Here is a 70904-nt window from a genome sequence, read left to right as displayed (position 1 = left end):
AGGTTAATATAGGGTTCCCTGATAGGGCCTGGGGTGGGGTCATGCTTAGAGGAGAGGTTACAAAAGCAGTCAGGTGAGGGTCAGCTGGTATCTAGAGATGAACACATGGAGACAGGTATGCTGATCGACAAACTCTATTGCATAACCATGACATGTATTTAATCCAATCTACATTCTTGTTGACAGTTGTTATGGGGATCAAAGACTCAGAACCAGCTTTTACCTGGTCCCTGGCTTTAAATTCATCAGGGACCCCCCCTTGTAACCCCTATGACATCTATGTATACATGAGGGTCAAAGCTTCCGGAGAGAACTGCTCGCTTCCTCCTCTGACTGTGTGCTGGGTTAGTGTATGTATCAGGGGTATCTTTGGTTAGGATATGGGGGGGGGGCATAATGACCTTTGCAAGGGCACATTCACTGGTCCAGATTCCCTCTAGATCAAACAGAAAAAGGATATGCAGCACCCGAAAACACGCTCTCCTGCAGTGATAAGCGTGCATTCAGGTGTTCTTCCTGGCCAACTTGACTGAGGCGGCTGTGGTCAGCAAAACTTGGAATGGACCATCATAACTTGGCTCAAGTATCTCCAGACAGTAGTTGGTGTGTTCTTGTATCTAATTCAGGATCTGGAATGGAAGAAAACACCTGGACATGCATTCAGGTTAATTCTCGTGATAATGTGGTTACATAATTAGTCAACACATCAGACTGCAACTGTAACTGTTATGGAAAGTAACAACCAAGTCTGGGAGCTGAACCAAACAAAATTTCATTAGGGGATAGGGCATGTTTCCCCCGGGGGTGTGTCTGACACTGAACAGGGCAATGGGCTAACTGTCTGCCAACTCATGTTAGTCTCTTGGGCCATCTTTAACATCCTGTTTTTAGTGTCCCATTCATCCTTTCTACCTTCCCGCTACTTTGAGGGTGGTATGGGATGTGTAGTGCCAACTGAACCCCCAGTGCTGCCCAAATCTCTTTAGTAAGGGTTGCTGATAAGGCTGGGCCCTGATCTCTCAATATCACCTCTGGGACCCCAAATCTACATACTATCTCACTTAGTAGTTTCTTAGCTGTGGTCCTGGCTGTCGTGACCACTTCCACTAGGGCGTTTTCGAATCTGCCACTTCTTGGCACTTGAGAATGATCAATTTGCATCCTCTGGAATTGGGTATAGGGCTTTCGCCAGGTGCTTCTGTGTTTTTTCTGTGCGTCCTGGGTTACATTTGTTGCAGATAATGCATTATCTGCAGAAGTTGTCCGTCAGTGGAGTAACTCTTGGTGCAACACTTGTTGATAAGAGAGTTCATAAAAGTCTTTGTCAAGTGGGCAGCTCCATGTGCCCATTGCACCACGGCTGGGTACATACTCCTGGGTAGACAAGGCTTCTTGTTGCACTCGAATAGTCCATTTCTGAGAGTTGCGCCTCTCCGTTTCCAGCTTTCCTTCTTATCCGGACTTGCTGTTTCCTGTAGTTCTTTTAGATAAACTCTGTCCACTGGGAGAGTCTGTAAGGTAAGCACAGGGTGGTCTTCTTCTACCACCCTGCTGTCCACTTCCCGTGGACCACCAGCTGTCTGTTTGGCAGCTGAATTGGCTAGATGATTGCTTCGAGCTTCCTTTGAGTTCAGTTTGTCGTGTGCTTTTAATCATAATAGTCACTTGGGTTGGGAGAAGCAAGGCATCAATTTTTCACAGGTGTTCCTGCAGCCGTCAGGAATCCTCTGTCCTAGATAACACCATAATCATGGGCAATGCTGAAAGCATATCTTGAGTCCATATGAATGTTGGCTCTTTTTCCCTCAGCCCATTTACATGCTGTAGTAAGTGCTTACAGCTCTGCCTCCTGTGCAGACATCACCGGTGGTAAGGCTTCAGCTTGTAGAACAGTGTTTTCAGTGGTGACCGCGTGTCCTGTGTGGTATTTGCCACGTTCTTCAGCAAACATAAATTGTTAGGTCTGAATTCTGAATCCTGCAGGGGTATTTCACTCACGGGGAAGATGCGTGGTTTCCAACCGTAATAGCTACTCCTCCTCCTCCTTTCCCCCCTCGAGAAGTGGAAGAAGGGTGGTAGGGTTCAGTGTTTGACAACTAGGGATGAGCCGAACACCCCCCTGTTCGGTTCGCACCAGAACATGCGAATAGGAAAAAAGTTCGTTCGAACATGCGAACACCGTTAAAGTCTATGGGACACGAACATGAATAATCAAAAGTGCTAATTTTAAAGGCTTATATGCAAGTTATTGTCATAAAAAGTGTTTGGGGACCTGGGTCCTGCCCCAGGGGACATGGATCAATGCAAAAAAAAGTTTTAAAAACGGCCGTTTTTTCAGGAGCAGTGATTTTAATAATGCTTAAAGTCAAACAATAAAAGTGTAATATCCCTTTAAATTTCGTACCTGGGGGGTGTCTATAGTATGCCTGTAAAGGGGCGCATGTTTCCTGTGTTTAGAACAGTCTGACAGCAAAATGACATTTTGAAGGAAAAAACTCATTTAAAACTACCCGCGGCTATTGCATTGCCGACAATACACATAGAAGTTCATTGATAAAAACGGCATGGGAATTCCCCAAAGAGGAACCCCGAACCAAAATTAAAAAAAAAAAAATGACGTGGGAGTCCTCCTAAATTCCATACCAGGCCCTTCAGGTCTGGTATGGTTATTAAGGGGAACCCCGGCCAAAATTAAAAAAAAAAAATGACGTGGGGTTCCCCCTAAATTCCATACCAGAGGTCTGGTATGGAATTTAAGGGGAACCCCGCGCCAAAAAAAATAAAAAAAACGGCGTGGGGTCCCCCCAAAAATCCATACCAGACCCTTATCCGAGCACGCAACCTGGCAGGCCGCAGGAAAAGAGGGGGGGACGAGAGTGCGGCCCCCCCTCCCTCCTGAACCGTACCAGGCCACATGCCCTCAACATTGGGAGGGTGCTTTGGGGTAGCCCCCCAAAACACCTTGTCCCCATGTTGATGAGGACAAGGGCCTCATCCCCACAACCCTGGCCGGTGGTTGTGGGGGTCTGCGGGCAGGGGGCTTATCGGAATCTGGAAGCCCCCTTTAACAAGGTGACCCCCAGATCCCGGCCCCCCCCCCTGTGTGAAATGGTAAGGGGGTACATAAGTACCCCTACCATTTCACGAAAAAAGTGTCAAAAATGTTAAAAATGACAAGAGACAGTTTTTGACAATTCCTTTATTTAAATGCTTCTTCTTTCTTCTATCTTCCTTCATCTTCTGGTTCTTCTGGCTCTTCTGGTTCTTCCTCCGGCGTTCTCGTCCAGCATCTCCTCCGCGGCGTCTTCTGTCTTCTTCTCCTCGGGCCGCTCCGCACCCATGGCATGGGGGGGAGGCTCCCGCTCTTCTCTTCTTCTCTTCTTCTTTTCTTCTTTTCTTCTCTTCTTCTCTTCTTCATTTTCTTCTCCGGGCCGCTCCGCAATCCATGCTGGCATGGAGGGAGGCTCCCACTGTGTGACGGCGCTCCTCGTCTGACAGTTCTTAAATAAGGGGGGGGCGGGGCCACCCGGTGACCCCGCCCCCCTCTGACGCAGGGTGACTTGACGGGACTTCCCTGTGGCATTCCCCGTGACGTCACAGGGAAGTCCCGTCAAGTCACCGTGCGTCAGAGGGGGGCGGGGTCACCGGGTGGCCCCGCCCCCCCCGTTATTTAAGAACTGTCAGACGAGGAGCGCCGTCACACAGCGGGAGCCTCCCTCCATGCCAGCATGGATTGCGGAGCGGCCCGGAGAAGAAAATGAAGAAGAGAAGAAAAGAAGAAGAGAAGAAGAGAAGAGCGGGAGCCTCCCCCCCATGCCATGGGTGCGGAGCGGCCCGAGGAGAAGAAGATAGAAGACGCCGCGGAGGAGATGCTGGACGAGAACGCCGGAGGAAGAACCAGAAGAGCCAGAAGAGCCAGAAGAGCCAGAAGAACCAGAAGATGAAGGAAGATAGAAGAAGCATTTAAATAAAGGAATTGTCAAAAACTGTCTCTTGTCATTTTTAACATTTTTGACACTTTTTTCGTGAAATGGTAGGGGTACTTATGTACCCCCTTACCATTTCACACAGGGGGGGGCTGGGATCTGGGGGTCACCTTGTTAAAGGGGGCTTCCAGATTCCGATAAGCCCCCGCCCGCAGACCCCCACAACCACCGGCCAGGGTTGTGGGGATGAGGCCCTTGTCCTCATCAACATGGGGACAAGGTGTTTTGGGGGGCTACCCCAAAGCACCCTCCCAATGTTGAGGGCATGTGGCCTGGTACGGTTCAGGAGGGAGGGGGGGCCGCACTCTCGTCCCCCCCTCTTTTCCTGCGGCCTGCCAGGTTGCGTGCTCGGATAAGGGTCTGGTATGGATTTTTGGGGGGACCCCACGCCGTTTTTTTTTTTTTTTTTGGCGCGGGGTTCCCCTTAAAATCCATACCAGACCTGAAGGGTCTGGTATGGAATTTAGGGGGAACCCCACGTCATTTTTTTTTTAGAATTTTGGCCGGGGTTCCCCTTAATATCCATACCAGACCTGAAGGGCCTGGTATGGAATTTAGGGGGACCCCCACGTCATTTTTTTTTTAAATTTTGGTTCGGGGTTCCCCTTTGGGGAATTCCCATGCCGTTTTTATCAATGAACTTCTATGTGTATTGTCGGCAATGCAATAGCCGCGGGTAGTTTTAAATGAGTTTTTTCCTTCAAAATGTCATTTTGCTGTCAGACTGTTCTAAACACAGGAAACATGCGCCCCTTTACAGGCACACTATAGACACCCCCCAGGTACGAAATTTAAAGGGATATTACACTTTTATTGATTGACTTTAAGCATTATTAAAATCACTGCTCCTGAAAAAACGGCCGTTTTTAAAACTTTTTTTTGCATTGATCCATGTCCCCTGGGGCAGGACCCAGGTCCCCAAACACTTTTTATGACAATAACTTGCATATTAGCCTTTAAAATTAGCACTTTTGATTTCTCCCATAGACTTTTAAAGGGTGTTCCGCGGCATTCGAATTTGCCGCGAACACCCCAAATTGTTCGCTGTTCGGTGAACTTGCGAACAGCCAATGTTCGAGTCGAACATGAGTTCGACTCGAACTCGAAGCTCATCCCTATTGACAACTTAATACAGTAATGCTGTCCAGTAGGAGGGAACACAGGAGTCTCAAGTGTCTGGTAGTGGACAAGTGTTTTGGCTGGATCTTGGTTGAATATGGCAACAACGTCATGGGGAGCAAGCAGAACGAGGCAGTGTCCGAGGACCAAGTTCAAAGTTTTGTCAAGCAAGGTTTGTGCAGCAAAGCCAGCTCGCAGACACAATAGGCCTCCTCTTGCTACCGCATCCAGCCAACAGGAATAATATCCTATGGGGCGTAGGCTGATGCCGTGTGATTGGGCGAGTACACCTGCAGCATGTCCCAGACGTTCGGATACAAAGAGCTTGAGCGTTTTGTCGTAGTCTGGAAGCCCTAGTGCTGGGGATGGCGCACACTTGAGGGCCTCAAACTTAGATATTTCTTCAGGAGACATCTGGAAGGGTCTGATTGCAGAGCATCAGTAGGAAGGCTTCTGGAATCCATGCTCCACACTAGGAAATTAGTCCAAGGAAGGCATGAAGGGATTTCTGACCTTGTGGCAGTGGGATATCAGATTACTTGCACCCTGTCTTCCGTGGGATGTCTTGTCCCATGGGACAAACAGTGTCCAAGGAAAATGACAGGTGTTGAGCACCACTGCAATTTGGGCTTTGAGGCTTTGCACCCCTGGTTGGCAAGATAGCACAACAGGCTTTCTGAGGTGACTTCAACAGGGGGTAAGTCAGCTGCACAAAGGAGAAGGTCATCAACATGTTGGAAGAGAATCACTTCCGGGTGTTCCTCTTGTCATGTGTCAAGGATGATAGCCATAGCTTTTGCAAACTGGCTTGGAAAGTTCTGTGCCCCTTGCAGCACAACTGTTTAGGTGTTTAGGTATGTTGCCATTTCTTTCCGTGGATGAATGCAAAAAGGTACCAGCAGGAGGGGTGAGGGTGGACACTGAAGAAAGCGTTTGTAAGGTCCACCTCTGTGAGGTATTTTGCAGTCAAAGGCATCCACAGCAGGTACCTGGTTCTCCTTTAGGGGTTCTCTTCTTGGGGTTATTGTGGTTTCCGGGGCAATGATGCGCCCTCTTTTAGCTTGACTGAAACTGGTGGCACCTTTAAGTGACCGTTGTCTTCCGGTCCTGTGGACCATAGGCACGCAGGGATTCTGTCAAGTACTTCCTGCAGTATTGAGCTTGAAGTTTTTTTGCTTCATGAAGTGTCGTCAGGAGAGGCAGAGAACACAAAGCAGATGAGTCTTCTAAAGATAGGGGAGTATGTAACTTCATCCCCCCTTCAGGCGTGTCCTGATTGAGGCCTGTAGTCCGGACAACACATCAGTAAGTGGACTGGAGCGGGGCACCCCATCCATTCCCATGCAGGAAACGTGTGTGTCTCTTTTCATGGTGGGAGAAACTCAGATCATCAAAGGCCTGTACGGGTCTAGCACGATACTTCTTCAGACTCCCCTTTATCTTGGATAATATCTTGGATTGTGGTGGTCTGATCCGTCAACTTCTCCTTTGCCCAGTCGTGGAGTTGTGCACAGAACTCCACGCCTGAGGTGTAGGAAGTGGCACTTGTTAGGCAGGCATCATTGAAGGCCGTCTGCATGACTGGCCAAAAGACATGTCCTGCTTTGATTTGGCATAGGCTGATCAAGTCTCTCCAGGTAGCTGAGTAAGTTTCTTGTATCTGCACTATCCTGTGGTAGAAGGGAATTGGCTGCTTCTCTGGGTCAGGCAGACTTGTCACTAAGGCCTCTGCTTGTGATGGAGTAAAAGCGACATACATCACTGGTAACCGAGACTGTTGTTGGGGCGGGGGCTGGCAAGAAGCACTGTTCCTTACGGTTGCCAGCATGTGTTTGAGATCCTCTCGGAACTGAGAGTCTGGAGCCGGATTGGGGGTTAAATCAGTGGGTGGCCTTGCTGCCTGCTGTTGGGCTTCCCACTCAGATGCTTCTTCATCATTAACATATCCGGCCTGGGAATGTGATGCTATTGGGAAGACAGGTGTGTGGTATGAACCATCCTGGTTTAAAACAGGGAGGGCTGGGTACAGGCTGTTTAAGCTTACTGGGTGTACCAAGATGGCCGCCGGCAGGAAGTGCACTGGGCTGGGTAAAAAGTGGAGGCATGGGTGCACTAAGATGGCCGCCGGGCTGAGTGGTCACAGTGGGTTGTGCTTGGGTGGTGAGAAAGGAGTGGTTGTTAGACGGAGGGCAGTGCTGTCCCTCCCCTCCTTTTGGTTCAAGTTCCAACATAGCGTGGTAATTTCACATACTGTATCATCAACTCTGTGATACACATACATAATACAATCGCCATCTTTCTTAACTTCCTTTATCCAATTTTCTTTATCACACAGGATTTTTCTCCCTGTTTCATTAGCAACATAACTTTCGCCACTTCTTTCAACTTTGTTAACTATTTCAACATCTTCTCTCCTCTTCACTATCACATTCTTCACAATATCACATTCTTTTCTCTCTATGTTTCTCGGCTAACGGCTTGAGAGGAGAATACGTACAACTAATGGGTTAATATTCTTCTCAGTGCTCCTTATCAACAAATTCCTTGGGTGGGGGCACATAAGGCTGCGCTCCTAGCTGCTACTGTCTGCTATAACCCTGTAATGTACGGTTAATCTCAGAACAAGAACAAACACGTCAGGGGTAGTGGGGAGCAACGGCCCGCGACCCAACAGATCCCCCGGGCAGCCCCCCCTCCGACCTTAACCAGTCCCCAACCCCTCTCGTGTATAGCAAACAGTAAACCACAAATACACTCACGACAGGACATTACACCTGCCACTCTTCGAACTGCAAAATTTCAGCAGGCTAAGGTAACCTCAGGGGCAGACAACTCCCCTTAAACCCAGTTAAAGGTCGTCATTACAGACAGCTCGTCTGGGGGTGAGACTTCTGTAACGCTTTCAGACTGCGGGGGGCTCCAGCAGCTGAGACATCCCTCAAAGGTCCGACAAACCCTTGAGTAACCCATCCTATAACCGTCTGCTACAAGGACCCATCTCACTCCAGAGGCCGACAGCTCGTCTGGAGATGAGAACACACATGTAGCACTTTTAGACTGCTGAGTTTCGCAGCCCAAAGAATGGCAGACAGTGAACAAAAAATACAGACAGCAGAAACCCATTGGCAGGTTCGTTAAAACAACCTCAGGCGAGGAAATACCTGCCTCTAAGACAGTCTCAGCATACCGACAGAATCCAGCCGTCAACCAAAAGATAAGAAAGTCGTACAGTGGTAAGAATATAAAGAAGACTTACCGTACTGTTAGGGCTGCGCAAACCCCCTCTCATCTTTCAATTAACGCCGAATCCTTATCGCGGTATGGCTTCGAATGTAGCCTGAGGTCCCGGGTTTCGGCACCATCTGTTATGGAAATGATTAGGAGCTCCAATCGAGCCCAAGGTTATCTGCTGCTGTCTCTAATTGGAAAGTGTGGATATGCATGCATATAAAAGTAAACACTCTGAGACACGCTCAGCACCGTTACTTTTTACACTTCTGATTTATTCAAGGCGGTGCTAATGTTTTATACACACAAATACGTCATTGCTATGTTAGTCTAATAGGTACATCTCATTGGTTAAGATAGAAAAGAAGATGGAGAATCTTCATAACGAGGTTTGGCTGTCCTTGGTTTTATCTTCAGTTCCGCGTTCTTCTGATGTGTGGGATGTAGGGGGTACCCGCCCATTTTGAGAAAATATAGGAACAGAGCAAATCTGTATACTTATATAATGAGTAAGGAGAAAAATATGTATGCACATAAGAAAATAGACATTTTCAAATTATTATTATTATTATCTACATCACATTCCTTCACACTTTAACCCCTTCATGATGCTATAGTAAGCTAAGGAAACACTGGCTAGTGTTCTGAAAAGCCTTTTCCAGTTACTTCTGCTATTAAGGAACTTGGCTCCATTCTGAAGCTACTTTGTTGCTACTGCCAAGAAGAAGTCTTCACCAGAGCTTAACCAAAAGATCAGTTAGATGTCCTCAGTTGCAAAAAGTTCTATTTCTGGAGTATCCCACTAAATCCCCTTCCCTATCCAAGTTCTCCAAAAATAAAACACCCCCCCAGACCCATCATTGAAGACAACGAGGGAATATGGGTGTGCACCTGGTTGTGAAGTTACCTTGTGTCTGGCTGTGGGCCAAAAAGTGGGGAAGACCTGGGCAAAATACCAGCGGCTCCTATGGAGGGTAGCGCTATACTGATGACGTCTATGTGACAAAACACTCTGGAAGGAGTCTGGTTACGTGACGTCACCACGCTTGGTAGTCAGCCATCTTATCGGTTGGAAACATTCCCAGTGATGTGAGGATACTAATGTGATTTTAACTACTATGTTTGTGAGTACTTTGGCTTCTTTTAAATAAATACTTTTACCAGTAATACTGCGCAATTACGTTTCTTCTTGCCTATTTCCATATGCTTATGTCTTGAGATCCTGTTCGTGTCGGATTGTGTCAGTGCTTAAGGGACCCATTATCCTATATGTGTGGAGAGCTGAAGTTGAAATATCTTCAAGTGCTTTTGACTGCTTTTGGATAAGTAGTCCATCATTTAGGGTAAGGGTCAGTGTGTACTTCTGCTTTTCGTGATGCATTCTTCTCAGCACCCTTGGTGTGGATTTGTACCCACTGGACTCTCACATGAGATCCCTTTATCTTCCATTTATAAGTGCTGCATTTGTATTTTTATTATTGTGCTAGCAGCTTTAATATACAACTTTTGATACTTTGTGAACTTATGAGTGCGGGTGAATTGTTGGTTTTTATTAGCGCTATATTAGCTTCAGTTTTTAGCCAGTGTCCTTGAGTAATGGATGTGTCTACGGAAGTCTCTCTGATCTCTTTTGTGGGCTTTTGTTCCCCTAATTCCTGGCCTATTACTAACACCCTGATGGGGTAAAGGGGGGCTTCACCTAAATCAGCCTCTACGGTCAGTAGGCCAAAAGGGAGTGTAACTGATCTAAGCATGCAAGAGAAGGGACAGCCCTAGGTGATGATGTGCCAACTGATGTCTCTCTGATAATTTCTTTTGTGGGCTTTAGTTTCCCCCTATTTCTTGGCCTATTCCTGACACCCTGATGGGGTAGAGGGGAGGCTTCATATAGATTGGCCTCTATGGTCAGTAGGCCAAGAGGAACTATAGCTTAACCTTGCATGCAAGAGAGGGGGCAGCCTTAGGTGATGGATGTGCCTACAAATTTCTAAAGATCTGTTTCATGGGCTTTAGTTCCCCTATTTCCTGCTCTGTTCCTAACACCCGTGATGGGGTAGAGTAGGGCTTCATGCAGATCATCCACTACGATCAGTAGGCCATGAGGCCAAGATGGCCTATAGGCTGTACCCGAAATATTGCATGCAAAAGAGGGGACGACCTCCAATGCTGCCGGTCAGCGCTGGATCCTTCTATTTTCAGGGTACAGTGTACCAGGTGATCTTGATGGGAGGCTGCTGTACAGGTCCAGTACAATGACCCTCCGGAAGGGGAGTCAAGTCCCTAAAAGCCCTGTGTGGCGCACCTGCTCAGGAGTGAATTGAGCCTGCTGGCCCTGCTAAATGGTTTGGTGAGCTCCTCTGGTCTAGATGGATTTGTCACTCCCTCGGTATTTCTAGTGCGTGTGGGCAGAGCACTACACTGCAGTTTCGTTGATCAAAGGTGCGCGTGCATGAAGACGTTCATCTTGTGTTTCTGTGACATTTTACCAGCTCCCTTGGCAGCCCCTCCCATCAGCCATGATCTGTGTTGTATAGAGAAGCATGGGACGCAGTCCCTGGGTTCAAAAAAAGATGCAATGACAATGGAAAGGTTTTATTTAAAAATGTCATTAGCATGTTGCTGAAGGTAGAGGGAGGAACCAGGCAAGACAAAATATGAGCAGATTAAATATCAGCTTTAACGTGTATCTGACCCTCTGGTGTGTGGAAGGGTTGGAACCCTTCTCTGGTTTTTAACTGCAGCCTGTGTTCCTTTGGCATACCACTATAGGTTTCTAAGATGAGAAAGAAAGACACCTTTCAACACAAAAAAGAGTCAGGAAGAATTAATACACTCTAAAAGCAATTGGTTAAACCCACAAGTGTTTTTTTTTCACTACATTTTCTTTATGTTGGCTTTTCAAAATAACAAATACATTTTAGAGGTTGGAGTTAGAAGTTTGGTGGAGCATATAGTCCCGTCTCGTTTAGCACACCTCTACCCGTCTTCTCCTGGCACCTGTTTCCGAGGCTGCTCTGTCCCAGGGGATGTTCTCCATATATTGTGGTCATGCTCTATGCTCTCTAGGTTTTGGACAAAAGTTCTTAAGCTTTTACAATCATTGCTAACTGGTCCTATCCATAGAGATCCATGGATCCGTACAAGTACGACGCCCGAGTTTGAGTGGTTATACCAGGATGATGCCAATCCAGTATTTTTTTTTTTACAGCCGGCCGAGCACTTTCTTGTAAAAATAGCCTCTGGACTGCCTGCTTTTACAAGCGTCAGGAGGGGGTCGTCCCACCTCTCGCCGCCTTTCCCGGCTTTCCCGTCCCACCGGAGGAACCTGGGACTGGAGCCGGCTAACCATAGAGCTGATCGGGGACTGGAACTGCCCCAATCATCTCTACGGTCTAAGAAACTGGAAGTGATGTCACTTCCTGGCTTGCTAGTTGTTAAAAAAACATTAGTGGTTTGTAAAAAGCATCAGATCACATCGATCTTGGTATGATCCAAAGCTTTTAAAAGGTCAGAGGAGACATCTTGGGTCTAATAAACCCTAGATGTTTCAGTAAAGAAGACCTATCACTGCCTATTGTTATCACAAAGGATGTTTACATTCCTTGTGATAACAATAAGTGATCAAAAAAATTTAATGGTAAAATGTCAAAAAAAAAAAATGAAAAAACATTTTTTTGTAAATGCCCCCATACTCACACACAAAGGTGAACGCACATGCCAGTTCCATGTTGTACGTAAACAAACGACCACACATGTGAGGTATCACCACGAACGTCAGATCGAGAGCAATAATTCTTGTGCCAGACCTTCTGTGTAAATCTAAAGTGGCAACCTGTAAAAGGCTTTTAAAGCGCCACCTTTGGTTTATATTACATACGTAGTTTGTCGCCATTGCACGGATGTGCGCAGTTTCGAAACATGACATGTTGGGTATCTTTTTACTCAGCGTAAAATCATCTTTTGTGTTTTACCAAACAATTTTGCATTAAAATGCATTAAAAAGTGTCGCTTTTCCGCTGCACAAAAACCTTGTGACATAAATAATTGCAACACTCGCCATTTTATGTTTGTGGATACTAAGTAATTTTCTATAACAAAAAATACTGATTTTTACATGTATGTCAGAAAAAAGGCCTGGTCTTCAAAAGGTTAAAAACTTCCATAAAAATTATTGAAAGACAAAAGTTTGGTGGAGCATAAAACTTTTGATAGGTACATAGTACAATTATAGAGGTCCATACATGAGACCAAAAAAAGGGACAACCGATGAGCAAAGAGGGACAGAGAGACTTGGTTCCAATCGAGGGACAGTTGGGAGCTATGCGTTAGGAGATTTAGCCTCAGTATTGGTTCTGGTGACCACTGTCATCAAGACAGAAAGATAAGAAATCCAACATTTTACAGATGCCACCAGAACAGGAATCGAGAAAAAATTATCCAACGGAGACAGTTGTTCTCATGACAAATATCTTAGACAGTCACTTTGGAGAGATTTCCTCTCTTCCTGTTGTGTCTCCTGGACAGGGAGAGGAAGGAAACCTCTCCAAGGGGCACAGACAGCCGAAAAAAACCTGATAAGGGTTTTAGCGTTTTTTGATTCCCACCAATAAAAAAAAAGTCCAGCAGAAGTTGAGTGGTAAAGGTGGTAGGACTTCTGCTGGGCTTCCGTCCAAAGGCACGTCAAGTCACTTGTGAAGCTTCTGATGTTTGATGAGCGTGTATTTTTTTGAAAACCGCTTCCCACATTCGGAGCAGGAATAGGGCTGATACCCCGTGTGGATTCTCCGGTGTCCGGCCAAGTTCGATTTATTGGTGAAGCTTTTCCCGCACTGAGGGCACGAGTACGGCCTGTCACTGGAGTGAGTACTTTGATGAGTCACCAGTCCCTGCTTATCGATGAATCCTTTCCCACACACGGAACACGAGTAAGGCCGTTCGCCCGTGTGAATTCGTTCATGCCTAACGAGAAGTGATTTGTAAGAGAACCATTTGCCGCACTCAGAACAGGAGAACGGTTTTTGGCCCTTGTGAGTATTCTGATGAGCCAGAAGAGTTTCTTTGTCGGCGAAGCGCTCGGCGCACTTAGAACAAGAAAACGGCTTCTCGGGGGCGTGAGTCCGTTGATGGACGGCGAGATAGGTTTTCTGACTGTAGCGCTTGCCGCAATCGCTGCATGCATATGGCTTCTTTTCTACGTGCGTTATTTCATGGCGGGCAAGGCCTCCTTTTTGGGTGAAACATTTCCCGCACTGGGGGCAAGAGAACGGCTTCTCGCCCGTGTGAATGGTTTGATGCCTCAAGAGACGGGATCTGCGGAGGAAACATTTGCTGCACTCGGAACACGAATACAGCTTCTTCGCCTGCGAGGTATTGGAGGACGGGCCCGAGCTGTGATGTACTTGGAGAGCTGGAGAAACAGGGTTTTCCCCTGAAGAGTCAGATGTGATGTCATCATCTATTTCGCCAACTGGAGAAACAACGGGACGCTGCCTGATGTATTGTCCGTCTGGGAAAAAAAATGAAGGAAGGAGCGGTTAAAGACTTGAATAATGGCAGAGATGTGCAAATCATATTGCCCGACGCCCGGGCCATGCAGTTCTGGGCTTTGGACAGCTGTTTTTTTTTTTTTTTTTACATTTAGCCTGGGCTAGCAGCAAGATTAAACCTGGGTTCACATATATGCGGTGCGATTTTCATGTCAGTTTTCAGTGCGATTGTCAAAGGTAGTTGTTCAGGTGCGATTCTGATACGATTCAGGGATGCGATTGTGAATGCGAATTTAGTGCTGCTGCGATTTTTGCCTTCATATGCTAGAAATGCCGTCCATCCTCTTCTCTACAAAATCGCCCTCTATCCACTTCTATGCAAATCTCTCTTCTAGCCACTTCTATGCAAAACCGGCTATGAATCGCATCCTATGTGAACAGGTATCTCAGAATGCCATATACACTACGCTGTGCAAACTCGCACAGGACCCTTTTTTTTTTTTTAACCGGATCAAAATCACACCGCACAGATGTAAACCTCCTTCATAGAAAACAATGTATTTCCAGATGACATGCAAATCTATGCCTTTTGGATTGCATCTCATCTGCATCAGTGCAAACAGAGACTTATTGTTTTTTGCCCCCTAGGTTCACTGGGCGTTTTGGGGTCGCACGATCCTAAAAACACACTACAATCGCAAAACACAGATTCAGGTGCCATTATTAATTTACATTGCGTGAAGCTTGTAGCCCAAACAGGAGCAGGCGCTTCTTTTGGTCAACAAATTGATGCGATTTGCCTGCACGATAAATGATGCTTTGAAGGGCAGAGGAGGGATCTGGGGTCTAATAGACCCCAGATCTCTCAGTAAATAGCACCTGTCAATATTGCTCAGCCTGTAAAGGCTTTTAAAATGTCACCGATGGATAGTTTAATGTACTGTAGTTTGTACGGGCGTGCACAATTTTAAAGCATGGCATGTTTGGTAACTATTTACATGGCGTCAACATCATCATCTGGGATATGTATTGTGTTTGTGTGCACTAAAATTCATTAAAGGGTAATTTTTTCCCCAAAAAATTGCATTTGAAAACCTGCTGTGCAACTACTATGTGGCACAAAAAATTGCAACACCCATCATTTTATTCTCTGGGGCCTCTGCTTAAAAAAAATTATAATGTTTGGGGGTTCTAAGTAATTTTCTAGCAAAAAAATACAGATTTTTATATGTATTTGAGAAGTGTCAGAATAGACCTCGGTCTTAAATGGTTACCTAAAGGGTCAACCCACTCAAATCTGTAATTTCAGCATTTGGTAGATTTCTGGACTCGATTTGCGCCGAGTTCCTGTGTCTGAACAACTGCTGTTCCTGTTATGAGGGGTTCCGACCATCCTTGCTGGATTTTTATTCATTTTATATAATGCAAAACGCAGAAAGCTGGATAGCAACAGAGTAAGGAATTCTGGCAGGGAGATCTCACTGTGCCAGGTGTGCCTGGGCACACACTAATCACCCTGTGCTGCACAGATTCCCCCTGCCGCTTGGCGGCAGAGAAACGGGCTGGGGAATCTCTGTCCTTATGTCCCTGAGACATCTGGGGTCTGTTATGATATTTCACCAAAGCCCCCCCCCCCCAAAAAAAAAAAGTAAAAAAAATAAATAAAGCATTATTGTAAATAAAAAAAAAAATTAATTGTAAAGCAATAATAAAAAAATATTAAAAATAAACTACTGACGCCGACCACTGCTCTACTGACACTGTCCTCTGCTCTACTGCTATATATATATATATATATATATATATATATATATATATATATACACACACACAGTATCTCACAAAAGTGAGTACACCCCTCACATTTTTGTAAATATTTTATTATATCTTTTCATGTGACAACACTGAAGAAATGACACTTTACTACAATGTAAAGTAATGAGAGTACAGCTTGTATAACAGTGTAAATTTGCTGTCCCCTCAAAATAACTCAACACACAGCCATTAATGTCGAAACCGCTGCCAACAAAAGTGAGTACACCCCTAAGTGAAAATGTCCAAATTGGGCCCAAAGTGTCAATATTTTGTGTGGCCACCATTATTTTCCAGCACTGCCTTAACACTCTTGGGCATGGAGTTCACCAGAGCTTCACAGGTTGTCACTGGAGTCCTCTTCCACTCCTCCATGATGATATCACGGAGCTGGTGGATGTTAGAGACCTTGCGCTCCTCCACCTTCCGTTTGAGGATGTCCCACAGATGCTCAATAGGGTTTAGGTCTGGAGACATGCTTGGCCAGTCCATCACCTTTACCCTCAGCTTCTTTAGCAAGGCAGTGGTCATCTTGGGGTGTGTTTGGGGTCGTTATCATGTTGGAATACTGCCCTGCGGCCCAGTCTCCGAAGGGATGGGATCATGCTCTGCTTCAGTATGTCACAGTACATGTTGGCATTCATGGTTCCCTCAATGAACTGTAGCTCCCCAGTGTCGGCAGCACTCATGCAGCCCCAGACCATGACACTCCCACCACCATGCTTAACTGTAGGCAAGACACACTTGTCTTTGTACTCCTCACCTGGTTGCCGCCACACACGCTTGACACCATCTGAACCAAATATGTTTATCTTGGTCTCATCAGACCACAGGACATGGTTCAAGTAATCCATGTCCTTAGTCTGTTTGTCTTCAGCAAACTGTTTGCGGACTTTCTTGTGCATCATCTTTAGAAGAGTCTTCCTTCTGGGATGACAGCCATGCAGACCAATTTGATGCAGTGTGCGGCGTATGGTCTGAGCACTGACAGGCTGACCCCCCACCCCTTCAACCTCTGCACCAATGCTGGCAGCACTCATACGTCCATTTCCCAAAGACAACCTCTGGATATGATGCTGAGCATGTGCACTCAACTTCTTTGGTCGACCATGGCGAGGCCTGTTATGAGTGGAGCCTGTCCTGTTAAATCGTTGTATGGTCTTGGCCACCGTGCTAAAGATCAGTTTCAGGGTCTTGGCAATGTTCGTATAGCCTAGACCATCTTTATGTAGAGCAACAATTCTTTTTTTCAGATCCTCAGAGAGTTCTTTGCCATGAGGTGCCATGTTGAACTTCCAGTGACCAGTATGAGAGAGTGAGAGCGATAACACCAAATTTAACACACCTGCTCCCCATTCACACCTGAGACCTTGTAACGCTAATGAGTCACATGACACCGGGGAGGGAAAATGGCTAATTGGGCCCAATTTGGAAGTTCTCACTTAGGGGTGTACTCACTTTTGTTGCCAGTGGTTTAGACTTTAATGGCTGTGTGTTGAGTTATTTTGAGGGGACAGCAAATTTACACTGTTATACAAGCTGTACACTCACTACTTTACATTGTAGTAAAGTTTCATTTCTTCAGTGTTGTCACATAAAAAGATATAATACAATATTAAAAATTTTAGGGGTGTACTCACTTTTGTGAGATACTGTGTGTGTATATATGTGTATATATATATATATATATATATATACTTTGGGATACACACCCCAATGCAAAAGATTGCGCACACCTATGGTTGGGAGTATACAAGACAAAAAATAAACCAGGGGCTAACCTAGCCCAACAGCCTCCACCCTTAAAAAAATACATAAAAAATTTGGGTGGAATAACTCTTTAACAAGAAGAATCCATGAACGGTTTGTAAACTCGGCTTTTATTACTCACCTCGGCTGATCTCTGGAAATTCTTCGTCTTTGCATTGCTCGTCGTCGCTCGCATGGGACTCGTAAGCTTCTTCTTTAACTTCAACTTTTACAATAGTAACTAGATTAGTATCCTGAAATAGAGGACAATACAAAAGGTGTGTCAAGGCTAAACAAAATGTCGGAATGTATAAACATAGGTAGCAGAAAAAAAGACAAATTCTTCCCTTTTTTTTGGAGTATACACTGATCAGCCATATCATTATGACCATTGACAGGTAAAGTGAATAATTTTAATTATTTTGTTACAATGACACCTGAAAGTGGGTGGGATATATTAGGTAAACACACCACAATGAAAAACCAAGAATGGTGCAAAACGACTATGGTAGGTAGAATAAGTCCATAAGAAGTCCCTGTAAGAAGACCAGTACTTGATGGTGCTCACAGAGATGTAATACTGAAAGGAGAGACCTTCACCCTCAAACCAAACAGACTTGCCAAAGGCCTCTTGCCAAAAAAAGAGTTGACCACCCTGAAAAGGAAGGTCAAAAAGCGAAGTTATAAACCCACTCCAGAAATGGACCATCTACCAGCTTCTCTCACTTCCCACTCTCAAACTTGGAAGGTTGATCAATTCCGATGAACAATAAAGCTCCCAACAGATAGTAATCAAAAAGAGAACAAAGCCATCTCATAGGGTAGGAAGACTGGACATAACCATTTTTTTTTTCAAAAGTAATGTGATGCACTCACATTCATCTGTAAAAAAACAAAACAAAACAGCATTTCAGTATAAAGTTTCAAACCAACAAAATGGCCACTGTTTCCCGATGATGTCACACACAGTGACTCCACCCTACGTGTTTCATCATCAATGACGTAGTTATGGGCTTATGGACTTATTTCACCTACTATAGTTGTTTTGCACCATTCTTTGTTTTTTTTGTTGTGGTGTATGTAATTGAAATATAACATTAGTGCAGTGCTTAAAGTGACTATAAGTACAACAAATGTAAAATGCCAACAATAAAATAAAAATATGCATTTGTGACAAAACGTATCTGGCGGAGTCTGTGCGCCTGACATCATCGCCTTTTTCAATCAATTTTCTGTTACCCTGGGACGATTGTTATTTAAAAACGCTTTGTCTCCTATAACATGTGAGTGTTATACCTTGTTTTTAATAAATGTAGCCCAACAATTTTATACTATTTGGGATTGTTTTTTCTAACATGGATGCAGTTGGTGATGCCGATTATACTTCTTTGTGTGTGACCAGCTTGGAGTGCTGCTTGATGATATGCTATTTGACTGTTCTCAGAGGAGAGGTATCCTTTTAACTGATTTGGATATCACAGGCATACATAGCGTAACCCACTCTGTACCTACTTTATTGGAGTCCTCGCTATTTGGTAAGCACGATTGCCCCCTTTCCACTGTGGTGGTTTGTGAGAGAAGTGGGTGATTTATGGACTGATATGTGGTCATTTTCATATTGAAGAAGACTTTTGAATAATCACTGTGATGTCATCACTGTAGACTATACATTATACATTCTCATTTCATTGTTTGCATTATTTGATTAATCACTGTGGATACATTATGTCAGACTACACCTTACATATTCTTATTTTATTGTTTGTATTTTACATTTGTTGTACTTATATTCACTTGAAGCGCTGCACTAATGTTATGTTTCAGTTATGTCAATTCATGTCTATTGATGTGCTAGCTGCTACATATAAACGTTTGATTATATACTTTGTGTTTGCACTTTGTTTGAATATGCTTGTCCACTTATAATTTGCTATTTGTAATTATCAATGCTGAACTGTATTTTATACTAACCACTTGCCTACCGGGCATGTTTACCCCCTTCCTGCCCAGGCCAATTTTCAGCATTCAGTGCTGTCACACTTTGAATGACAATTGCTCGGTCATGCAACGCTGTACCCAAATTAAATTTTTATAATTTTTTTACACAAATAGAGCTTTTTTGGTGGTATTTAATCACCACAGGGTTTTTTTAATTTTTGCTAAGTAAAACTAAAAATTTTGGAAAAAAAACAAAAAATATTTTCATAGTTTGTTACAAAATTTAGCAAACAGGTAATTTTTCTCCTTCACTGATGGGCACTGATAGACTGCACTGATAGGCGGCACTGATGAGGTGGCACTGATGGGCATTTATGGGCACTGATAGACTGCACTGATAGGGGGCACTGGCGGGCACTGATGAGGCTGCACTGATAGGGGGCAATGATCAGGAGGCACTGATTGACAGCACTGGTGGACACAGATTGGGACTGCACTAATGATTAGGACACTGATAATCAGTGCACTGATTATCAGTGTACATAATTCTTTTAGAGAAGCCAGTTATCGGCTCTCTTCTCCTCTCCTCACACTGTCAGCATGAGGAAAGGAGTGCTGATAACCAGATTCTGTTTACATCCGTGATCAGCTGTGATTGGACACAGCTGTTCACGTGGTAAAGAGCTGCTTATTGGCTCTTTACCTCAATCTGTGATCAGCAGTGTCCTCCAGACACTGCTGATCACAGAGCACACCATCTATGTGCCGCAGCGGGTTCGATCATGGGAGGCTGTCATATGACGGCATCCCAGAACTAGCTGACCGCCCTGTAGCCGTCATTTGGCTATAGCGCGAATGGCAAGTAGTTAATGGAAGAAGGTGGCCTGGTCTGAAGAATTCAATGATTTGATGAACACAGCAACCAGTCTGAAGTGTTGACTTGGCCTCCAAATTCTCCATATCTCAATCAAACTGAGTATCTGTGGGATGTGCTGGAAAAACAAGTCCGATCCATGGAGGCCTCACTTTGCAACTTACTGGACTTAAAGGATCTGCTGCTGGCGGCTTGATGATAGATACCACAGCATACCTTCAGAGGTCTAGTGGAGTCCATGCCTTGACAGGTTATGTTGGGCGGTCATAATGTTATGGGTGATTGGTATATTATATTATACTATATACATAGCTCCCAACTGTCCCTGATTTTGAGGGACTGTCCCTGATTTGGAGTGAAGTCCCTCTGTCCCTTTTTCCTCCTCATTTGTCCCTCATTTTGCTCTGATCTATATAGATGTATATAAAATGAACTTTTTATCTTTCAAAAAGTGTTTTCCAGTGCTAATCCTTTTACCCAAATTCTAAATTGCTGCATCAATTTTAAAAGCCAATATAAAGGAAAAGTAGTGGTAAAAAAAAACACTTAACCTTTTTTTGGGGGCGGGGTTATTTCCCCTTTAAGGGGCGTGGCAGGGGGCGTGTCCTATGCCTACATACATTTGCTAGTAGGTGTCCCTCATTCCCGTCTCAAAATGTTGGGAGGTATGCTATATATATATATTTGTTCCAAGCACATGTAAATAAACTCACTGTGTACTGACTCAGTTCATCTGCTAAAGGTCTGTTCCAGGCATCAACTACTCTTTCAGTAAATTAATACTTCCTAAGGTGATTTTTTTGAACATGCCTCCTGCTAATTTGAGGTCCCCGTGTTTTTTATTTTAGCTTTACACTAAAACTCCTGAACCTGCCCTCCTAAACCTTACTCACACCCTTCATGTTTTTAAAGGTTTTGAACTGGCTTGTTCTAGGGTCAGTATCTGGAGCTAGAAACAGCCAGGCAACTAGCATTCCCAAGAGGAGCGTTCAGCAATAAGCAGCCTCACTAGCTTCTCCACTATAGATTTCCTTTCAACACTTCAAGACCCCCTAACATACATTTACCTTATAAGTTTGAAGTGGTTTACCGGGGTTATGGCTGAAGCTGTTAGCCATAACCGCAGAATTTTTGTCAGTAATTCTCTTTCATATAAAAGCGATCTAAGCGGCTGATTAGCCACTGGATCACTTTTTGAAGCAGCACCAGTGTTTCTCAGGCATACCATTCTCACCGGTGAGCCTGGGAAACGATACGCTGATTTGTGCAGCTGGACACAGAGGTGAGGAGAGACTAGATCGTCTCTCCTCCACTCTATGATCTAGGGGGACCGAAGCAACGTCATGACATCTCTTCTGGTCTAGGGCGGATGCAATTTTTTTTTTTTAAAGCATTAGATCAATGTTTTTTTGTTTTGTTTTTTTATCTCATGCTTTCAAGGGTGTCTCTATAAAGAGGACCTGTCATCCCCATTTCTATCATAAGGGATGTTTACATTTCTAGGAATACAAAAAAAAAATTTAAATGAAAATTAAAAATTGATTAAAAAATAATAATTAAAAGGCACAGTGTAAAAAAAAAAAAAAAAAGTTTTTCTTAGTTTCTGTCAGAAAATTTTGTAAATTAGTAATTTTTCTCTTTTACTCATGGGCACTGATAGGCTGCACTGATGGGCACTGATAAGCATTGATGAGGAGGCACTAATTTGCAGTACTGATGAGCATTGATAGGCGGCACTTATGGGCAATGATGGGTGGCACTAATGAGCAGGCACTGAAAGCAGCACTGACTGGCATCACTGATGGGCACAGATTGGCATCACTGATAGGCACAGATTGGCATCACTGGTGGACTCAGATTGGCATCACTGATGGCCACAGATTGGCATCACTGATAGGTACAGACTGGCATCACTGGTGGGCATTGTTGGAGCTGCACTAATAATCAGGGCACTGATTATGACGTCGTCCCAGAACAAGAGAGCCACCCTGCTGCTGTCATTAGTCTATAAAGCGGGCGGAAGGTGGTTAAAGTGTCGTTTTTCCAAAACAATTGCGTTTGAAAAACCACTGTGCAAATGACGTATAACATAAAAAATGTCAAGGTCAGCCATTTTATTCTCTATGGTCTCTGCTAAAAAAATATATATAATGTTTGGGGGTTCAATGTAATTTTTTAGCAAAAAATACTTTTACCTTGGCCTGGTCTTAAAGTGGTTAATACTTTCCTCCCATTTGCACTGGATTAAAGCCTGATTTAATCTTCTTGTGTCTTTGCCAATCTTCTGTTCACACTGTGTAAGTGATAGGATCCCCAGCTCTGCATACCTGATATTCCTGTTCATCATCTTCCTCCATAGAATCCTGGGACTCCGATGGACTAGGACATCTCTCCGGTGTATTACTGTTACTAGGTCTACCTGGAACACACACAGTCATACATACTGGTGGGTCAATCGGAATCCGCCCAAGCTGCTCCTAGCATGTGTGTGGGGTCTCTGGATTGTAAGCTTCTGTGGGGACAAAGATGAATGGGAATGGTTCTAGGTATGCTGTACAGCAATACATGATATGTTAGCGCTATAAAAATCCAAGAAACAAATAGTAATAGAGTAAGGGTAAAATGTGGTGGGGGTATATAAGACAGCATTTTGAACTGAACTAGCAAATTCCTGCCCGTTCTAGAACAGGCAATGTTGGGTATATTTTAAATAATATTAAAGATCTGCTTTGATAGGTAAGATGTGCAGGAGAGCAGTGCGGAAAGAATGAAAAGGGTGGAGGTGGGTGGTATGGAGAAGTGTGTGGAGAAGTGTGTGTAGGGTATGGTGGCAGGAGTTTGTACAGAAGAAGAGTGTGGATGGTATAGAGGTGGGTGGTATATACAAGGTGTGTAGGGTATGGTGGCAGGCGTTTTTACAGAAGAAGAGTGTGGATAGTATGGAGGTGAGTGGTATGGAGAAGTGTGTAGAGGGTATGGTGGCAGGCACTTGTACAGAAGAAGAGTGTGGATGGAATGGAGGTGGGTGGTATGGAGAAGTGTGTGTAGGGTATGCTGGCAGGTGTTTGTACAGAAGAAGAGTGTGGATGGTATAGAGGTGGGTGGTATATACAAGGTGTGTAGGGTATGGTGGCAGGCGTTTGTACAGAAGAAGAGTGTGGATAGTAAGGAGGTGGGCAGTATGGAGAAGTGTGTGGAGGGAATGGTGGCAGGGGTTTGTACAGAAGAAGAGTGTGGATGGAATGGAGAAGTGTGTGTAGCGTATGGTGGCAGGCGTTTGTACAGAAGAAGAGTGTGGATAGTATGGAGGTGGATGGAATGGAGAAGTGTGTGGAGGGAATGGTGGCAGGCATTTGTACAGAAGAAGAGTGTGGATAGTAAGGAGGTGGGCAGTATGGAGAAGTGTGTGGAGGGAATGGTGGCAGGGGTTTGTACAGAAGAAGAGTGTGGATGGAATGGAGAAGTGTGTGTAGCGTATGGTGGCAGGCGTTTGTACAGAAGAAGAGTGTGGATAGTATGGAGGTGGATGGAATGGAGAAGTGTGTGGAGGGAATGGTGGCAGGCATTTGTACAGAAGAAGAGTGTGGATAGTAAGGAGGTGGGCAGTATGGAGAAGTGTGTGGAGGGAATGGTGGCAGGGGTTTGTACAGAAGAAGAGTGTGGATGGAATGGAGAAGTGTGTGTAGCGTATGGTGGCAGGCGTTTGTACAGAAGAAGAGTGTGGATAGTATGGAGGTGGATGGAATGGAGAAGTGTGTGGAGGGAATGGTGGCAGGCATTTGTACAGAAGAAGAGTGTGGATAGTAAGGAGGTGGGCAGTATGGAGAAGTGTGTGGAGGGAATGGTGGCAGGGGTTTGTACAGAAGAAGAGTGTGGATGGAATGGAGAAGTGTGTGTAGCGTATGGTGGCAGGCGTTTGTACAGAAGAAGAGTGTGGATAGTATGGAGGTGGATGGAATGGAGAAGTGTGTGGAGGGAATGGTGGCAGGCATTTGTACAGAAGAAGAGTGTGGATAGTAAGGAGGTGGGCAGTATGGAGAAGTGTGTGGAGGGTATGGTGGCAGGCGTTTGTACAGAGGAAGAGTGTGGATAGTATGGAGGTGGATGGAATATACAAGGTGTGTAGGGTATGGTTGCAGGCGATGGTATGGAGGTGGGTGGTATGGAGAAGTGTGCGGAGGGAATGGTGGCAGACATTTGTACAAAAGAAGAGTGTGGATGGTATGGAGGTGGGTGGTATATACAAGGTGTGTAGGGTATGGTGGCAGGTGTTTGTACAGAAGAAGAGTGTGGATAGTATGGAGGTGGATGGAATGGAGAAGTTTGTGGAGGGAATGGTGGCAGGGGTTTGTACAGAAGAAGAGTGTGGATAGTATGGAGGTGGATGGAATGGAGAAGTGTGTGTAGGGTATGGTGGCAGGCACTTGTACAGAAGAAGAGTGTGGATAGTATGGAGGTGGGTGGTATGGAGAAGTGTGTGGAGGGTATGCTGGCAGGCGTTTGTACAGAGGAAGAGTGTGGATAGTATGGAGGTGGATGGAATGGAGAAGTGTGTGTAGGGTATGGTGGCAGGCACTTGTACAGAAGAAGAGTGTGGATGGAATGGAGGTGGGTGGTATATACACAAGGTGTGTAGGGTATGGTTGTAGGCGATGGTATGGAGGTGGGTGGTATGGAAAAGTGTGTGGAGGGAATGTTGGCAGGCACTTCTACAGAAAAAGAGTGTGGATGGAATGGACAAGTGTGTGGAGGGAATGGTGGCAGGCGTTTGTACAGAAGAAGAGTGTGGATGGAATAGAGAAGGGTGTAGGAGGGTATGGTGGTGGTCAAACATAGAGGAAGGCTAAAGTTCCCGACAGCTTTTTATTTCTGTGTCCCCATAGGAGATTTTCCCTCATTTCCTCTCTGAGCAACAACATTTTTAACATTTTGGCTAAAATGAAGCTTTAGGACAATATACATTATTAGGTTTATTACTCACCTCTGCCTATTTCTATGGGAATTTCCTCTTCTTCTATCCTCACACGTGTCCCTTTCTCAGCTTTGACGTCTCTCGGAGTCTCTCTCATATCTACAGGATCTGTGAATAAAGATGACAGTGAAGCCACCTGTCCACTTTAAGGATTAACAGTCTATGTTCAGGGTGATTAAGTGTTTGTTTTAGGTATTAGCTTAGGTGTATCTAAAGCTTTAAAAAGCAATATATTGCATTTTACCAGTCCTTAGATCTGGTGATTGCATTCATTTTTTTTCAGTCTTTTTTCCTGATGATACTGCTAGCAAAACACTTCCTGTCCTAGGCTGACAATGCTTACTCACTGTACTGTATCTACTGAGGAGCAGCTTTGTCACCCTGGGACAAGAAATGTGTTAGGACTACAGAACACCTCCTCATTCCTCATCTCCTTAACCACTTGAAGACCAGACCAATTCTGACACTTTTTGTTTACATGTAAACACTAGCATTTTATGCTAGAAAATTACTTAGAAAATTACCCAAACATTATATATATATATTTTTAGCAGAGAACCTAGAGAATAAAATGACCGATGTTGCAATTTTTTAGTCACACGATGTCTGTGCAGCAGTTTTTCAGAAGCAATTTTTTGGGGGAAAATACACTTTAATGAATTTTAATGCAAAACACAATATATAACCCAACTTTTTTGGTAAAATGTAAAAGATGACGTTACGCTGAGTAAATAGATACCTAACATGTCATGCGTAGAATGGCGACAAACTATGATACTTAATCTCCATAGGCGAAGCTTTAAAAATGTTAACAGGTTACCAGTTTAGAGTTACAGAGGAGGTCTAGTCCTAGAATTATTGCTTTTGTTATAATGTTTGCTGCGATACCGCACGTGTGGAACATCATTTACATATGCATGCGCAACCTACGTGTGCGTACAAGCGCGGAGAGATGGGTTCGCTTTAAAAAAAAATGTATTTGTTTTAATTTTTACACTGTCCCTTTGTTTTTTTTTTTCGATCACTTTTTTTTTTCTCTAATCACAAGAAATGTAAATATCCCTGGTGATAGAAATAAGGCATGACAGGTCCTCTTTATGGATGGAAAATTGATCTCATGCTTTCAAGAAAAAAAACGTAATGACTTCGCTTCTGGCCTCTTAGACCAGGAGTCTCCAAACTTTCTAAACAGAGGGCCAGTTTACTGTCTTTCAGACTTCAGGGGGGCCGGACGTTAGTGTCAGTGGGAGGAATAGTGCCCCATCATTGGTTTCAGTAGGAGGAATAGTGCCCCATCGTTGGTAGTGGGAGGAATAGTACCCCACTGTTGGTGTCAGTGGGAGGAATAGTGCCCAATTGTTGTTGTCAGTGGGAGGAATAGTGTCCCATTATTAGTGTCAGTGGGAGGAACTGTGCCCCATCATTGGTGTCAGTGAGAGGAACAGTGCCCCATTGTTGGTGTCAGTGGGAGGAATAGTACCCCATCATTGGTAGTGGCAGGAATTGTACCCCAATGTGAGTGTCAGTGGGAGGAATAATGCCGCATCGTTGGTGTCAATGGGAGAAATAGTACCCCATCGTTGGTAGTTGGAGGAATTGTACCCCACTGTTGGTGTCAGTAAGAGGAATAGTGCCCAATTGTTGGTGTCAGTAAAAGGAGTAGTGCCCCATTGTTGGTGTCATTGGGAGGAATAATGCCCCATCATTGGTAGTGGGAAAAATAATACCCTATTGTTGGTGTCAGCGGGAGGAATAGTGTCTTATATCAGTGAGAGGAACGGTGTCCCAAGGGCTGGAGAAAGACAAGCAAAGCACCGCATCTGGCATCCGCGCCACAGTTTGGAGACCACTGTCCTAGACCATAGAGATGGCCAAGGACCTTTCAGTCCTAGGCCATCTCTATGATAACCCAGCAGCACCACTGGATCGGATACCATGCTCCCCGATCACACGGGAGAGTCCAGAGAGGCACCGGTGGGCAGCGGAAGGGGGACATCCCCTCCAGCCACCTGTAAAAGTTAAAAAGTGCTTTTAGATAGAAGAGCGTCGCCGGCTGAAAAAATAAATAAATAAACGGGGTTATGGTATACAGCTGCAGCCATAACCCTGGTATAATCACTTTAAGCCAATCGCGTACATGATTTAGCAGCAAATGGATAAAAATGGAGGGGGGGGGCAGGTCTGATAACATTACTTGAGATAATATTACAGAATGCACAGGAAATTAGGAGCTCACAAAATTTTCGCAGGATGAACAGGTATGTTATGCATTTATCAAATAGAAATAACAATATAATACTCAATGCTTAAAGTGTTACTAAATCTAAAAACGTCGGGGACCCCCAGAAGAGGGGTATCGGGGCCACTCTGTGCAATACCACAGCACAGAGCAGGGAAGTATAACATGTTTGTTATTTTTATTTAAAAAAAAAAAATATCTGACTTTAGTAACACTTTCATTTAATGTTATGGATAGGTCAGATTTTAACAACACTTGGAGAAATTATGTATTTGTTCTTGGTGATGGCCATACGAGGGACTATCAGTGGGCAAAGCCAAATATCGAAGTGATTATTGTAATGACTAAACAACGAGAATCTGGAACTCTTTAGTGTTTAGTGGATTTAGTCTTTATTCCTCACCTGTGTTGATCTCTGGAGGGATCTCCTCCTCTTTAATCCTTGCATGTCCTTCTTCCTCCTCCTTAGCTTTGATGTCCCTCTGAATCTCTCTGGTGTCTGTAAATAAAGATGAGAGTGAAGCCCCCTGTACTGAGATGTATGAGAGACCCCAGAGAGTGTGTGTGGGGGGAGACTGGTCACATCTCTTGGCTGGTAACACACAATGACATGATGTGAGGAGGAGAGCCGGAGTCTAATAGAGGCTGATGTCTCCTGACTCCCCCACTGGGCACATACTGTCTCCCCATTACTGTCTACTGACAGAGGAGAGGGGAGAAGAAGAGATTGTTGTAGTGACATGTAAGTGGGGTGTAATAAGTGCAGTAATTTATGCACACAGTCAGGTGGTGCAGGGAAGAACTTGTATTGAAATAATACAGCAACAGTTCACAACAAACCCGGTGGGAAGACTGCCCAACCCGGGTGCGCTCATGGTTTTCAGCAATGTGAAGAGAAGGGGTATCAGCTGGACTGCCAGTGTCTGTTAAGAGGAGAATACGACCTGGACGTCTTGTGCCCAAATGGGAAGAGATCCAAAGAAGATGCGTCCCTACGCTTTCCCTCCTCTTTAGGAACCTTTTCCTTACCACTAGTACTGTCCCTAACAAGCAAGGTACCTGTCACTACTCAACTCGCAAAAGCATGCCAAACCTGGGAGCCAGGGGCTTAAAAACATGGCTGCCATGGGGCGGCAACCTCCAACTGGGTGCTTCCCCAATGACCCACAAAACCATAGAGCAGGGGTCTTCAAATTACGGCCCTCCAGTTGTTCAGGAACTACAATTCCCATCATGCCTAGTCATGTCTGTGAATGTTTTACAATGCCTCAACAGCTGGAGAGCCGTAGTTTGAAGATTCCTGCCATAGAGGAACTCTGTTCCTCTTGACTTCCTCTCCAACAATAGTGCCACTGCGGAAGAGTGCCATGGTAGTGATTAGGTGTTCTGGTAGCCGCACACATTGGGATTAAGCTCCGGTGGGTGGAGTGAACTGCATTGGGGGCATGACCTGGCAGGGGTGCAGGCTGAGACTGCCATTCACTATCATACAGCAGGTTTTGACTTGATGTGCCACTCTCTCCTAATCATGCTCTACCATTGCCTGGAGCATAGACAATCTCCATTTCTGGCCAGCACTCACAGCGGTGGGCTCAGGACTTCATTCGCATACAGCCTGAGCGGCTTACACATATATCTTGGTGCAGAAGAGCGCCACCTGCAGTAGAGAAAGTAGTGCACCTGCCTACAGACTGAACAAGGAGAATCTGGGGCTTTTCTCTGGATTTAGCATTTATTGCTCAACTGTGCTGATCTCTGGAAGAACTTCCTTCTCACATGGATCCTCACCCCTCACAGATGGCTCTCCTTCTTCAGATTTGACAACAATCCCACCTTCATCCTGGATAAAACAGAACAGCATATCTTTTTACTAGTGTCTGATTTATAATGAAAGGGTAGAATAGCAATTTTGGTTTAGACCCTCAGTCCAATCTACCTGATCCTCCTGAGGGATCTCCTGATCTTCCAGTGTGGGGTCCCAGGAATACAGAGGACGGGGACATCTCTCTGGGGGATTTCGGTTACTGGATCTATCTGTAGGTAACACACACACTGACTGAATACATTGTTTCTATGTCTTTATATCATAGGATGTGTGTATCTAGGTGGATCCTCAATACTCTTCTCTCCTTTACAAGAAATAAAAGTCTCCTCTTAACCGTTGATGTGAGGGGCGGCCGGTTCTTCATCGTGGCATCCTTCTATACACTCCCACTCCTCCATGGAAAAATAGTGTTATCCTGACACCTTATAGGAACTTGACATACTATCTCCATATATCGGAGGATGTGTGTGTCTAGGTGGATCCTCTATACAAGAAATGAAAGTCTCCTCTTACCCGGTGATGTGAAGGGCGGCCGGTTCTCCATCATGACGTCCTTCTATAGATCCTTGTGTCCTTCTAAAAGGTCTCACTTTTTCCAGATGTTTAAATCTGTACAATAGAGGCTTGTTACAAAAAACAACAAATAACAAAACAATTATTTAAGGTGGTACAAAAACTATATATATATATTTATTAGGTATGAGCTCGGGTGTGTTCAGATGTTCCTCTGAAGCCAGGTGGCTGTGTCCACCGGGAAGCCATCACCTGTGTTGGGCCAATCAACTGCAACAGGAGAAGTGCCTACCCACAGCCATGCATATACAAGGGGCATGTATTCGTGCGGCTGTGAGAGTGCCTTGGCCTTAAACGATTGGCCCGTTACAGGTGTTGGCTTCCTTGCAGACACGGCCACCTGGGTTCAGAGGAGCATCTGAACATTGTCTGTATAAAGCAGAGGAAATGGGAACGATGGAGATTTCCAGACACTTCTACAGCACTAAGATATTGTTTGCGGCTTTCTGTAGAATTCATCCCCAGTAACATCACCACCAGCAGAGCTCCCCCATCCAATGTTCTACACATCAGAGGACTTGCAGGAAGATAATGATATGTGGAGGTGACACCCCCCCCCCCCCATCCAGTCCACACAGAGTGCTGGGACCCCCTTCTCTCATAATAAGAAGACATTAATATTACCTTCTTCTCCTCACTGAACACACATTCTCCAGACTCACACCCCAACCAGAAGGATTCTCACACTGCTGGAGCTCCTCCCTGTACTCTTCTGTGGGCTACAACAAAATGGCCACCAGCAACCTTCTGCCTAAGCAAAAAACTTATAATTTTGTTTTCACCCATAATTTTATATCTTTAGTATCACTTTTAATTTCAAGCAAGATATTTAAATGCTAGTCTGAAGAAATATTCCTGTAAAAAGAGCAATTAAAGTGAACTGCTTGGACTACAAGAAAATGGCTGCCAATTGCTGCACTGAGGACAATAGCATGGATAGGATAGTCAACAATGCTTTATTCTTTACATAATAGGTGATACGTTACTACAGTTTATCATCGGGGGTTTAGAGAGAGAGATCTATTTCTTTTTTCTCTTTCTTTCACTTTGCTTATTTCTAGGGCTACAACAAAATGGCTGCTGCTCCTTTTTTTTTTTTTTAAAGGCTTATTATAAGTTCAAAGAGAACCTGTCTTCAATTACACATTCATTGCACCTAAGAAATAACCTAGGAAGAACTGTAATCCCACACCCCTTTTCTAGTTCCATATTGTACGGTTACTCCAAAATGTCCTTCTTTCTACTGGATGGTCCCTCTTTTTTGTAAGAAGTCCCACATTCCGTGGGGCCTGAGCAATGTCCTGCTAACCAGGAAAAAATTTCGACACCAAAGCCAAGTTTAGACATCCTGCCTACTGTGGCATCTTGTGTGCTCCACTATTTCACATTAAGGAGAATGCAGCAGGAGGAGTGAGACTCTGCAGCGGAATTTGCAACTTTGGCAAGGGGATCTCATTGCCATATATACTCATACCTCCCAACATTTTGAGCTGGGAATGAGGGACACCTACTAAGAAATGTATATAGGCATAGGACACGCCCCCTGCCACACCCCCTTAAAGAAGAATTAACCAAAAAAAAGGTTAATTAAATCCACAAGAGCTTTATTTACCACTGCTATTCCTTTATATTGGCTTTTAAAATGTACAGATGCAGCAATTTAGAATTTGGATGAAAGGTTTAGCACTGGGAAACACTTTTTGAAAGATAAAAAGTACATTTTATATACAACTATATAGATCAGATCAAAATGAGGGACAAATGAGGGGGGAAGAGGGACATTGCGCCAAATCAGGGACAGTCCCTCGAAATCAGGGACAGTTGAGAGCTATTTATACTGTACATACCTGGGAACATTTTCAAATCAGAATTCCTGCAAATGAGGGTGGAGCAGGGATGGGGATAACAGTGGCTGGTTTGTGCACATCACAGCCAATGGTGGGTGTGACAAAACTGTGCTAACAGTGGGAGGGGCTTAAAACTTCAGTCTTCTTACATAGTGCAGGAGTGATTAGAATGTAACATACATAGTGCAGGAGTCATTAGTATGTAACATACATAGTGCAGGTGTCTGGGGTGTGTAATGTACAGTACATAGTGCAGGGGTCTGGGGTGTGTAATGTACAGTACATAGTGCAGGGGTCTGGGGTGTGTAATGTACAGTACATAGTGCAGGGGTCTGGGGTGTGTAATGTTCATAGTGCAGACAGCCAGGGTGGATAACGTACATAATACAGGGGTCGGCGTGGGGGACGTACATAGTGGAGGGGTTCGGGGTAGAGATCATACATAGTGCATGGGTCTGGGGTGGGTAACTTGCATAGTGCAGGGGTCCGGGGTGGGTATCGTACATAGTACTGGGGTTAGGGGTGGGTATCGCACATAGTGCAGGGGTCTGGGGTGGGTAATTTGCATAGTGCAGGGGTCTAGGGTGGGTAACTTGCATAGTGCAGGGGTCTGGGGTGAGTATTGTACATAGTGCAGGGGTCTGGACGGGGTATCGTACATAGTGCAGGGGTCTGGGCGGGGTATCGATCGTACATAGTGTGGGGGTCCGGGGTTGGTTTCGTAAATAGTGCGGGGGTCCGGGGGGGTATCGTACATAGTGCAGGGGTCTGGGGTATGTAATGTACATAGTACAGGGGTTGGCATGGGTGATGTACATAGTAAAGGGGTTCGGGGTAGATATCATACATAGTGCATGGGTCCGGGGTGGGTAACTTGCATAGTGCAGGGGTCCAGGGTGGGTATCGTACATAGTACTGGGTTTAGGGGGGAGTATCGTACATAGTGCAGGGGTCTGGGGTGGGTAACTTGCATAGTGCAGGAGTCCGCGGTGGGAAACTTGCATAGTGCAGGGGTCTGGGTGGGTATCATGCATAGTGCAGGGGTCTGGGCATCGTACATAGTGCAGGGGTCCGGGGTGGGTATCGTACATAGTGCAGGGGTCTGGGGTGGATATCCTATATAGTGCAGGGGTTAAGGTGGGTATCCTACATACTGCAGGGTTTTGGGGGGGGGGGGGTGTATCGTACATAGTGCAGGGGTCAGAGTGGGTAACGTACATAGTGCAAGGGTCTGGGGTGAGTAATGTACATAGTGCAGGGATCAGAGTGGGTAACGTACATAGTGCAGGGGTCAGAGTGGGTAACGTACATAGTGCAGGGATCAGGTGTGAGTAATGTACATAGTGCAGGGGTCAGGGGTGGGTAACGTACATAGTGGAGGGGTTTGGGGTGGGTAACGTACAGTACATAGTGCAGGGGTCCACGGTAGATATCATACATAGTGCAGGGGTCCGGAGTGGGGAACGTACATAATGCAGGGGTCCAGGCTTGGTAATGTACACGGTGCAGGGGTCAGGTGTGTAGTTTAAAGGAGTCAGGTGTTAGATGACATACACTGTACATAGTGCAGGGGTCAAGTGTGGATAGCATACATAGTGCAAGGGGTCATGTGTGTAATGTACAGGGGTCAGGTGTATTAGATAGCATACCTAGTGCAGGGGTCAGGTGTGGCATGTATAGGAGGCAGGGGTCAGGTGCATGTAACATACATATAGTCTAGAAGTCAGAATTATATACAGTCCAGCACACAGCACCCCCCGCGATTCTTTTCACCCCACACCCCTCTATAGATATCACAGAAGTACAACCTATGAACATACATACACACTGCATATAACATACATACAACATACATATGCATTGCATACAACATACATACACATTGCATATAACATACATACAACATACATACAAAATCACATAATTCTCTGGTGACATCCAAGGATTCCCTGTGCCCCCGCTCCTGCCAGTGGTGTTTGTTTTCACCCTGAGGGCAGTTCACCCGATCCATAGACACATCTCTAGCCCATCTCCATACCAACAGGGCACAGCATGTGTGACTTCGAAAAATGACATGATACCCGCTGCACATTGTTTATATCTCTGTATGTGAATGGGGCCTAAAGAAGGTAGGTTGAAATTGTATTTTTTTTTCCTTTCTAACACAGGAGGTATGACGGGTGACAACAACAATGTAACTGGAGTTCTACTTGAATGTTTGAATCACAGACATGCCGGTCCACACGTCTGGAATAAACTTTATTTCACACCTGTTAGGTGTCATACTTCACAAAACATGTCAAGTGCTCTTAGGGTGTTTAAAGAATGTATTTAGAAAAACAGGTAGGTGTACAGGTACATAGGCATTGTCTACATTTGTGACTTTTTAGAACCAGTTGACACCAGGATCGCGCAGGAACGCATGCCATGTTCCCATTTAATACCCACGCATTTTGATTCTGCAGCCCATTAATTTCGCAGAAAAATTTGGAAAAAAGTGGTGCATGCACTAATTTAAAAAAATGCGCTGCATCAAATCTCATGCTACTGCGGTACCCTGTGGTTTTGTGTCCACAAATGCACTGTGTTTGCAATCTGAGTTTTGGGTGTCATTAACAATACATTGGGTTACTTAAGCCACATATGCTTACTTGGGTTGAGTGGCGATTCCTAATTAAGACGGTGCAGCAAACACGCCTTTCCCGCACTTGCATGCAGATCGCAAGGGCAGAGTGTACGAAGGTGGTGCAGAATAAGATATACCTCTATGTCTAAGCTCCGGTGAGCTGGGCGAAACGCGCCAGTGCATGGTCTCTGGAGTAGCGTCGACTGAGACCCCCACATATGCTTACTTCAGTTGAGTGGCGATTCCTAATTAAGGCGGTGCAGGAAACACGCCTTTCCCGAACTGCGTTCTGGTGTGAACTGCCTTAGGTTTTTAGAGATTAAAAAATAACAACATAGAAAAGAAAATGGCTGCATAGATATGCAGCCCACACTCGTTCATGACTATATACAACAAATTTCCCAAAATTCGTTATTTGGTCATGTGGGGCATTTCCCTGCGAGGTCCAGGAGAACCATGACATTCGTTCGATGCACAATGATCACAAGGGAAAAATGACAACCTTTATGATATATCTCGAGTCATTAAAGTAGAACTAAAGCCAAAACTTTTTTTTCCATTTTGGATAGAGTAAAGGAAAAGCCACCTTTGTCCCATTGGGGAGATTCACTTCCTGTGCCATAGCCGAAACAGGAAGTGAGGGAATCCCTGACTGTCGCCAGAACTTGTTTCCCCTTTGGAAGATTTCACCTCTGTTTCCCTTTTCTGGGGACAATCCAAAATGTGGGATTTTCTTTTACTTTCACTCTTAGTGATAATGGGAGGCAGGACCAATAGAGAGGATGAATCTCCCTAATGGGGGGGACACAGACAGCAATGAAAACCTGACAGGGGTTCTAATCCTTTTTCACTCTATACAAAACTAAAAAAAAAATGTTTTGCCTTTAGTAACACTTGAAAGGAAGTACACTCCCAGTAACCCTGTAAGAAACTTTGTATGTTCAGTTCCCTATTTTCTTATGTATGTTATTGCAGAAGTGGGTTTGGTTCCTATGATGCTGGGGAATACCACCAAACTGTAGGTAAAACAATCCTCTGCTGCCAACTGACTTCTGGTACAGCTCTGCATAGAAACTAATCAGCTTCCATTTTTTTTTCTTGTCAAAGCTTAATTGAACAAGCTGAAGTTAGAAGCTGATTGGCTACCATGCACAGCTGTACCAGATTTTGCACTCCAAGTTTAGTAAATCAATCCTTTTGTGTGCTCAGCTCTTTCTGCTCAGTTGCGTGCTGCTGTATTCATGTATACAATGGCAGTCAAGGTGTAACGGGGATTACAATCTCAGCAAGAGCTTGCTATTAAGCTCCTAGAAGACAAATGTGTGTACTGACACACGTGGCAGCCCTGAGTCAGAACAATGTCTCATTTTTGTACGATTTAGCAGTGGATTTTTAAAATTTATTGGACCAGCCCACTTGATTGTGATATTTTAGCACTGAGTTGGTCCCATTTAACGTTTCTGGGGAAACTCCTTTGATCTGGTCACCCAGTTGGAGTAGCAAATCTCTCCTCCAAATGCAGCAGTTATAAAGCCCATACCCAAGAAAAGGTCCTCTGCAAGCTGAAAGTCGATCTGATTGACACTCAGACAGCGTTAAGGGTTTTTGACCCATTTCACATAAAAGAGCTTGACCTGCCGCTCCATTGTGGGAGGAAAAGTAACGCCCCTCTGCGACTTAATGGCACAGTGTGCTAGCATGCACCACATACTAGCACATTATGACAGACTTACCAATAAAACGGATCTCTCCAGTGTGCCAGGGTTTCCATCGTCACCCGGTCTTCCTTTTGGGTTTGCGGGATCTGGCCGTTTGAATGGCTGAGCCAAGATGACGTCACTCCAACGTGACTTCACTGGCTGCAGGCTTGTGAATATTTCCTAAACCAGTAGTGCCCAACCTTTTGGAGAGCGAGGGCCACTTAAGTGATTTAACCACTTGCTTACAGGGCACTTTTACCCCCTTCCTGCCCAGACCAATTTTCAGCGCTGTCGCACTTTGAATGACAATTGTGCGGTCATGCTACACTGTACCCAAATGACATTTTTATCATTTTCTTCCCACAAATACAGCTTTCATTGGTGGTATTTAATCACTGCTGAGTTTTTTATTTTTTGTTAAAAAAAATGAAAAAAAAAAGACCGAAGTTTTATATTTTGTTATAAAATTTTGCAAAAATATATTTTTCTCCTTCATTGATGGGCACTGATAAGGTGACACTGATAGGTGGCACTGAAGGGCATTGATAGGTGGCACTGCTAGGTGGCACGGATGAGCCTCCAATGGGCACTGATTGTCACCACTGGTGGGCACTGATAGGTGGCACCGATTGGTGGCACTGGTATGCACTGGTGGGCACTGGCAGGCGGCACGGGTGGGCACAGATGAGGTGGCTGTGGCTCTTCCTCTTCGGGACCTTTGTCCTTTTCAATCGGCTTTTTTTTTTCTGACAGCGTGAGGAGAAAAAAGGGATTACGATCTTCTATTTACATCACGTGATCAGCTGTCATTGGCTGACAGCTGATCACATGGTTACATAGTTACTGTAACTATGTAATATGTAACATAGTAGGTGAGGTTGAAAAAAGACATAAGTCCAACCTATGTGTGTGATTATATGTCAGTATTACATTGTATATCCCTGTATGTTGTGGTCGTTCAGGTGCATACCTAATAGTTTTTTGAAACTACTGATGCTCCCCGTTGAGACCACCGCCTGTGGAAGAGAATTCCACATCCTTGCCGCTCTTACAGTAAAGAACCCTCTACGTAGTTTAAGGCTAAACCTCTTTTCTTCTAATTTTAATGAGTAGCCACAAGTCTTAACTCCTTTCTGCGAAAAAAGTTTTATTCCTATTGTGGGGTCACTAGTCCGGTATTTTTAAATTGAAATCATATCCCCTCTCAAGCGTCTCTTCTCCAGAGAGAATAAGTTCAGTGCTCGCAACCTTTCATCATAACTAAGATCCTCCAGACCCTTTATTAGCTTTTTGTCCTTCTATGTACTCGCTCCATTTCCAGTACATCCTTCCTGAGGACTGGGGCCCAGAACTGGACAGCATACTCCAGGTGCGGCCGGACCAGAGTCTTGTAGAGCGGGAGAATTATCGTTTTATCTCTGGAGTTGATCCCCTTTTTAATGCATGCCAATATTCTGTTTGCTTTGTTAGCAGCAGCTTGGCATTGCATGCCATTGCTGAGCCTATCATCTACTAGGACCCCCAGGTCCTTTTCCATCCTTGATTACCCCAGAGGTTCTCCCCCCAGTGTATAGATTGCATTCATATTTTTGCCACCCAAATGGATCGGCCCCTTACTCCGTACTGTGATCAGCTGAGTCTCATTGACTCTGTGATCACAGAGCGCTCCACAGCACACGGGGGCGTGCAAAAGGGAAGACATCATATGACGGCGTCCCGGCAATGTAGGTCCGCGCTGTGCCTGTCATTCGGCTATACCGCGGACACGAGGAGGTTAAAAACTAGTTGAGGGGCCACAATGAAATGATTCAGAATTTAGAATTTTTTATTTTGAGTAGCATAATGAACGTTTTGCTTTTGCAGCCGCTGAATGCCGGCGGGATGGAGAGGAGGGGAAGCTGGATTTTAGCGGTTGCAGGAGGAAAATGGAGAGGATCCATTTATGTATATGCCACCCCCACAGCTCTCCAAGTGTAAAACAGAATATGAGAGGGAGCCTGCACGTGGCCACCATTGTGACCCCTGATGCTACATCATTGGTTGGGGGTGGGGGTGTTAAAAACATGTCTCAACTATGGGGTTTTACTGCCCCCAAATTGCACATGTAAGCAAGCCCTTACTATCCTGAGCCCCTGATAAGACTGCTTTCACATGGTTTACCTGCACCACGGATGCAGCGCAGTGCACCTCCGGCTTTCCTGCCAGTTAGCTGCACTTTGCCATAAGCGTCTATTATATCTTGCGGGCCTGGTGCAATTTCTAAAAGTGCACCCAAACTCCTGCATTCAGAAGTTTTGGTGCGCTTTCAGAAAGCACACCAAACCAGCAGGATAAAAAGAAGTGTGCTTCCCTGGTTTGAGGTCGAGGGCCACATCAAAGGGCTCCGAGGGCCACCGGTTCAGCACCCCTATCCTAAAAGGTGCACATATAGCAGATAGTCATTGTACCTACAGGTAAGCTTTATTATAAGCTTATCTGTAGGTACAAGCGACCAAGCAGAGTTTAGTACTGCTTTAATGCCCACCTAGCCAGCATCACATACTCCCCTTTCCTTTGCTCCCCTGTCACTCCGCTAAGCCACCTGGAATGGGAAAGGAAGGGCAATGCAAAAAGATACTTCCATGATGGCATCCCCAGTCTTCAGTTCTGACGAATCATGAAAGGAACCCCAATGCAAGTTCTGAGTTGCTCTAATCTGAGCTTACACAGGGCTAAAGGCTCTTTACTGCCCCCATGTGAAAGCACTAGGCCAATCATAGTGTACCAGTATGGACTGAGTCACATGCCCCTCTATACCTGCAAGTACTGTGCTTTCTTTGTCTGGCAGGGAAGAGAAAGAAATCTATGTGCTGCTGGGGAAGGTGGCAATAAAGTGACTTTGCTGCTAGTTTAAAAAATATTTAAAAAAGGAAGACGTTCCTGCAAAAGGATTAGTACCTACCCTCCCCACCACCTACTCTGCTGATCTCCACTGTGTGCAACAGCTACTGAAAACTCTTCCACAGCTGACACTTCCCATGCAAGGTTCCATCCTCGGGTCCCTGTGTTATGTCACCGTGCAGTAAAGATGCTGGGATCAGGAGATGGAATTACAGTACCCAGCAAGGGACCAGGAATCTGATCCAGCCTGAAGTGTGTGCGATGCACAAGTCAGTGTAGTGGTTGAGGACAGCGGGGATCTTTTGCTTGGTCGGCAGGAGGCTTAAACATTACCTTGCTAGCAGCTACAGTGCAGGACCCTTGCTCTCTGTGTAAAAGCAGTGGTCTCCCTGCAGAGGTCTATGGTCTACAGGGAACTTTGCTGAGAGGGTGTGTCAGACCTCAGAAGAGAGACCTCTGCTTCCCCACAGAAAGCAAGTGTCCTTCTCTGCAACTGCTGGCATGACGACAGATTTTTCTACTTAGGCTGTGGCTGCTTTAGAAAAAAAAACTAGTACACTAAACATCTTTTGTTGTGTTGAACTTGAAATGTATTTTAGTGGATTTAAATCAAGGGTTCATTTAGTTTTCTTTTTATTCTGATTCCACATCCAAGTACACCTAAGCTTGCACGGCTTCCTTATACTCCCACAGGAAGCGCTCATCACTCGTAATTACAGTTATTCCTTACAGTTGGGGTAAGAAAGGGGAATTGCCTGGATCCTGGGCGTGAACTCGTTTAGTATGCTTAACCAGATCTGATTTATCGGTAAAAGCCTTCCCGCAATAGTAGCAGGAATGGGGGCGATCGCCAGTGTGAATCCTGTGATGTATGGTGAGGTAGGACCGATCGGTAAAACACTTCCCACATTCCAAACAGGTATATGGCTTCTCCCCAGTGTGAACTCTTTCGTGTCTGAGAAGTGACGACTTGCGGGAAAAACATTCGCCGCATGCAGAACAGGAAAAGGGCTTTACCCCGGAGTGAGTCTTCTGATGCGTGATAAGGTGGCCAATCTGGGTAAAACATTTACCGCATTCAGAGCACGAATAGGGCTTCTCAGCCGTGTGAGTCCTCTCGTGGTTGGTGAGGTTTGACCTGTCAGCAAAGCACTTCCCGCACATGGAGCAGGAAAACGGCTTCTCGCCCGTATGAATTCTCTGGTGTCTAATAAGTTGGTACTTCCAAGAAAAACATTTCCCGCACACCAAACATGCGTATGGTTTCTCCCCCGTGTGAGAACTCTGATGTGAAATGAGGGTGTCCTTACGGGAAAAACACTCTCCACACTCGGAACAGGAAAAAGGCTTCTCGGATGTGTGGCTTCTCTCATGGGTGATCAGAGATGACCTTTCGGTGAAACACTTTCCACATTCCAGGCAAGAGTATGGCTTCTCGCCGGTGTGAACTTTTCCGTGCCGAAGAACGAACGATTTCTGGGAAAAACTTTTACTGCAAATGGCACAAGAGTAAGGCTTCTCTCCCGAATGAGTCCTCTGGTGCCTTACAAGATCTGACCGCTGCGTAAAACACTTCCCGCACTCTGAACATGAAAAGGGCTTATCGCCGCTATGCCTCGTTTGATGTCTCCGAAGGAAAGATTTTTGGGCAAAACACTTTCCACACTCAGGACATGAATATGGCTTCTCCACCGGGTGCGTCCTTTGGTGCGAAATGAGTTCTACTTTCTCAGCAAAGCATTCGCCACACTCAGGACACTGGAAGTTTTCACCCTCTTTATGGGCTGTAGGATGGGCAATGGGGGGTGAGATATCAGAAAAGCCCTCCTCACATGTAGAGGGATTGGAGGATGGATCTATGCTGTGATGTAATGGGTGGATTTTTGGGAGATTGGATTTTGTTCCTGGATGACCTTCTGTGACATCATCATCTTCTATTTCACCTTGTGGGAAGCCAATGGGATGTCTCCCTTTATTGCACCTTTTGTATTGTCCATCTGAAGGAAAAAAGGCAAGACAAATTATTTTTATCTTTTTTTAAAAACCAAATTTATAGCCTTTAATTATTTACTAAGGAGTAGTGAACAATAATACTATCGATGTGGGTTAATACTTGAAAAAAAAAACTTCTGTGTATAGTTTGTTATTATTTATACATATGGGCCAGCCATATTCACTCACTACATACAGTTGTGCTCAAAAGTTTCAAAAATTTGAATGATAACAAAAACTTTTCTTTCACTCATGGTTATTATTTGGCTGAAGCCATTCATTATCAATCAACGGTGTTTACTCTTTTTAAATCATAATGGCAACAGAAACTACCCAAATGACCCTGATCAAAAGTTTACATACCCCAGTTCTTAATACCGTGTTTTTGCCCCTTTAACATCAATGACAGCTTGAAGTCTTTTGTGGTATTTGTGGATGAGGCTCTTTATCTTCTCAGATGGTAAAGCTGCCCATTCCTCTTGGCAAAAAGCCTCCATTTCCTGTAAATTCTTGGGCTGTCTTGCATGAACGGCACGTTTGAGATCTCCGCAGAATGGCTCAATGATATTGAGGTCAGGAGATTGAGATGGCCACTCCAGAAGCTTCACTTTATTTTGCTGTAGCCAATGACAGGTTGACTTGGCCTTGTGTTTTGGATCATTGTCATGTTGGAATGTCCAAGTACATCCCATGGGCAGCTTCCTGGCTGATGAATACAAATGTTCCTGCAGTATTTTTTGATAACATACTGTATTCATCTTGCCATCAATTTTGACCAAATTTCCTGTGCTTTTGTAGCTCATATAGCCCCAAAACATCAGCGATCCACCTCCGTGTTTCACAGTAGGAATGGTGTTCCCTTCATTATAGGCCTTGTTGACTCCTCTCCAAATGTAGTGTTTATGGTTGTGGCCAAAAAGATACATTTTGGTCTCATCACTCCAAATGACTTTGTGCCAGAAGGTTTGAGGCTTGTCTCTGTGCTGTTTGGCGTATTGTAGGCGGGATACTTTGTGGCATTTGCATAGGTATGGCTTTCTTCTGGTGACTCGCCCATGCAGCCCATCTTTCTTCAAGTGCCCCCTTATTGTGCATCTTGAAACAACCACCTCACACGTTTTCAGAGAGTACTGTATTTCACCTGAAGTTATTTGTGAGTTTTTCTTTGCATCCCGAACAATTTTCCTGGCAGTTGTGGCTGAAATTTTAGTTGGTCTACCTGACCATGGTTTGGTTTCAACAGAACCCCTCATTTTCCACTTCTTGATTAGAGTTTGAGCACTGCTGATTGGAATTTTATACAATTATATACAGTATATACAGTACTACCTTTTCCCACAGATCCCTTGACAATTCTTTTGCTTTCCCCATGACTCAGAATCCTGAAACGTCAGTGCAGCACTGGATGAAAGATGCAAGGGTCTGTCAGGAGTCCAGAAACTCATTGGCCTTTTATACACACATACTAATTACAAGCAAACAGATAACAGGTGAGGATGGTTACCTTTAATAGCCATTCAAACCCCTTTGTGTCAACTTGTGTGCATGTTATCAGGCCAAAATCACCAGGGTATGTAAACTTTTGATCAGGGTCATTTGGATATTTTCTGTTGTCTTTATGATTTAAAAAGAGTAAACACAGTTGATTGACATTAAATACCTTCAGCCAAACACTAACCATGAGTGAAAGAAAAGTTTTTTGTGTTATCATTCATATTCTCTGAAAAATGGCCAAGAAATCATAAATTCTGCCAGGGTATGTAAACTTCTGAGCACAACTGTATTTAGACTCAATGGTTGTGTTTTACTACTCCTTCTCACACGGCAAATCTATGAGTCCGACGACTCACTGAAAACCATGCACTCCCTGTGTGGCTGATATCTTAGCAACTCTGAAGCAGGGAGCCAGGAATTGCATGTGTGTGCTCCCTCTAATGCATTGGTGGTCAACTTGAATATAACAGCGGGCCTCCATTGTGGCCCCCAACAATTCCCCAGCCCTTCCCTATGGTCACACAAAAGCAGCGTGTTTTTGTGCATTAGGCCTTGTTCACATCGGGCAGTTTAATCCGTGCCCCATGCAGGACTGTGTTTTACCGGCATGGGGATGCACAGGTCCCCTGACAACATTTGGTCACAATGAAAGGTGATAAATACGGATTTTAACTCGTAAGCAACAAGTGTCAGAAAAAGGCCAGGTCTTGAAGAGTTTAAGGGGGGACTCTAAATTGGGACACCTGATGCAAGTGGCACTTTGATTGGGACACCTGATGTCATAACTGAAACTTGATAATAAATTATGTTGACATGCTATAGGAATTGTACATGTCTCAGTTTTTGATACGTACAGTGACTACAATCTAAGACAAATTTGACTGGACCTCCTTGAATTTTAATTTCATAGCCCCTGCTATACAGAGCATGGTCGACCTCTAATGATCTGGGGGTCCAAGAGTCCAGTAAGCAGCGTGTGTTACTGTTGGTGTTGGGAGGAATACTAAGTGACACTTATAAGAATTTTGAAGCACTATATCTTTAGCTTGGACTATGGCGCTTTAGTTTACAAAGGATTTTGTTTATTCACTTTATGCATGTTTCACTTTTAATGTCCTAATTGTTATAGGGACAGTGCACCTTTTTTTTTTGTATATAGGAGCACAGTTGAGTATACAGACGGCTTTCCCATTTTATCTGTGATTTTTGTACTAAGCGTATATCCTTTTTATATCATGCTCAGGTGTTGCGTGCATCCCCATGCTGGCAATCCCATAGTTGTCAGTTGGGAGGGTGCACGGATGTCACATTGGGATCGGTCGCTTTATCCGTGCAGCTGCTGCATCCCAAATGACAACTATGGGACTGCCAGCATGGAATGCACGCAACACCTGTGCACCCCCATGCCTGTAAAACATGGCCCTGCACGGGGGCACGGATTAAAATGCTCCATGTGAACAAGGCCTATACAGTATCTCACAAAAGTGAGTACACCCCTCACATTTTTGTAAATATTTTATTATATCTTTTCATGTGACAACACTGAAGAAATGACACTTTGCTACAATGTAAAGTAATAAGTGTACAGCTTGTATAACAGTGTAAATTTGTGTCCCCTCAAAATAACGCAACACACAGCCATTAATGTCTAACCCATTGGCAACAAAAGTGAGTACACCCCTAAGTGAAAATGTCCAAATTGCACCCAAAGTGTCAATATTTTGTGTGGCCACCATTATTTTCCAGCACTGCCTTAACCCTCTTGGGCATGGAGTTCACCAGAGCTTCACAGGTTGCCACTGGTGTCCTCTTCCACTCCTCCATGATGACATCATGGAGCTGGTGGATGTTGGAGACCTTGCACTCCTCCACCTTCCGTTTGAGGATGCCCCACAGATGGTCAATAGGGTTTAGGTCTGGAGACATGCTTGGCCAGTCCATCACCTTTACCCTCAGCCTCTTTAGCAAGGCAGTGGTCATCTTGGGGGTGTGTTTGGTGTCGTTATCATGTTAGAATACTGCCCTGCGGCCCAGTCCCTGAAGGGAGGACAAAATGCTCTGCTTCAGTATGTCACAGTACATGTTGGCATTCATGGTTCCCTCAATGAACTGTACTTATGCAGCCACAGGCTATGACACTCCCACCACCATGCCAAGACACACTTGTCTTTGTACTCCTCACCTGGTTGCAGCCACACACGCTTGACACCATCTGAACAAATACGTTTATCTTGGTCTCATCAGACCACAGGACATGGTTCCAGTAATCCTATCCCAATCTTAGTCTGATTGTCTTCAGCAATCTGTTTGCGGGCTTTCTTGTTCATCTTTAGAAGAGGCTTCCTTCTGGGACGACAGCCATGTAGACCAATTTGATGCAGTGTGCGGCGTATGGTCTGAGCACTGACAGGCTGACCCCCCCACCCCTTCAACCTCTGCAGCAATGCTGGCAGCACTCATACGTCTATTTCCCAAAGGCAATCTATGGACATGACGCTCAGCATGTGCACTGAACTTCTTTGGTCGACCATGGTGAGGCCTGTTCTGAGTGGAACCTGTCCTGTTAAACCGCTGTATGGTTTTGGCAACTGTGCTGCACCTCAGTTTCAGGGTCTTGGCAATCTTCTTATAGCCTAGGCCATCTTTATGTAGAGCAACAATTCTTATTTTCAGATCCTAAGAGAGTTCTTTGCCATGAGGTGCCATGTTGAACTTCCAGTGACCAGTAAGAGAGAGTGAGAGCGATAACACCAAATTTAACACACCTGCTCCCCATTCACACCTGAGACCTTGTAGCACTAACGAGTCACATGACACCGGGGAGGGAAAATGGCTAATTGGGCCCAATTTGGACATTTTCACTTAGGGGTGTACTCACTTTTGTTGCCAGCGGTTTAGACATTAATGGCTGTGTGTTGTGTTATTTTGATGGGACAGCAAATTTACACTGTTATACAAGCTGTACACTCACTACTTTACATTGTAGCAAAGTGTCATTTCTTCAGTGTTGTCACATGAAAAGATAGAATAAAATAATTACAAAAATGTGAGGGGTGTACTCACTTTTGTGAGATACTGTAAGTGCATTGTGTTGAATTACACAGCTCATTAAAAATGAATGGACTGCAATGCACTGATGCCTGAAAATGTCCTGCTGTATTTTTTGCAACACACTGCACTGCGTACTGAAGAGAAAGCTGGAGTCATCATTGGTGTCAGTGGTGCAATAAATCCCCCTAGCAATGGTGCAATGGCAGTACTATTAAACACTTCACCCCCAACATAGGTGGTCAGGGATAGTTCCATTCACCTCCCTCCTTCCCTAGTGCTCAGTAGTAGTGTTATTTATCCCCTTCCCCCTGGTGGTGGTCATTGACCCCCTGTCAACACCCCCACCACCACCGTATTGGTGATCAGTGCAGGATTTTTTTTAACACCCCCTCCCCCAGCATTGGTGATTAGTGCCGATGTTTGTTTCACCCACACGGATTTAGTGTTTTTCCTCACCTGTTCCAATCTCTACAAGAATTTCCTTTTCTTTCTGCTGCTCATCCCCCTTTACATCCGTCTCCTCTTCTTTTACTTTAATACAAATTACTTTTTCCTCCTGTATAACACAGAATAAATAATAAACGACAGGAAGTAAGATGAAGTAGATGGTCCAGACCAACTAAACGCAGACACGCATCAGCATAAAAATATCCCTTTAACCAAAAAAATTCAGTGTTAAGCCGGCCATAGATGGATCAAATCTCGGTTGGTTCAGCAGGGACCGGCTCAGATTCAATCTATATATGGGCAAGCTGGTTGTACTGAAGTCGATCCATCGATCAACTTCAGTACAACCAGCCTGTCAAATTGGTTATAATGTTTACATTCAGCAGTGCAAGTTTTCACTACCCCGGCCACACCTATGCATAGACTTCTATGGGGCTGTATGAAGTAGAAGGTGCAAAGCCAGCTACTCGTTCATCCAGGAATGAGTATTTTATTAATGGAGGTAGAGTACAGCAGATACAAAGGTTTATGCATTTGGCCTATAACCTTAATCATAGCCATAGGTCGAAACGCGCAAGTCTTTGTGTCTGCTGTACTCTACCTCCATTAATAAAATAATCATTCCTGGATGAAGGGCTTGCCGGCTTTCCATCTTCTACTTCATGCTGTGTCTGGGTGTTAGGAAGACACCACAGTTTAGGTCAGATCAGGGAAAGGGAAAAAAAGGATAAATGTAAGTATTTGGGAGATGTCCCACTACTTCCTCTTAAATGTTATCATTGAGGACATGAACAGCAACAAAAACTTGACACCCAGCATATAGTATGCATACAATTGGGTGGATTTACTAAAGGCAAATAGGCTGTGCACTTTGCATTCATTTTCCCCAGAGCTTAGTGAATGTGGTGAAGCTCTGCTGTTTTCCATCATCCAATCATGTGCAAGCAAAAATGCTGTTTTTTTTAATTATTTTATTTTTTATCTTGTACCCGCTAAGCTCTGGGGAAAAGGTCGTTTTTTATTTTTAATAAATTTGCAAAGATTTCAAACAAACTTCTTTCATGTTGTCATTATGGGGTATTGTTTGTAGAATTTTGAGGAAAATAATGAATTTAATCCACTTTGAAATAAGGCTGAAACATAACAAAATGTGGAAAAAGTGAAGCGCTGTGAATACTTTCCGGATGCACAGTATTCTGAGCTATGCATGCGCAGCTCAGTTTACATTCAGGCACACTCGCTGTGTGCCAGGATGATTGCATTCCTACGCATGTGTGATGTCATCCTGCATTGGCCAATCAGCATGGCTGAAGACTGGCACCCGGAAGAAGCTGGGGACAAGATGCAGGCATCGGTGAGGGACCTCGTGGGTGTCAGACTGCTGGAACAGAGGTAAGTATCTTTGCCTTTATTTGCACACACAACAAACAAGCACAACTTTTCCCATCTACCTGATCATCCTCTGATACCTCCTCATCTTCTTCTGTGGAATCCTGGGAATCCAGAGGACATCTATCTGGGGTATTTTTGTTGTCAGATCCATCTGTCGTGACATAAGGGTAAAATAATAACACTGTATTATGTATTGTAAGAAAATACATGCTGGGCTCTAAGGTGGAGTCAGCTTCGAGACCCCAGAGACGTCTCATAGCTTTTATATTCATATCAGCAAAAAAAAAAAAATTCATTGGAACAGCTCAAGAATAAAATTTCCTGGATTACGATTAATGAGTGAATGTCAGCGATTTTGAAACATAATATGCGGATGTTTGAGAAAGTTTGATGGTCAAGTACCTGATGGGGGATCCAGGATCCGTACCTGATTACAGCAGTTTCAGGATGGTGGGATTCGGCGTGCGAGGTCATACTCTACTTTCCCTCTCAACCTTTCCCCTCTCCTCTTTCTCTCTTCACTGTCTTTGCTCTTTTATTTCTTAGGTCTTCTCGCCTACTCCCTCTCTAAACCTAGAAAAGCTCCTACTAACTCAGAGTGAAGACCGGCTTCTGGGTGACGAGGGATGAGTCTACCTTTTCCTAGAGGTATAGGTCCTCTTCCACAAACATATACAGTTACTAACAAGGGCATCTCCAAGCCATTATGGTTTACGCTACCAAGACCTCCTGCTCTCAAACTCCCTTGTCACCTCTTCCCATGTTCGCCTTCAAGACTTCTCCAGAGCCTCTCCCATCCTCTGGAATGCTCTACCCCAATCTATCAGATTTTCTCCTACTTTATCCACTTTCAGATGATCCATGAAAACTCATCTCTTCAGAGAAGCCTATCTGGCCCCCACCTAACAACTGTACATTTATCTTCTCAATCAGCACATCACCCACAGTTATTACCTCTTGTATCTCTTGACCTTCCCTCTTATGCCCCGTACACGCGGTCGGATTTTCCGACGGAAAATGTTCAATGTGAGCTATCTGTTGGAAATTCCAACCGTGTGTAGTCTCCATCGGACATTTTCCATCGGAATTTCTGACACACAAAATTGAGGAGCTGGTTCTCAAATTTTCAGAGAACAAAATCCGTTGTCGTAAATTCCAATCGTGTGTACACAATTCCCATGCACACAATTCCATGCATGCTCGGAATCAAGCAGAAGAGCCGCACTGGCTACTGAACTTCATTTTTCTCATCTCGTCGTACGTGTTGTACATCACCGCGTTCTTGACGTTCGGAATTTCCGACAAGATTTGTGTGACCGTGTGTATGCAAGACAAGTTTGAGCCAACATCCGTCGGAAAAAATCCTAGGATTTTGTTGTCGGAATGTGCGATCGTGTGTACAGGGCATAAGGTTGTAAACTCTAATGCCGCGTACACACGGTCGGACTTTTCGTCTACAAAAGTCCGACGGACGCCGACGGACTAAAGCTGGCTGACAATCTGATCGTGTGTGGGCTTCCCCGGACTTTCAGCGGACATTTCCAGCCGCAAATCTGACGGACTTTAGATTTGAAACATGCTTCAAATCTTTACGTCGTAACTCCGCCGGACCCAGAATTCCGCTCGTCTGTGTGCTAGTCCGACGGACAAAAACCCATGCTAGGGCAGCTATTGGCTACTGGCTATCAACTTCCTTATTTTAGTCCGGTGTACGTCATCACGTACGAATCCGTCGGATTTTTGTGTGATCGTATGTAGGCAAGTCCGTTTGTAAGAAAGTCTGCCGCAAGTCCGCCAAAAGTCCGACAAAAGTCAGTCGAAAGTCTGTCGGACGGGCTATCGGACTTTTGTAGCCGAAAAGTCCGACCGTGTGTACGCGGCATAAGGAGCAGGGCCCTCTGATTCCTACTGTATTAAAGTGTATTGTATTTGTACTGTCTACCCTCAAGTTGTAAAGCACTACGTAAACTGTTGGCGCTATATAAATCCTGTATAATAATAATAAATAATAATTTACAAGCTGACCCCAAGCTTATGAGCGCGATTTGTAATTGCTCTGATGTTTATCGCACAGTTAGCCCAACATGTGCCTTGTTAATTCATCATTTAGAGTTCTGAACAAGTTATGGGGTTACCGCTTGCTATGGGATCACTCGTGCAGGCTCGATCCCGAGCTGGGCTGTGTGCGTCTATTGAAACACATAGTATGGCTCGGCCCCACCCCCTTCCCACGGGATTTGTTTGACAGCAGCAGGAGCCAATGGCTCCTGGTGCTGCCTTTGTGTCCACTGCGCACAACGCTGGATCGAGATTGGCTCAGAAGAGTAATTAAAAGGGGGCTGGAGAGGGAACCAATCACAGAAGGTTTTTTTACCTTAATGCAGAGAATGCATTAAGGTACAAAATCTTCTGCCTTTACAACCACTTTAACTCCTTCGCTGCCAGAGCCATCTTTGCATTTTTTTTGCACACGCAAAAAAATTTTTTTAGCCCTGAAGATTACATAAACCCCCCAAACATTATATATCTTCTGAAATCAGACACCCTAGCGAATAAAATAGTGGTAGTTTCAATTTTTTACGACACATGATATTACCGCAAAGGTAAAATTTCAGTAAACAAAATGCACTAGAGTAAATTTTATGGCACACAAACGCAATAAATTACCCAATTGCTTAGTAAAATATAAAGGAGGAGGTTGCGTCAAAAAAAGTTTTGGGGGGGGATTTTATATGCTTGGGTATAAACTTTACATTTTTACTATTTTAAGAAAAAATGTTTTTGCTTAACATTTTTTTTTTCATCACATACGGGACAAAAAGTCCCGTATGTGATGATTTTTGGGTGACAGGTTCTCTTTAACTACTTAGTTACCAGGCACTTACACCCCCTTCCTGCTCAAGCCAATTTTCAGCTTTCAGCTCTGTCTCTGTTTAAATGACAATTGTGTGGTCATGCTACACTGTACCCAAACAGAATTTTTATCATTTTGTTCCCACAAATAGAGCTTTCTTTTTGTGGTATTTAATCACTTCTGCGTTTTTTTATTTGTTGCTAAACAAATAAAAAAAGGCCTAAAATTTTGAAAAAAAAAAAAAAAAAGTTTTTCTTTTGTTTCTGTTATAAAATTTTGTAAATAAGTTAGTTTTCTCCTTCACTGACGGGCACTGATAAGGCAGCACCGATGAGGTGGCACCAATGAGGTGGCACTGATGGGCACTGACGATGGGCACTGATAGGCGGCACTGATGAGCACTGGTAGGCAGCACTGATGGGTGGCACAGATATGCAACACTGATGGGAATTGATAGGCAGCACTCATGGGTGGCACTGGTGGGCACTGATAGGCGACACTGATAGGCTGCACTGATGGGTACTTATGGGTGGTACTGCTGGGCACTGATAGGTGGCACTGCTGGCACTGATATGTGGCCCTGATTGATGGCATTGATAGGCATCACTGATTGCACTGGCACTGGCAGGCATTGGGGATGGGCACTGATTGGCAGCTGCCTGGGCACTGATTGGCATATCCTTGGTGGATAGCCACCACACTGGATACCTGGTGATCCAGTGTGGTGGCTATCTCTGGTGGTCCTGGCGGCATCCAGGTGGTCCTGGGTGGGCATCCGAGGGGGGCCTGCGCTGATAAACAATCAGCACAGACCCCCTCGTCAGGGGAGCAGCCGATCGGCTCTCCTCTACTCGCGTCTGTCAGATGCCAGTGAGGAAAAGCCGATCAATGGCTCTTCCTGTTTACATCGTGATCAGCCCTGATTGGACACGGCTGATCACGTGGTAAAGAGGCTCCGTCAGAGGCTCTTTACCGAGATCAGTGTAGCGGTGTGTCAGACTGACACATTGCACCACCGATCGCCACGATGCACGCCCCCACGGGCACGTGAGATCGGTCGCTCTGGAGGGCCGTCATATGACGTCCACCCAGAACGAGAGCCACGCCGCCCAAGCCGTCATTTGACGGCCGGCGGGCAGGAAGTGGTTAATGTGTCTAAACAAAAACAAATAAGCTTACATCAGCAGATAACAGAAAACAGCTTTTTTCCAAAAATAACATAAATAAAACTATATACAAAAAAATATATAATTTTATTGTCAGTAAACTACTAAATTACGCAAAACACAACCCTACATCCGAAAAGAGAAAGGGGTTGTAGAACTTTATATGAAGTACACTACTAAGTTGAACGCAACAATCAGTATAACAGTTATACCCATATACTACAACTAGGTGAGAGTGTTCGGGATCTTTTATGTTCCCCCTCTTTCTTTCTTGTTTCATACTTTCCTTTTTACCCTCGTATCATTTTGGCATTTCTGTTCTATTATAGATACCCCCAAATCTTCATCTGCTCCTTATGAGTGGTATTATAACCACGAAACGCGTAGAGCTTTCCAATGATGCTACGTCACAGTGTCCACGTGCAATATCTGTATTTTATTATAGTCTATTTTAATGAATCAATTTCATCTTTGTTATCATGTTTATATGTTACTGGTACAACTTTAGTCTACATACCCAAGGTCCATTACTATGTATATCATGTTGGAATAATTATGTATAATCATGAATTGTTTAGATGATATCTATAAAGACCTATTATTATTTTTATATCTTTCTACTATTTTACATGTGTATGTACGCCCTTTGTAAATAAACAATCATCATACTGATTGGTTCGTTCAACTTAGTAGTGTGCTTCATATAAAGTCCCACAACCCCTTTCTCTTTTCGAATATACCAGGGATGGAGGTATATGAACTACCATAGTCATTGCCTCATATAAAGTCCCAATCTCCTTTCTTGTTCTCAACAACCCTACATCCACCTAAACACACCCTCAGGATAAGAAACGATCAAACATTGATCCCATGCATACAGCCTTTTTCCAAAAATTGGATCTTACCAAAATCTAAGGGACATGAAAGGATAGAAATGAAAGCCGTACACCCAGAGACTGACAGACAGCAGTTACGGGGGGACACAACATTCCTGCACGCATTTGTCCAGGTCTCCTGCTGCCACCTGTCCTTCTCAAGACCCCAAATCTTCCCAACCTCACCCAGAATGTTGTGCACCATCACCTCGTCAGGAAGGACTTTTTTCAGAGTGGAAACCTGACACCGTGCATTCCTCGTGAAGTAACGGACTACTAAGCAAACTAGAAAAGGTGTCTCAAAATTAAAATCCCAGTGAGTTTGAAAGGCCCCATAGGACCACTCTGCGTAACTCAAAGGAAAGGGATACCCAGAGCCCCACCCATCCACTTATAAACTTCTAGATTGAAGGGGCACTGAAGCAAGACATGGTCCATCGTCTCCTCCACCCCACCACACTCCACTCTTGGACAACCAAGACTGACGAGCTTGTCTGTGTAAAAGCCCCCACTATAAGGTCCGTACAAGGTATGAGCCTAGCAGCAAACGGGTTAAAGAAGTCTGTTCACCTTTTTCTCTTCCTGCAGCAGCTGCTCCCAGCCACCACAAGAGGGAGCTGCAGAGAAGACAAACTACAAATGTGTAGAACTCAACATACAACAGGCAATCTGCTGAGTATGGCAAACCTGTGGATAATTTATTTCCAATATTTCTATAATCTAGACATGTGCGCCGACAAAAAATTTGTTTCGTTTTGTTCCGTTTCGTATTAGAATTAATTTTCGTTAGGTTCGTTAACTTTTCGTAACAATTACGAATGTTCGTTAGGAATTTGGATCCGAAATTCGTAAACGAAATTTCGTACAAAATTCGGAAGCATAGCAATTCGTATTTCGGATCCTCCCGAATGTACGAATTTACGGAAATTTGTAAGAATTTTCGATTCGTACGAAACTAATCGCACATGTCTACTATAATCCACAGTGCTGTAAAGTGCACGTCGGTGGATTGATATCCCATACTTCCAGCGTTTGGTGTTTATTACTCACCTGTGCTGATCTCTGGAGGACTTTCCTCCTCCTTACATGGATCATCACCCATCACATTCATCTCTTCTGCTTCTTCTTTCACTTCAACTTTGATGCTGTTAATATCTTCATCCTGCATGGCACAAAATAATACACATTAAAGAATGATACACAGAACATTGTATGCAGTTTAGTATAATACGGCTTTTTTTTATGAATCATCATAAAGATAGGAGAGGTATTTTAGTTATGGCTGGAGCCCGGTGGTCTCAGTCACTTACACATGCGGGAGTATAAATACCTGAATTTGGCCTGGCATCAACCTGTTAAAATGCCTGTACAGCAGAGCTTAGAGTGGGAGATGAATAAGCAGCACAAGGAGCCAATCAGTTGCGCTGCAGAGCTCATGTGCTAACAAGGGACATGCTGATAGGAGGAGACAGCAAAGTGACAGAGAGATGAACTCAACAGCCTGCTTCCCTTTTTAACATCCAATCACAGGCTGGTATAATGTAACAAAAATGGAAATTGAGGCGCCACACCACTGTTAAGAGGTCCAGATACAACTTCGTTCCAAAAAAAAAGGTTGACAAGCCAAAGTGTATTCAACGCATTTTGGAGGTTAAAAAAACACCCTGTTCATCAAGGCTTGACTGAAAGCAATGTGGATGGACTAGAAGTGAAATGAACCTTTAATGTCATTTCTTCCACTGTACTTACAAGCACAGGCTTGGGTTTGGCAGCCAAGGCCTGTGCTTGTAATCACACAAAGGACACTTCTCCATTTTATTCACATTGTTTTTAATAAAGGTCAAATCAAGCGATTGTTTTTGGACCCACGAAACGTGCTGGAACCTTTGGATATACTTTTTGAATCGTCTCCTTGGCCTTTATTGGAGTAAAGTTGTATCTGGGCCTCAAGCCAAGGAGACCGTGGAGATCCTCAGGGGTGTGGAAGCCACCTGCCCGGGAACCAGGTCATTTACACCAACATCAATACTTTCAAGTGATTGTAAACCTCAGACATGAAATGTAAACAAAGCATATCCCTTTATAGTGTGTACTTGTCTCAATCCAGAGCACTAAGTGTTGCTTCTGTCTGCTGCTTCGTTCCTCAGCTATCTGTATGGGTCACTTTTGGCAAGTTTTCCTGACACCAGGAGATAAAAGGTGACAGAGGAAAAATCTCCTGTACACAGCCAGTAATTGACATTCTCAGCTTTGTTCCTGTGTGCTGTGTGAAAGGGGGGGGGGGTGTCTCTTCCCTCCAATCAGCTCTCAGAGCTCTCCTCACTGAGCTCTGCCGAGTGTAACTTCAGCTCCCAGCCCCCTGCTTTCTGAAAGCTCAGAGAAGCTGTATACATTCTGGATACACCGCAACTATTTATAGCCCATGGGACTTTTATCGAGTCACAACACAAAGGTAAAATATAACATACCTCCCAACATTTTGAGATGGGAATGAGAGACACCTACTAGCAAACGTATGTAGGCATAGGACACGCCCCCTGCCACACCCCCTTAAAGGAGAATTAATTTTAAAAAAAGGTTAATTAAACCCACAAGGGACTTTTTTTACCACTACTATTCATTTATATTATCTTTTAATATTTACAAATGTAGCAATTTAGAATTTGGATGAAAGGTTTAGCACTGGGAAACACTTTTTGAAAGATAAAAAGTGCATTTTATATACAACTATATAGATCAGACCAAAATGAGGGACAAATGAGGGGGAAAGAGGGACAGAGGGACATCCAAATCAGGGACAGCTGTGAGCTATGATATAAGACAATGTTTATAGATTTTGAACGGATGTAAAGAAGAGAAGACTGTAGATAAACAGGTAAAACCTATGTAGGAGGATTTGTTTAATCTTCGTGTATCACCTTAGGCCAGTCACTTCACTGGGTATATGTAATAGTTTACAACCACTTTCATACAGCGACACCAATAAGATATTCATATGGGTCCAGTGTTATCCTTCCACTTTCTTCGACACACTCAGGGTGTTACCGAACTGTAGCTGAGAAAAATCAGCTCTCCTGCCCCGCCAGTAGGGGCTGTGCTGTGTGCCAGAGCTGTGTAAATCTCAGGACTGGATGGACAGAAATACACATTCCTTGACTGGTAAAACAGTATTACATACTGTATATTTAGCTGTGATCCTGGAGTACAGCTTTAAACACATATGTCAGTCATTGTATGGATTAAAAAAAACATATGGGTAGCGATAGCTTCTAAATATCAACAAAGATCTGACAAAATGGGCACATCAAGATGTCAATTTTTATCCACTTGACCCCCAAACCAGCACCCTGCAGCCCTTCACAGGTAACAGCAGAACCACAATGCAGCCAAGATGGAATGGAAGTAGCTAATCAGTAAACTTTGAATACATAGTTACAAGCCAAACCAAGAGTATAACAACTATTGCAGAATATATTTGAAGTCAAGTCTTCAAAGTCCCCGGGGAACTTCAAAAGTGCATTGGTTAAAAGCAGATTGTGGAATGGAAGTTGCCATTGTCATCAGGAGAAAGGATTGGTAGATGTGTGCAGATCAAATAAAGCTGAAGCACTATATTACTAGATAGGACCCTCAACCCAACGTACCTGATCCTCCTGAGGGATCTCCTGATGTTCCTGTGTGGAGTCCCGGGAATACAGAGGACGGGGACATCTCTCGGGGGGATTTCTGTTACCGGATCCATCTGTAGGAAACACACACACTGACTGAATACATTGTTTATATGTCTTTATATCAGAGGATGTGTGTATCTAGGTGGATACTCAATACTCTTCTCTTCTTTACAAGAAATGAAAGTCTCCTCTTACCCGGTGATGTGAGGGGTGGCCGGTTCTCCATCATGGCGTCCTTCTACAGATCCTTGGGTCCTACATAATCCTACAACTAGATGTATTTTTTTTTTTTACCTGCAATTGGGAGAAAAAATTGTTTCTAAGGATTCAAAGCCTACATATACATAAAGGATAAGAGACATAAATAATCCAAAGGCAAAAAAGAGCTCTATGGAGATTAGAAAAAAAATAGGTTTTAGCTTTTAATATCCAACCAGTGAAAGACTTGTCTGCTATCATACATATAAAAAAATCTGACTGTACAACCTCTAAACAATTTCCTTTAGGGCTCTTTCGCACTGGTGCGCTTTTGCCACACTAGAACGCACCTTTCCAGTGCAAGAAAAGCACATCAAAATGATTCCCCCCTTAAATCCTATGTAACTTTTCACATTGCTGTGCTTTTTAAAAGCACACCAAAAATGCATCAAAAAAGCACTAAAAACACACCAAAACGCACCACGGGAGTGTTTTTGAGGTCACATGACAATTTCTTTAAAAAAGTTGCCAGTTGCTAAGAAGCCAGCAGCTGCCGGTGTCCTTAACAACCAGTGAATAGCCGGTTTTGATGCGTTTCAGATTGAGAGGTCTCTAGGTCTTGGCTAAATATCAACATAAGTCGAGGGTCTTGCTTTATAGGACCCAGTCAGTCCATGGGCTCTGGAGAAGGTGTACCTGCCAAGCAGGTCCCTCTTGTGGAAGCAGCGTGGGTTGGCACCGTCTTGGCTGGAGAAGTGGTATGTGATACTGCGCCACGGAATCTACAAACAGAATGCAAGTAAAAAGTAAGGCAGGTGGGTGCCCTGATAATCCAAAAAAGAAAAGAAGGAATTGCTGCCTCTACATATTACTACCACCTAAGTGGAGCAAAAGGATGGATTGAAAAGGTGTAGATGTGGCGCTATTCCTCTTGAAGAATACAAGTGGGAGCCAAGTGGTGGTAAGAACTTATTAAAGGTTGGCCCTACCAACGAGATCAGAAACTGAAAATAATACTTGAAGTGAAAAAACCTTAATCAATGAAGTTGGGGTGTTGTACTACACCCTCTGCCTATACCAAAATCAAGAGAGTAGGGGGGTGTAGGGGATAGTTTGAATCTCCCTAGTATTGAAATATATATTGATTTTTAAACCAAGTGTTAATGTGTTAGACCCGCTGTGATGGCAAAAATGGCCTTATACAGGTGTATAGGACTCCTATCCTCTATAACGTCAGCACATATTGCGTGACAGTTTACCCTTGCACACCCCAGGGGGTGTAACACACTAGTTAGTCACAATTTTGTTTGTGTTTTTCACATCAGGATGTAGCACATTGCAATTTTGCAACATATATATTTTTTTCTACTCACTCATGTAGTAGGTAGAGGTTGTAACACATTAACACCTGTATTAGCGCCACATCTACACCTTTTCAATCCACCGCCTTGGCTGGAAGCTGGATTGTCTAGGTCGAGTGCTGTGGAGAAGAATTGGTTGATCCCGAGTTCAGATGCATCTCTCTCCTGCTCTCTGCTGGTTGTTAAGGAGCTGCTATTCACTGGTTGGTAAGGAGGCCAGCGGGTGTCGGCTCCTTAACAACCAGCTATCCACTGGTTGTGAAGTATGCCTGTGGGTGCTGGCTCCTTAACAACCAACTTTTCACTGGTTGTTAAGGAAGCCCACGGGTGCCGGCTCCTTAACATCCAGCTATTCACAGGTTGTTAAGTATGCCCGTGGGTGCTGGCTAATTAACAACCAAGTACCCTTTGGTTGTTAAGTATGCCCACGGGTGCCGGATCCTTAAGTAACGCCAGTGGGTGCCAGCTCCTTAACAACCAGCTATTCACTAGATGTTACGTATGCCCAGAGGTGCCAGCTCCTTAAAAACCATATATATAAATGGTTGTTAAGGATGCCAGGGGATGCCGACTCCTTGAAAATGAGTTATTTAATGGTTAATAAGGATGCTGGCGGGTGTCAGCTCCTTAACAACCAGCTATGCACTGGTTGTTAAGTATGCCCACAGGTGCCAGCTTCTTGATAACCAGCTACTTAATGGTTGTTAAGGACACTGGTGGCTGCTGGCTCCTTGACAACCAGCTTTTTAATGGTTGTTAAGGATGCTGTCAGGTACCAGCTCCTTGACATCCAACTATCCACTGATTGTTAACCACATCAGCCCCGGAAAGGATTTACCCCCTTAATGACCAGGCCATTTTTTTTGCAATATGGCACTGCGTTACATTTTTACTGACAATTTCGTGGTCGTACGACGTTGTACCCAAATAAAATGTCTTTTTTTCCCCCACAAATAGAGCTTTCTCTTTTGGTGGTATTTGATCACCTCTGCGTTTTTAATTTTCTTGTGCTTTAACCACTTCCATACAGGGCATTTTCACCCCCTTCCTGCCCAAGCCAATTTTCAGCTTTCAGCGCTGTCGCACTTTGAATAACAATTGCGCGGTCATACACCATTGTGCACAAATTAAATTTTTATCATTTTTTCCCCACTAATAGAGATTTCTTTTGGTGGTATTTGATCACCCCTGCGGTTTTTATTTCTTGTGCTATGAACAAAACAAGAGTGACAAGTTTGAAAAAAAACACAATATGTTTTACTTTTTGCTATAATAAATATCCAAATTTTTTTTTTTTTTTTTAAACAAATTTTTTCCTCAGTTTAGGCCGATACGTATTCTTCTACATATTTTTGGTAAAAAATATCGCAATAAGCATATATTTATTGGTTTGCGCAAAAGTTTTAGCGTCTACAAAATAAGGGGATAGATTTATAGCATTTTTATTATTTTTTTTTTTTTTACTAGTAATGGCGGCGATCTGCGATTTTTTATCGTGACTGCGATATTGCGGCGGACACATCGGACAATTTTGACACATTTTTGGGACCATTCACATTTATACAGCGATCCGTGCTATAAAAATGCATTGATTACTGTATAAATGTGACTGGCAATGAAGGGGTTAACCAGGAGGGGGCGCTTTAGGGTTAAATATGTTGCTAGGGAGGTGATTCTAACTGTGGGGGGAGGGGACTCACAAGGGGAGGAGACCGATCGGTGTTCCTCTGTACATGGAACACACGATCGGTCTCCTCCCATCTGACAGGACGTGGATCTGTGTGTTTACACACACAGATCCAAGGTCCTGCTCGGTTACCGGGCAATCGCGGGTGTCCGGCGGACATCGCGGCCGCCGGGCATGCGCACCGGGGCGATGCAGCGGGCGCTCGTGCGGGCCGCCGGCAGCGCGCGCGCACGCCCCCTGGGCTGCCTGGAAGGCTGCGCCATCATATGACGGCAGCCCAGAACAACAGCTGCTCCGTCCCGCCGTCATGGGCAGCAAGTGGTTAAACAAAAAAAGAGCGACAATTTTGAAAAAAAAACCCAATATTTTTTACTTTCTGCTATAAACCATATCCAATAAAAATATGTAAAACATTTAATTTCTTCATAAATTTAGGCCAATTTGTATTCTGCTACATATTTTTGGTTAAGAAAATCCTAATTAGCGTACATTGATTGGTTTGTGCAAAAGTTATCGCATCTACAAACTATGGGAGAGATTTAGGGACTTTTTTTTTTTTTTTTTACTAGTAATGGCAGCCATCAGTGAGAAAGTGGCCTTTGAGTTACCAAAACTATATGAGGACCTACCTAAACTATACAATCAATTTGTATCCAGTCAGGCAGGCCCTTACAGTACAAAGCTGATAGATCTAAAAGGAGATTGTACAATCAGATTGTAATGCTCTCCCTCAGGCCCATCTCACTGTGGCTGATGGTCACATGTGCTGTGACAATTATTATGGAGCCCCAGCTTTGGTCTGGCTTTTATGTCATCGAGAATAAGGATGAGCTCCGGCGTGTTCGCACACTCCACGTGCCGCGCCCGCCAAGAAGTCGGCACTCCGCTGCCATAATTACAGGCAGTGAGACATTTTCCCGATGTGCGGCTGCAGAGATGGAGAAATGTCTCACTGCCTGTGATTAGCGCAGCGCCGACTTCCTGGCGGGCTCGGCACGTGGAGTGTGCGAACACGCCGGAGCTCATCCTTAATCGAGAACAGGAGAGATGGCGGGGGGAGCACGCCATGTTGGGCGGAAAATATTTGCAGGTCGCACAGCAGATCCATATCACTATATTGGATCTCAGAGGGTAGAAGACACTTTTGGGTGACGCAGCCATTTGATGATAGTAAGAAACAACAATAAATATGAATACAGAGATCAGGCATGTTAGTTGGACTGCCATTACAATATGTTTTACTATGATAAGAGGATCATGATCATAATAGGATGAAAAAACAATTTTAACAACAATCACTGTCCATTCACACACCACTGTCTGCCCTGTGTTTACATGACAAGGTCACATGACCCCTACCCCCAGCCAGTCCATAGAGAATGCTGCGCCCCCCTTCTCTCGTAATAAAAAGACATTATTACCTCCTCCTCATTGGGCACACACTCCTCAGCCTCACACTCCTCCAGGAGGGTTCTGAATTCTGATACTGTTACTGCTCCTTTGCTCCTCTGGACTACAAAAACATGGCCGCCGCCCCCTCCTTGCACTGAGGACACTTCCTGCTCTCACACATCAGACGGTCGCCCCCTAGTGGATTTACACTGAGGGCTAGAGATGTTTGGCCTCGTCTCCAAGTGTCTCTATAGCAACCAGGAAGCAGCCGTGGAACGCACACAGCAAGGGTGAGAGCCACAGAGCGGAAAGTGGGAGGAGATTAGAGCTAACACAGAAAGATAGGCTGCTGCTAAATAGTGCAAACTAAGAGACTTTGCTTCGCGGCCATCTTGGTACACCCGCACTCATCCGCACTAAGGCTACAGTCTGAAGGCAGCAAGCGGACATCTTTTTACACCTACCGGAGTCTTGCATTTTCACACGTGTCCATTGGACCAAAATGTTTACAATGCAGATGTGTCATACACACCCCCCTCTATGATATATTACAATATGGTATGATTTTACTGTGGAAGTTTAAAGATACAGAGCCCCAAATTCCAACCCATTGGTTACACAGTGACATTTGTCGAGTACTTCTAAATGGGTCAAAAATATAATCTCCCATTGGACTAAAACGTTTACAATGCAGATGTGTCATACCCACACCCCTCTATGATATCTTACAATATTTACATTTACACCCCTTCACGCATAAGGCCTAATGCACACAGGGCGTTTTTACAGCTGCTTTTAGCAGCATCAGACTTTTTTTTGCAGCTTAAATGTTATTCTATGGTCTCATACACACACAGGCTTTTAGAAGCTATAAGTGGCATAGGCGTTTTCAAGCTGCAAAAAAAACCCAGGGCCAGCGCGTTCTGAGGACCGGCGTTAGAGCTGTAAAAATGTCTGACACTGTTAAAAGATGCTAAATGCGGCCTAACGCTGGATACAGCTGCATTAAACTTCGCCAAGCATTTTTTTGACATGTCAAAATTAATGGTTCCCTATGAGATCGCATTAATTTGAATAGAAGTGGCACCGGAAATCGGATCATGATGATCCAACTTGCTGTGCGGCTTGTGCACTGAGGATCTTGAAGGGGAGCCTTCACCAAAATTTAAAAAAAAAACGTTTCTGGGGTACCCCCTGGAATCCATATGAGACTCTTATCTGAGCACGCAGCCTGGCAGGTCATGAAAGGGGAGGGGAGATGGCGAGCGCCACCCCCCCCGAGCATACCAGGCCATGTGCCCTCGAAATGGGGGGGTGAGTGCCTGTACCCCTCCACCCCAAAGCACCTTGTTCCCATGTTGATGGGGACAAGGGCCTCTTCCCGACAACCCTGACCGGTGGTTCTCGGGGTCTGCGGGTGGGGGGCTTATCGAAATCTAGAAGCCCCTTTAACAAGGGGGCCCCCAGATCCCGGCTCCCACCCTATGTGAATGAGTTTGGTGTACATTGTACCCCTACCCATTCACCCCCAAAAAAAGAGTCAAAATAAAAAAAAAGTACTCAGGTTTTTGACAAAGTAATTTATTGAAGCAGCTCCGGCGTCTCTTTTCCTTCTGATCTCTTCTTACTTCGGCGATGTCTTCATCCTCCAGTTTGTCTCCCTCCACTGGTGTCTTATTCCGTTGCCGGTTCTCCTCTCTCCACTGTCTTCTCCCTCTGCCGGTTCTCCTCTATCCACTGTCTTCTCCCTCTGCTGGTTCTCCTCTCTCCACTGTCTTCTGCTGGGTCTCCTCACTCCGCTGCCTTCTCCCTCTATTGTTCCTCCGATGTTCTCTCAACACTCTCTCCTACTGTAATGCTAGGGGCGCTGTGTGCCATTGCTTATATAGCCATGGGGCGGGGCCACACTGTGATGTCATCCAGAGGCCTCGCCCCCTTGTGACACCGCCCCATAATGCCCGGGCGGTGATGTCACAAGGGGCGGGGCCTCCAGATGACATCACCGGGTGGCCCCGCCCCATGGCTATATAAGTAATGAAGTAATGGCACACGGCAGCCCTAGCATTACAGCGGGAGAGAGCGTTGAGAGAACATCGGAGGAAGAACAGAGGGAGAAGATAGCAGAGAGCAGGGAACCAGCAGAGAGAGAAGACAGTGGAGAGAGGAAAAACTGCAGCGGAAGAAGACATCAGTGGAGGGAGAAGAACCAGAGGATGAAGACATTGCCTGAGGGAGAAGAAATCGGAAGCAAGAGGCCCCCTGCCCACAGACCCCGACAACCAACGGCCAGGGTTGTTGGGAAGAGGCCCTCCTCCCAATCAACATGGGAACAGGGTGCTTCAGGGTGGGGGGGGTGCAGCAGGCCCCCCCACCCCAAAGCACCACCCACCCCCAAATGTTGAGGGCATGTGGCCTAGTATGGTTCAGGACGGGGTTTGGGCGCTCAATTGGTTTCCCTTTTCCTGATCTGCCAGGCTGTGTGCTTGGATAAGGTTCTGGTATGGATTTTGGGGGGCCCCATGCCATTTTTTGGCATGGGGTGGTTCCCCTTAAAATCCATACCTCTTTGGTCTGGTATGGTCTTGGGGGGAACCCCACGCCATTTTTTTTTTTTTGACGAGGGTTAATCATGATCCGACTTCTGGTGCAACTTCTATTCAAATCAATGGGCTTTCATAGGGAACCATTGATTTTGAATAGAGGCAGAGGAACGCTGCTAAAAGCTAGCATGGCTAAACGTGCATTAGCACCAATGTAAGAAGCTACTAAAAGTGTTTTTACAGCCTCTGGCTGGGGATGAGCCGAGCCCCCCCCCCCCCTGGTTCAGTTTGCACCAGAACCTGCGAACGGACCGAAAATGTGCACGAACGTTGGAACCCCATTGAAGTCTATGGGACTCGAACGTTCAAAATCAAAAGTGCTAATTTTAAAGGCTAATTTGCATGGTATTGTCCTAAAAAGGGTTTGGGGACCCGGTTCCGGCCCCAGGGGACAGGTATCAATGCAAAAAAAAGTTTTAAAAACGGCCGTTTTTTCGGGAGCAGTGATTTTAATGATGCTTAAAGTGAAAAAAAAGTGAAATATTCCTTTAAATATCGTACCTGGGGGGTGTCTATAGTATGCCTGTAAAGTGGCGTGTGTTTCCCGTGCTTAGAACAGTCCCTGCACAAAATGACATTTTTAAAGGAATAAAAGTCATTTAAAACTGCTTACGGCTTTAATGTAATGTCCAGTCCCGGTAATATGGATGAAAATCAGTGAGACAAACGGCATGGGTACCCCCCCCCCCCCCAGTCCATTACCATGCCCTTTGGGTCTTGTATGGATATTAAGGGGAACCCTGCACCCTAATTAAAAAAAGGAAAGGTGTGCGGCCCCAGGCCCTATGAACAGCAGTATACAGGCGGTGCAAACAAGACAGGGACTGTAGGTTTGTTGATAACCACTTCAGCCCCCGAAGGATTTACCCCCTTCCTGACCAGAGCACTTTTTACAATTTGGCACTGCTTCGCTTTAACTGCTAATGGCGCGGTCATGCAATGCTGTACCCAAACTAAATTTGCGTCCTTTTCTTCCCACAAATAGAGCTTTCTTTTGATGGTATTTGATCACCTCTGGGGTTTTTATTTTTTGTGCTATAAACGGAAAAAGACCGAAAATTTTGAAAAAAAATGATATTTTCTACTTTTTGTTATAAAAAAAATCCAACTCAATTTTAGTCATACATTTAGGCCAAATGTATTCGGCCACATGTCTTTGGTAAAAAAAATGTCAATAAGTGTATATTTATTGGTTTGTGCAAAAGTTATAGCGTCTACAAACTAGGGTACATTTTCTGGAATTTACACAGCTTTTAGTTTATGACTGCCTATGTCATTTCTTGAGGTGCTAAAATGGCAGAGCAGTACAAACCCCCCACAAATGACCCCATTTTGGAAAGTAGACACCCCAAGGAAATTGCTGAGAGGCATGTTGAGCCCATTGAATATTAATTTTTTTTGTCCCAAGTGATTGAATAATGACAAAAAAAAAAATTTACAAAAAGTTGTTACTAAATGATATATTGCTCACACAGGCCATGGGCATATGTGGAATTTTACCCCAAAATACATTTAGCTGCTTCTCCTGAGTATGGGGATACCACATGTGTGGGACTTTTTGGGAGCCTAGCCGCGTACGGGGCCCCGAAAACCAAGCACCGCCTTCAGGATTTCTAAGGGCGTAAATTTTTGATTTCGCTCCTCACTACCTATCACAGTTTTGAAGGCCATAAAATGCCAAGATGGCACAAAACCCCCCTAAATTACCCCATTTTGGAAAGTAGACACCCCAAGCTATTTGCTGAGAGGCATGTTGAGTCCATGGAATATTTTAATCTTTTGACACAAGTTGCGGGAATGTGACAATTTTTTTTTTTCACAAAGTTGTCACTAAATGATATATTGCTCACACAGACCATGGGCATATGTGGAATTGCACCCCAAAATACATTTAGCTGCTTCTCCTGAGTAGGGATGAGCCGAACACCCCCCTGTTCGGTTCGCACCAGAACATGCGAACAGGAAAAAAGTTTGTTCGAACACGCGAACGCGGTTAAAGTCTATGGGACACGAACATGAATAATCAAAAGTGCTAATTTTAAAGGCTTATATGCAAGTTATTGTCATAAAAAGTCTTTGGGGACCTGGGTCCTGCCCCAGGGGACATGGATCAATGCAAAAAAAAGTTTTAAAAACGGCCGTTTTTTCAGGAGCAGTGATTTTAATAATGCTTAAAGTCAAACAATAAAAGTGTAATATCCCTTTAAATTTCGTAGCTGGGGGGTGTCTATAGTATGCCTGTAAAGGGGCGCATGTTTCCCGTGTTTAGAACAGTCTGACAGCAAAATGACATTTAGAAGGAAAAAAGCCAGAGCAAAAGCTATTGCATTGCCGGTCCGACAATACACATAGAAGTTCATTGATAAAAACGGCATGGGAATTCCCCACAGGGGAACCCCGAACCAAAATTTAAAAAAAAATGACGTGGGGGTCCCCCTAAATTCCATACCAGGCCCTTTAGGTCTGGTATGGTAATTAAGGGGAACCCCGGCCAAAATTAAAAAAAAAAACGGCGTGGAGTCCCCCCAAAAATCCATAACAGACCCTTATCCGAGCACGCAACCTGGCAGGCCGCAGGAAAAGAGGGGGGGACGAGAGAGCGCCCCCCCTTCTGAACCGTACCAGGCCACATTCCCTCAACATTGGCAGGGTGCTTTGGGATAGCCCCCCAAAACACCTTGTCCCCATGTTGATGAGGAGAAGGGCCTCATCCCCACAACCCTGGCCGGAGGTTGTGGGGGTCTGCGGGCGGGGGGCTTATCGGAATCTGGAAGCCCCCTTTAACAAGGGGACCCCCAGATCCCGCCCCCCTGTGTGAAATGGGAAGGGGGTACTTTACCCTACCATTTCACAAAAAAACTGTCAAAAATGTTAAAAATGACAAGAGACAGTTTTTGACAATTCCTTTATTTAAATGCTTCTTCTTTCTTCTATCTTCCTTCATCTTCTTCTTCTTCTGGTTCTTCTGGCTCTTCTGGATCTTCCTCTGGTGTTCTCGTCCAGCATCTCCTCCGCGGTGTCTTCTGTCTTCTTCTCCTTGGTCCGCTCCGCACCCATGGCATGGGGGGAGGCTCCCGCTCTTCTCTTCATCTTCTTCATCTTCTTCTTCATCTTCTTCTTTTCTTCTCTTCTTCTTCTCTTCTTCATTTTCTTCTCCGGGCCGCTCCGCATCCATGCTGGCATGGAGGGAGGCTCCCGCTGTGTGACGGCGTCTCCTTGTCTGACAGTTCTTAAATAACGGGGGGCAGGGCCACTCTGACACACGGTGACTTGACAGGACTTCCCTGTGGCATTCCCCGTGACATGACAGGGAAGTCCCGTCAAGTCACCGTGCGTCAGAGGGGGGCGGGGTCACCGGGTGGCCCCGCTCCATTATATAAGAACCGTCAGACGAGGAGACGCCGTCACACAGCGGGAGCCTCCCTCCATGCCAGCATGGATGCGGAGCGGCCCGGAGAAGAAAATGAAGAAGAGAAGAAGAGAAGAAGAGAAGAAAAGAAGAAGATGAAGAAGAAGATGAAGAAGAGAAGAGCGGGAGCCTCCCCCCATGCCATGGGTGCGGAGCGGCCCGAGGAGAAGAAGATAGAAGACGCCGCGGAGGAGATGCTGGACGAGAACGCCGGAGGAAGAACCAGAAGAGCCAGAAGAACCAGAAGAAGAAGATGAAGGAAGATAGAAGAAAGAAGAAGCATTTAAATAAAGGAATTGTCAAAAACTGTCTCTTGTCATTTTTAACATTTTTGACAGTTTTTTAGTGAAATGGTAGGGGTACTTTTGTACCTCCTTACCATTTCACACAGGGGGAGGGCCGGGATCTGGGGGTCCCCTTGTTAAAGGGGGCTTCCAGATTCTGATAAGCCCCCCACCCGCAGACCCCCACAATCACCGGCCAGGGTTGTGGGGATGAGGCCCTTGTCCTCATCAACATGGGGACAAGGTGTTTTGGGGGGCTACCCCAAAGCACCCTGCCAATGTTGAGGGCATGTGGCCTGGTACGGTTCAGGAGGGGGGGCCACTCTCTCATCCCTCCCTCTTTTCCTGCGGTCTGCCAGGTTGCGTGCTCGGATAAGGGTCTGGTATGCATTTTTGGGAGGACCTCATACCGTTTTTTTTTTTTTTGGCGTGGGGTTCCCCTTAAAATCCATACCAGACCTGAAGGGTCTGGTATGGAATTTAGGGGGACCCCCACGTCATTTTTTTTTTAAATATTGGTTCGGGGTTCCCCTGTGGGGAATTCCCATGCCGTTTTTATCAATGAACTTCTATGTGTATTGTCGGACCGGCAATGCAATAGCCGCGAGTAGTTTTAAATGGCTTTTTTCCTTCGAAATGTCATTTTGCTGTCAGACTGTTCTAAACACAGGAAACATGCGCTACTTTACAGGCATACTATAAACACCCCCCAGCTATGAAATTTAAAGGGATATTACACTTTTATTGTTTGACTTTAAGCATTATTAAAATCACTGCTCCTGAAAAAACGGCCATTTTTAAAACTTTTTTTTGCATTGATCCATGTCCCTTGGGGCAGGACCCAGGTCCCCAAACACTTTTTATGACAATAACTTGCATATAAGCCTTTAAAATTAGCACTTTTGATTTCTCCCATAGACTTTTAAAGGGTGTTCCGCGGCATTTGAATTTGCCACGAACACCCCAAATTGTTCGCTGTTCGGCGAACTTGCGAACAGCCAATGTTCAAGTCGAACATGAGTTCGACTCGAACTCGAAGCTCATCCCTACTCCTGAGTATGGGGATACCACATGTGTGGGACATTTTGGGAGCCTAGCCGCGTATGGGGCCCCGAAAACCAAGCACCGCCTTCAGGATTTCTAAGGGCATAAATTTTTGATTTCACTTCTCACTACCTATCACAGTTTTGAAGGCCATAAAATGCCAAGATGGCACAAAACCCCCCCAAATGACCCCATTTTGGAAAGTAGACACCCCAAGCTATTTGCTGAGAGGCATGTTGAGTCCATGGAATATTTTATATTTTGACACAATTTGCGGGAAAGTGACAATTTTTTTTTTTGCACAAAGTTGTCACTAAATGATATACTGCTCAAACATGCCGTGGGCATATGTTTAATTACACCCCAAAATACATTTAGCTGCTTCTCCTGAGTATGGGGATACCACATGTGTGGGACTTTTTGGGAGCCTAGCCGCGTAAGGGGCCCCGAAAACCAAGCACCGCCTTCAGGATTTCTAAGGGCATACATTTTTGATTTCACTCCTCACTACCTATCACAGTTTTGAAGACCATAAAATGCCAAGATGGCACAAAACCCCCCCAAATGACCCCATTTTGGAAAGTAGACACCCCAAGCTATTTGCTGAGAGGCATGTTGAGTCCATGGAATATTTTATATTTTGGCACAAGTTGCGGGAAAGTGACAATTTTTTTTTTTTGCACAAAGTTGTCACTAAATGATATATTGCTCAAACATGCCGTGGGCTTATGTTTAATTACACCCCAAAATACATTTAGCTTCTTTTCCTGAGTATGGGGATACCACATGTTTGGGACTTTTTGGGAACCTAGCCGCATACGGGGCCCTGAAAACCAAGCACCGCCTTCAGGATTTCTAAGGGCGTAAATTTTTGATTTCACTCCTCACTATCGATCACAGTTTTGAAGGCCATAAAATGCCAAGATGGCACAAAACCCCCCTAAATTACCCCATTTTGGAAAGTAGACACCCCAAGCTATTTGCTGACAGGCATGTTAAGTCCATGGAATATTTTATATTTTGACACAAGTTGCGGGAAAATGCCAAATTTTTTTTTTCACAAAGTTGTCACTAAATGATATATTGCTCACACAGACCATGGGCATATGTGGAATTGCACCCCAAAATACATTTAGCTGCTTCTCCTGAGTATGGGGATACCACATGTGTGGGACCTTTTGGGAGCCTAGCCGCGTATGGGGCCCCGAAAACCAAGCACCGCCTTCAGGATTTCTAAGGGCATACATTTTTTAGTTCACTCCTCACTGCCTATCACAGTTTTGAAGGCCATAAAATGCCAAGATGGCACAAAACCCCCCCAAATGATCCCATTTTGGAAATTAGACACCCCAAGCTATTTGCTGAGAGGCATGTTGAGTCCATGGAATATTTTATATTTTGGCACAAGTTGCGGGAAAGTGACAATTTTTTTTTTTTTTGCACAAAGTTGTCACTAAATGATATATTGCTCAAACATGCCGTGGGCATATGTTTAATTACACCCCAAAATACATTTAGCTTCTTCTCCTGAGTATGGGGATACCACATGTGTGGGACTTTTTGGGAACCTAGCCGCATACGGGGCCCCGAAAACCAAGCACCGCCTTCAGGATTTCTAAGGGCGTAAATTTTTGATTTCACTCCTCACTACCTATCACAGTTTTGAAGGCCATAAAATGCCAAGATGGCACAAAACACCCCTAAATTACCCCATTTTGGAAAGTAGACACCCCAAGCTATTTGCTGAGAGGCATGTTAAGTCCATGGAATATTTTATATTTTGACACAAGTTGCGGGAAAATGCCAAATTTTTTTTTTCACAAAGTTGTCACTAAATGATATATTGCTCACACAGACCATGGGCATATGTGGAATTGCACCCCAAAATACATTTAGCTGCTTCTCCTGAGTATGGGGATACCACATGTGTGGGACGTTTTGGGAGCCTAGCCGCGTATGGGGCCCCGAAAACCAAGCACCGCCTTCAGGATTTCTAAGGGCATACATTTTTTATTTCACTCCTCACTGCCTATCACAGTTTTGAAGGTCATAAAATGCCAAGATGGCACAAAACCCCCCCAAATGATCCCATTTTGGAAATTAGACACCCCAAGCTATTTGCTGAGAGGCATGTTGAGTCCATGGAATATTTTATATTTTGGCACAAGTTGCGGGAAAGTGACAAATTTTTTTTTCTTTTTGCACAAAGTTGTCACTAAATGATATATTGCTCAAACATGCCGTGGGCATATGTGGAATTACACCCCAAAATACATTTAGCTGCTTCTCCTGAGTACGGGGATACCACATGTGTGGGACTTTTTGGGAGCCTAGCTGCATACGGGGCCCCAAAAACCAATCACCGCCTTCAGGATTTCTAAGGGTGTAAATTTTTGATTCACTCCTCACTACCTAACACAGTTTCGAAGGCCATAAAATGCCAAGATAGCACAAACCCCTCAAATGCCCCTATTTTGGAAAGTAGACACCCCAAGCTATTTGCTGAGAGGCATGGTGAGTATTTTGCAGCTCTCATTTGTTTTTGAAAATGAAAGATAAGAAAAAAAAAATATTTTTTTTTTCAATTTTCAAAACTTTGTGACAAAAAGTGAGGTCTGCAAAATACTCACTATACCGCTCAGCAAATAGCTTGGGGTGTCTACTTTCCAAAATAGGGTCATTTGGGGGGTTGTGCCACCTGGGCATTCCATGACCTCCGAAACTGTGATAGGCAGTGAAGAGTGAAATAAAAAATTTACGCCCTTAGAAAGCCTGAAGGCGGTGCTTGGTTTTCGGGGTCCCGTACGCGGCTAGGCTCCCAAAAAGTCTCACACATGTGGTATCCCCGTACTCAGGAGAAGTAACAGAATGCATTTTGGGGTGTAATTTCACATATTCCCATGGCATGTTTGAGCAATATATCATTTAGTGACAACTTTGTTAAAAAAAAAAATTTTTTTTTCTTTTTCCCGCAACTTGTGTCACAATATAAAATATTCCATGGACTTGACATGCCTCTCAGAAAATAGCTTGGGGTGTCTACTTTCCAAAATGGGGTCATTTGGGGGGGTTTGAACTGTCCTGGCATTTTATGCACAACATTTAGACGCTTATGTCACACATCACCCACTCT

General features: G+C 44.5%; 2 protein-coding genes across 6 annotated transcripts; both read right to left on the bottom strand.

Annotated features, from left to right (window-relative positions):
• Nucleotides 1-10904: 10904 nt before the first annotated feature.
• On the bottom strand, nt 10905-30675 carry LOC141106528 (uncharacterized). Of its 4 annotated transcripts, none has more exons than XM_073597369.1 (9): nt 30426-30675; nt 29742-29851; nt 29340-29437; nt 29192-29243; nt 27807-27902; nt 25174-25272; nt 22520-22611; nt 17523-17634; nt 10905-13839 (listed from the first exon to the last, which is right to left on the bottom strand). In XM_073597369.1, exons 2-9 carry the CDS (start codon nt 29773-29775, stop codon nt 13019-13021), a joined length of 1404 nt encoding a protein of 467 aa, XP_073453470.1. In that variant the 5' UTR covers nt 29776-29851; nt 30426-30675; the 3' UTR covers nt 10905-13018. The 4 variants fall into 4 exon arrangements, with proteins under 4 accessions (XP_073453470.1, XP_073453468.1, XP_073453472.1 ...); XM_073597367.1 differs by having other exon boundaries at nt 29742-29837; nt 30426-30673; XM_073597371.1 differs by lacking the exons at nt 29192-29243; nt 29340-29437 and having other exon boundaries at nt 30426-30674.
• A 3219-nt stretch (nt 30676-33894) lies between these two features.
• On the bottom strand, nt 33895-60624 carry LOC141106521 (uncharacterized). 2 transcript variants are annotated; one of them, XM_073597355.1, is made up of 8 exons: nt 60464-60624; nt 56691-56776; nt 55992-56090; nt 55770-55867; nt 53176-53287; nt 47290-47381; nt 45848-45947; nt 33895-40851 (listed from the first exon to the last, which is right to left on the bottom strand). In XM_073597355.1, the coding sequence occupies exons 3-8, from the start codon at nt 56023-56025 to the stop codon at nt 39581-39583; spliced, it is 1707 nt and encodes a 568-aa protein (XP_073453456.1). In that variant the 5' UTR covers nt 56026-56090; nt 56691-56776; nt 60464-60624; the 3' UTR covers nt 33895-39580. The 2 variants fall into 2 exon arrangements, with proteins under 2 accessions (XP_073453456.1, XP_073453455.1); XM_073597354.1 differs by lacking the exon at nt 56691-56776.
• Between the last annotated feature and the right edge of the window lie 10280 nt (nt 60625-70904).

The sequence above is a fragment of the Aquarana catesbeiana genome, linkage group LG08, assembly GCF_042186555.1.
Source record: "Aquarana catesbeiana isolate 2022-GZ linkage group LG08, ASM4218655v1, whole genome shotgun sequence".
NCBI lineage: Eukaryota > Metazoa > Chordata > Amphibia > Anura > Ranidae > Aquarana > Aquarana catesbeiana.
Note: the sequence above shows the minus strand (reverse complement) of the source record. Positions and strands in the feature narration are given on the sequence as shown.

What these genes read in the sequence shown, in the direction of transcription:
- LOC141106528 (XM_073597369.1), bottom strand. Translation starts at nt 29,775, where the DNA reads ATGATGGAGAACCGGCCGCCCTTCACATCACCGG. An exon ending in CCCTCCAGAGATCAACACAG is followed by an intron (nt 25,273 to 27,806) that starts GTGAGGAATAAA and finishes CTTTATTCACAG; the next exon opens with ATCCTGTAGATATGAGAGAG. An exon ending in ATGATGAACAGGAATATCAG is followed by an intron (nt 17,635 to 22,519) that starts GTATGCAGAGCT and finishes CCTCTATTTCAG; the next exon opens with GATACTAATCTAGTTACTAT.
- LOC141106521 (XM_073597355.1), bottom strand. Translation starts at nt 56,025, where the DNA reads ATGATGGAGAACCGGCCACCCCTCACATCACCGG. An exon ending in AGGTATCAGAGGATGATCAG is followed by an intron (nt 45,948 to 47,289) that starts GTAGATGGGAAA and finishes TGTGTTATACAG; the next exon opens with GAGGAAAAAGTAATTTGTAT. An exon ending in TCTTGTAGAGATTGGAACAG is followed by an intron (nt 40,852 to 45,847) that starts GTGAGGAAAAAC and finishes TTTTTCCTTCAG; the next exon opens with ATGGACAATACAAAAGGTGC.